At 35.8% G+C, this 72,089-nt stretch overlaps 4 protein-coding genes across 9 annotated transcripts in view; 2 read left to right on the forward strand and 2 right to left on the reverse strand.

Annotated features, from left to right (window-relative positions):
• Window positions 1-1,704: 1,704 nt before the first annotated feature.
• On the reverse strand, window positions 1,705-7,872 carry eef1akmt2 (EEF1A lysine methyltransferase 2). Its single transcript, XM_087802713.1, has 6 exons — window positions 7,741-7,872; window positions 6,996-7,061; window positions 6,312-6,426; window positions 5,985-6,092; window positions 3,951-4,167; window positions 1,705-2,218 (listed from the first exon to the last, which is right to left on the reverse strand). Exons 1-6 carry the CDS (start codon window positions 7,848-7,850, stop codon window positions 2,121-2,123), a joined length of 714 nt encoding a protein of 237 aa, XP_087658839.1. The 5' UTR covers window positions 7,851-7,872; the 3' UTR covers window positions 1,705-2,120.
• Window positions 7,873-8,116: 244 nt separating this feature from the next.
• Window positions 8,117-13,627, forward strand: abraxas2 (abraxas 2, BRISC complex subunit). Of its 2 annotated transcripts, none has more exons than XM_087802900.1 (9): window positions 8,117-8,230; window positions 9,064-9,154; window positions 9,779-9,815; window positions 10,063-10,129; window positions 10,533-10,723; window positions 10,916-11,038; window positions 11,435-11,519; window positions 11,585-11,702; window positions 12,028-13,627. In XM_087802900.1, exons 1-9 carry the CDS (start codon window positions 8,159-8,161, stop codon window positions 12,558-12,560), a joined length of 1,317 nt encoding a protein of 438 aa, XP_087659026.1. In that variant the 5' UTR covers window positions 8,117-8,158; the 3' UTR covers window positions 12,561-13,627. The 2 variants fall into 2 exon arrangements, with proteins under 2 accessions (XP_087659026.1, XP_087659025.1); XM_087802899.1 differs by lacking the exon at window positions 8,117-8,230 and adding an exon at window positions 8,661-8,678.
• A 1,245-nt stretch (window positions 13,628-14,872) lies between these two features.
• On the forward strand, window positions 14,873-32,697 carry zranb1b (zinc finger, RAN-binding domain containing 1b). The gene is made up of 10 exons (XM_087802206.1): window positions 14,873-15,011; window positions 18,398-19,461; window positions 24,681-24,868; window positions 26,468-26,621; window positions 27,095-27,166; window positions 28,067-28,265; window positions 29,529-29,649; window positions 29,765-29,894; window positions 30,238-30,467; window positions 30,597-32,697. Exons 2-10 carry the CDS (start codon window positions 18,492-18,494, stop codon window positions 30,813-30,815), a joined length of 2,283 nt encoding a protein of 760 aa, XP_087658332.1. The 5' UTR covers window positions 14,873-15,011; window positions 18,398-18,491; the 3' UTR covers window positions 30,816-32,697.
• A 17,435-nt stretch (window positions 32,698-50,132) lies between these two features.
• Window positions 50,133-72,089, reverse strand: part of ctbp2a (C-terminal binding protein 2a) — a 71,193-nt gene continuing 49,236 nt past the window's right edge. For 3 of the 5 annotated variants that reach the window (XM_087802203.1, XM_087802200.1, XM_087802204.1), the window contains 8 exons: window positions 62,404-62,558; window positions 57,457-57,601; window positions 56,398-56,604; window positions 56,018-56,232; window positions 55,216-55,346; window positions 55,021-55,148; window positions 53,665-53,785; window positions 50,133-51,358 (listed from right to left, as the gene is read on the reverse strand). In XM_087802203.1, the coding sequence (XP_087658329.1) occupies window positions 51,175-51,358; window positions 53,665-53,785; window positions 55,021-55,148; window positions 55,216-55,346; window positions 56,018-56,232; window positions 56,398-56,604; window positions 57,457-57,601; window positions 62,404-62,558 (1,286 nt within the window). In that variant the 3' untranslated portion in view covers window positions 50,133-51,174. Of the gene's footprint in view, window positions 51,359-53,487; window positions 53,568-53,657; window positions 53,786-55,020; window positions 55,149-55,215; window positions 55,347-56,017; window positions 56,233-56,397; window positions 56,605-57,456; window positions 57,602-62,403; window positions 62,559-72,089 lie in introns of those variants that run through there. The other 2 variants (XM_087802201.1, XM_087802202.1) reach the window with 2 other exon arrangements.

The raw sequence follows: 72,089 nt of genomic DNA on the forward strand, positions 1-72,089 counted from the left end.
TAGTGATGGGTTGATGAGGCTTCATGATACAGTTGTGTAGTGAAGACACTGTATCATGATACATATGTGTAGTGAAGACACTGTATCATGATACAGTTGTGTAGTGAAGACACTGTATCATGATACAGCTCTGTATTGAAGACCCTGTATAAAGTGTATTCATATTTACTCTCAGTTTGGAAATAATTAAAGGTTTCATTGAATTATTGGATTAGATCCTAACATTGTAAAGAAGAGCATGTGCCATCTAGTGGCCTTTAAAAATTAAGACACTGTATCATGAGGCCTCATCAACCCATCACTAGTAGCAACTATAAGTAATTCAAAAAACATGAAAATAACTCCACTAGTTACCTTCAATGCCAGCAACAGAATCTTGATCGCCACCGATGAGGAACAAACTCATTTTGTTGTGATTGAGATTGCTTATACTTATAAACAGAGATGATTTAATTTACTCAAGTAAATACAATCCCCTACAGTATGTTATTGTTTACAACGTGCACTTGGTTACTTCAGTTAGTTGTTTGACAAGAAAGTGATTCTGTGTCTGAATGCAGTTCAACACTGAAAATAAAATGCTTTTGTGTCCACCCCACTTCCTCGCTGGCAACACAGCCATGGAAAACTTCACTAAAACATGTTGAAGTCATTCAATAATTCCCATGAAAGGGGAAAAAAAATCCCACGAAGAGACCTTCAAACGTGTTTCCATGGAGATGAAGTAAAAACAACATAAATATTTGCAGAATTACACTTCAGATATTAAAATTAAAGTGTGGTATTCATTCAATCCGAGTCAGAAACTCTCCTGGTGAACATAGAGAGTGAAATAACAGTCTTCAAGTTCTGACTATAAAGAAGAATTTATGATGTTTTTTTTTATTTTTAAATGGTTCATACGATTGTCAGTTCCATAATCGGAACATGTTAAGTAAGTAAGTAAGTAATGGTTATTAAGAGCAAAGCTGGAGAAATGTCAACCATTGGCTTTATCCTGAATCTGCACTTTTTTAAATATAATAAAAATCCTTATAAATCAACTTCACACAGAAATAGTTTCACATTTGAGTTATTTGTAACTATAAAAAGTGAATTTCTATTAAAGTTCACAAAGTCAGTTCTTCCTGGAAATAGGTTTGTCTTTCAAGATGTATAACTTAATAAGAAGATACGGTGTCAAATCGGAAAAAAGATAAGACTATTATAACGTTCAATAGCATAGTAAGGATGTGTCACTTCATGGGAAAGTTCCTGTGAGCTGTGGAACAACCTATCAACATCCAGGCAGGATGTCCAGAGGCTTGTAAAAATCCCGGCAGTAATTCGAGTAAAGCTTGCATGTGTTTACACAACAGCATGCCTCGGCATCGCTGGCTCCCATTGGATGACTTTCCAGTCCACCAATTAGTATCTCGCTTGGCAGACGTTAATGACGCCATTGAGAGAGGAAAGTTCGCTCCCAGCAGAAGTCATGGACTCTTGTTTACTCATTTTGGCTGTAACAATCGAGCATCTGAGCGAGGAATTAGTGGACAGTAAATAAATAGTTAAGGGCTATGTGACTTTTTAAGCGGCGACTGTCCATCTCTGGGATCAGATCATACTTGGTATGGTATTAATATCATTTGTTTTGAACAACTTGTATAGTCAAGAAAACTATAAATTATGTTTGATTGACATGTGAAGACAAAGCCGTTACGGTTTTATTATATGAATCATCAAGTGAACTTTATTTTTCGGGCCATTTTCCAGTATCAAATAAGGTCTTTGTCCCAAAAGAACCCAAAGATGATGTAAGCTGGATTTCACACACTCGGCAAAACCTCGAGAGAACCGCTGCGAATCAGATAAGACCATTCATGTGAATTTCATGTGTTTGATCATCAGAGAATAAATCCTTTAATTTCAGTCAGATGATTTGTTGTAAACAAGTTTGCGTGATTCACTTTTCAACTTGTGATAAAAAAAAACACTTCTCATTTTTTTTACTAGAATATTCATCAAATCCTCAGAAAAACGTGAAGTTGTGTGAACATTATAACAAACAGGAAGTGAAACTGGGTTCAAAACTCAAAAACCATTAAAGTTCGAAATGAAGACTTTTTAAATAGAGATCATCATTGGACTCTCTTGAATACAAGTGCAGCTACACTGTTGCCTTTCTTGCCTCCAAACTGGAAACTGGGCGTCGGTAACTCCTGCACAAATTCAAATCCTGTGAAAACAAAAAATAGATTATGATATTGAAAAATATCAATATACTACATAAAAGTAGAAAACTTTTTTTATTAAGAAATATCTTGAAAGGCAGAAGAGTGAAAACACATTTACAAGAGACAACAAATAAAGTTTAGGATAACAAAGTTGCTGGATGCAAAAAAAACAACAAAAAACATTCTACTGACAGTCCACACAAAGCTCATTTATAGCAACTTGTAACAACAGATATGTGCTCATGTGTCAAATCAGATTACAGATAAAAATAGTTTATTTTTAACTTTCTTTTCTGCAAAACAAGGCTTTAATATGAGTAGTTTGCCATCTGTGGTGCAATCTGAAGGAGAAACATGTAACAGTTTGAAACAGATGAAACCCTTCGGCCCCCTGCAGGCTTTTGATGGTCACTACAGTGTCAGCAACGTCAAAAATGCCATGACTCTATTCAGATTTTGGCTTTTGTTAGCAGAGCTTGAAAAGGGGTTGACAAGTTCTTACAAGTAAATGTATACAATTCTAGAGGTCAAAGAACATAGACAGAATGTTTTTTTTAATGTTTTCTCTGACATTGTAATGAGCACTAAGAACACAAGTGTGCTATTAATGGAACTGTCAAAATGTAAGTAAGTCAGACCAGGGTCACAAACCGCTTTAACGTAAAAACAATACCGTGAAATGTCTTTCCAGAGCAGAATTCATCACCTCATTTTGTGGTGGATAAGACATTGTTCACTGAAACAATCAACTAAAAATCATACAAATAACTAGTCAAATATATCAGAAATTGCAGATCTAGGAATAACTATGAAATAAAAAGAAAAGAAAAAATAATGATAAAAAGTTAAGTATTTAAATTTAAATACATTTAATTTAAAGATTTCTCAAAATAATTGATAGCAAAACCATGGATGAAATAATAAAGATAAAGATAAAGAACATAAATCAAAGAAAAATAACAAAGACAAAGGATACAAAGACTAACATGAATGAATGAGTCCTTGAGTCTATTTGTTTTGATTGTATATCTTGTTCTTTCTCTTTACTTCTCTTTGATCTTGTTCTTATTTTCTTTTTTATGAAAAATAGACCTCCTGAGGAATCAATAAAGTTTTACCTTACCTTACCTTAGATATAAAGGTTAAAAAAATACATGTTTTTGATTTTAATTTATCTTTCTTTGGAGTACAAAAAACACAAATGGAAAAAAAGGAAAAGACAATTTAAAGTTGAACCAAAACTGAATTAAAAAGAAAAAAATAAATACAGAATTGTCAGTAAAACTATAAAGGAATATTTCCCATTAGCTAAGTTTTGGATTTTTTTTTTAAATGAGAGTCATGTGTGCAATAACAGGTACTGTCCACTGCAGTAAACTAATTCTCTGACTGGCAGGATGACTCAAAGTATTGGGTGAAAATCCACACCTTATGATTCTGTTGAATTTTCTTAAAATCAGCGAATAAATCCCCATAAGAATTTAGGTGAAGAATTGACACATGTTAGCCAGATTTTTCTCCAAGGGTCACGTGATTAGTGTCAACGTAGAGGGGTCGCTCACAGACCAGGTGGAGGCATTTTATTCCATAATTAGCCTGGGAGGGTCAAACTATTATCCTGTCTGGGAGCCAGGGAATCAAGCCGCATCACGGTGAAGAGGAAGTTGATGCGAATGCGTTCCAAAGAATGACATATTCTGGATCTATTCATGAAAAGAACTTTCATCTACTCACCTTCACTGAATCGTTCCAGCAGCTGATCTTTGGTCCAGTTACAGGACGTGATGGAGAAAAGTCCATTGTCCGCGAGAACATCTTTCAAAGCTTGCACATAGAGTTTTTTGTTGTCAACAGTGTTGTCTGGGTTCAGGCTGATGGCATCAAAAGTCCCCTTGTCGATGCAAACATCAAACTGCTTCAGTTCCCCTTGACAGTTGAGGAAATCCACCTCCTATGAAGAGAAGAAAACGGCCTTTGATCACTCGTGCAGCACGTTCATCTCAGAGCACCTTGTGTAGAGCGCCCCCTAGCTGTTCCTTTTTAACATAACTTATCAGGAGAGCAATCTGTGAGCAGTAGCCAACAATAAACAATATACATTGGAACCTGATAATGTATTTCAAAAATCCATTTATTTAAAACATGTAGTAAAATAGATGAAAATGTTTAAAAAGTGGCTCTGGGAAGGGTCATCAACTTTTTTTCCCGCAGGATGCTCTGCAGGTTTGCCAGAGACTGCTGTTCATTTCGAGTCGACTTCTTCTACTGCTGAAGGGAAATGAATGTGTTGATTTAGGTGTCTCTTAAATAGATCTTGGACCTCTATTGTACTCATTAGTATCTGTCCGTTTTTTACAAAATAGACTCTTTTAATTGAAATATTTATATAGGAAAATGTTCTTATGCCCCACCCACGCTTCCTTTTTCTGGAGATGAAATCTTGTTTACTATAACCACACCCACTTTGGTGTGATTGGTCAAACGTCAAGGTTTGTCACTGCGCCTCATAAATCCCGGAAGTCTCCACCTCCAAGGGACTCGATGTATAAACAAAGTGGGGCGGGATTACAGCTTTCAGTAGCTTTGTTGTGTTTTTTCTCACGATTAACGATGGACAGACAGACCTGACTTGTAGAAAAGTCACCCACAGATCAGCCCTTTTCAACCAAAGCCACCAAGTGTCCTGCAAATCCTCTGCAGGCCAACCTTAATGGGCTCAAAGAAGGTTCCCCCACCTTTGCTTCTGGACTCCTTAACTAGTTCCTGGTACGTCTGGAGTGAACTCAGTGAAATAGCATAGCATTTAGCTAAATAAATCATCAAGAGAAGCAGAGAAACAAAGTATGTCTTAAAGTCTTAAGAAGGCCAGAATGTCTTTAACTTAACTTATACATGTGGCAGATCGAAACACCTGTGGATTGTGATTTTTATTGCAAAACTTTTGGTCTTGGACAACGACACAAAGCACACCGTCACACACCTTCTATATGCCATGAGTCCAGTCACGTCAATATTGACTTCAAGGTCAGACGAGCTGTCCAAGCACACACCATCATTTGTGTGTGACAGACCTTCTGTGCCGAGAGGAAAACTCACTCATCGTCAGCTGAGCACGCTTTTAAAGCATGGGATGTTATATGTAAGAATTTGTGTTATATCTTGCCAGTTCATCTGGGGTTTAAGGCGGTTTAATCTGAAAGTTGGGCAAACACCCCGGGCCAGGTAAACACAGCAGAGTTTTCCTGCTCTGCTGCCAGATCAACTGTACACTGAATGATGTATTGCAAGGTCTGCATTATAAAGAGGACATTTATTTTAAAAGACGTTATAACAATGTTTCTTTATGGGAGAAATTAAACGCATTTGAATCTTTGAAAAAACAGCCATAAATGTGTCTATATACACCATCTATCTATTGATAACATTAACTCTGCAAATAATGTTTTATCTGTCAAATACAACTTCAAAATCACACAAAAACAGTATATGACATTGACAGTGAGAGACTGAAGCAATGAAATTTAACGTACAAATTAGTTTCATTCATTTATATTATATTATAAAATAAATAGAAACTAAATAAATACAAATAATATCCGGCAGTGACCCATTAGCATCGGATGTTGATTTTTCATATAAAATACAACTACATTTTTCATAATGTTTAGGATGGCGTGTTCAATAGGGTGAAATCAATCAATATAGGGCAAACACCATTCAGAAAAGGTTTACTAACACAATCATTTAAAAAAAACACATTTAAATCACCTTTAAAGAGACATCTAGCAGGTCCTCCGCTTGCAGAACAATCCGAGCCAGTTCCACAGAGGCAGCAGAATAATCTATTCCAGTCAGATTTGTGAATCCATGACTCGCCTGGAAAGAAAACCAGTGACTTACAAAAGCATCTAAACAATGAGTTTCTTCAAGCTTATTCAAACAAATGTGAGACTGATTGATGTAGTAACCCACATAAAGAAAGGGTGGATGCCGACGTGGAAATAAATAAAAATTGAATATTTAGAATTGTGATATGAATATAAAAATATATAATAAAAAATCTACTGAAAGATAAAAAAAAGATGAGCTTCCCACCAGTTCTACTAAAAAAGCCCCATTTCCGGTTCCAATGTCAAGAATTGAGGCAGTTTTCAGTATCTTTTCTTTTTCCATCCATCGTAGCACACGTCGCATACTCTCCTCGCCAAACCTACAAAGAACACAAACACATAAGGTTAATCATAAGTTGGTGAGATATAATTTCAAAAGTTTTTACAGCACTGAGTTTTGTTGTTGCTTTCAACCAAATATTTCTTATTACTGGAAAGCTGTTCTTGTTGAGTGTTTGATGTTAAGAAAGGAAATCTAAAATGTGTGGTTCCTTTAAAACACAGGCATCAGTCATCATATGCTGAAACTAGTTAGAGGTTGATGAGGCCTCATATACAGCTTTGTAGTGAAGACACTGTATAATGATACACTGCTTATATTTAAAAGGCCGCTAGATGGCACTCCATGTTTGAAAGTTTTGATGGGTTTCATTGAATTAGAGCCAAATATTAAAAAGAAGATAGTGACATCTAATGGACTGCATCATGATACATGTCTTCACTACACAGCTGTTTCATGAGGCCTTCACTAGATCTATCTAGAAAACAAAACTCATTTCCCACTTTCACATTCCTCTTTTAATTGACTTTTTTTTTAGATTAGTGATTTGCCTTGAACATCTTCTCCTCTCTCCCAACATTGCAAATACAAATAGGAAATAAATATTACCAAATTTCTCCGACGTCCCCAATGTCTTTAAATGTCTCAAGTTCTCTTTGGTACGCATCTTCCCAACTGTTGAAAGAAATAACAAAACATAAACAACAAGTTGATCTCACAACAAACGGCAAACGTCAGGTAAATTTTGAACAGCGGTAGAGTTAGTTCGATTTTGGATATTATCCTGCACCAGCTGAGTCTTTGTACCTACAATCCCTGAGAGAGTTGAGAACTGATCATTATATCAGATTATTTTATATTGGATTGTTCATGGTCAGTTTCAGCTCTAGTTATTTTTAAATTCATTGCGATGTGAAAAATAAAAAACGAAATGTGTATCTTATGTATATGGTTGAATACAAAGCTCTAAAACTTATTTTGAGTGAATTTTCTAAAAGGTCTGTAAGCTATTGATAAAGAAAAGCTAATATTTACATATCAAAAATCTATATAAAGATCAATTGAGATGTTAAAATGAAAACACGTGTATCTTTTGCGTCTGTAAAAAAGGTCCCAAACTTTGAGTCAATTGACCAAAACATCTGGATGCGATTGAAAAAAAAGGCAATTTTTAAAAATACAAATGATTTAAAAATGAAATGATTACATTTCGGGACGTTCTATTGCTCCATGGATTTGACAGGAGACCATCAAATGCTATTGTTTACACATAATGACAGCGCTAATGCTAACAGTAACTTCCCCGACATTACTGTGTACTACACGCATTAAATCAGTTTGAACAATTTCTTACTATCGTTTAGTTCCAAGCTTTGACGGTCCAAAATCAGAATCCGAAAGTTCGGTCCCTTCTGTATCTGAGGAATCTTCAGCACCATGTGATTTCCCTGCACAGTCTTCCATACTGGACGAAACGCAGCCTACAATTCCCACAATCCTTTGCGGTAGAAGGCCGGAAATAAAATACACAATGTTAATTTAGTATTTAAATAGATGATAAAAGGTAATTATGTTGGCTATTGTTATTATATAAAATATTAATGTATTTAAATTGAGTGAATGAACAAAAAAAGAAGAGTTTTTAATTAAATATTTAACTAAAATACGCCGTTTCTGTGTTCCGCCAATAGGTGGCACTGTGTAGGTCAAAGTTGTTTTTCAACCAAACGAATTGAGCGAAGAAGAGCAGGGATGCTAGTGATGTTTTCATCATGGCGGCATCTATTTCAGGTTATACTTTTAGTTCAGTGTGTTATTACAGCGCCAACAGCAACGCGGACCATGTAAGTATGCGTTTCCTAAGAAGTGCGGTCACCGGCTGCATGAGCTTGTGTCGCTGCGGCTGTTAGCTCGGCGCTGGTGTCGTCTATCTACCGGCGGGTTGTCTTCCCAGCCAGAACAGCGACTTGCTACCTGAAAACAAGCCCAGCGATCCGGTTGTCGTGTGAGGTGTTACGTTCAGCAGGGACCACCTGTTGAACAGCAAACCACCTGTCGATTGTTGAAAGCCGCATTTTAATGAAAACAAAGTTGTGTGTCAAGTCCAAAGCTGCAGGATATACTCGGCTACTTTCTAAGCTAGCAAGGCTTCACAGTCAAGTGACTTCCGCGTATTTGCGCTGTCATGTTGACAACATACCTTAGTCTATGAATGCAAGACCGTCTACTTCCCTATTGACTCTTCCTGCTTGTGTGGTTTTATTTCTTTTAAACTTGTCTTTTTCTGTAAAGGTGAAGTTTAGATTTTTTACCTGTAACTTCTGACTAATTTCTCTGCATTTTTGTTATGTTGGAGCTGGACAGCTGTTAAAATGTATTCTTAGTTCAAGGTTAGGCTTAATTTAAATTCAAATATATAGGTGAATCGGTTTATTCCATTTATTTCAATATTTAACTTTTTAATCTGTGTAAGACAGTAATTTACACCGTATTTCGATACTAGACATTGTAAATATTCTTGTTTTTTAAAAGCTGCAACCCAAATAAAAAACATCCTTAAGGGCCTTAAATGCCAACTGCTAGAATTCAGCAGACATCAATTAAAGTCTAGCTTTTAAGTAGGCAGTCACCTTAAATTATATCAAATTATTTTATGCTTTCTTTTTTTTTTTTACAGGAGGGCTTTCTTTTAGGAGAAGTAAGACAGGAAGAGACGGTCAGCATCAGTGACGCCCAGATCAGCACTTCAGAACTGGTACAAGTAGTAGGTAAGATCTCAATCAGTTTTATTTTAATAACTGCACAAACCAGAAAATATAAAGTTTTACCATACTATTTTAAATCAATATTTTCATTTTTTTCCCCCATGTTTTCAAATCAATGTACTGTATGTGCTATACTTGTTAAAAACGTTTGATATTTAAAGCCCAATTTCTTGCACAACAATACATTTCCCTTTATTTCTGTCTTTACCTACAAAATGGTTTATTTCTTCTGGGTGGCCCGCATTTACTTCATACCTCATTCCTTCTTGTGCTCATTCAACAAGTTGGAATTCTAATATGCAAGATATTTATGTGATTTAAGGTCCCCCTTGACGTATCCAGATCTTTGTATTTAATTTTAATTAAGTTAATAAACATTTATTTCATTTACCTGCATATTTACTAACTTGAAATATTGATTTTGCAAAACTAGGGACCATTCACTTTTATGTGGGTTTTGCGAAGGTAGTTTATTTCGATATTAAGTGTGCTTGAATGAATTTATAGAAGGAATTGAATAAATTATTTCGTTTTATGGTGTTTTTTTGTTTTTTTTTGTTTACTGGACTGCAACAGATGTATTTGCGTTATGCAGTATTTTTACTCTTGTCATTATTTTTCCTATAGATATCCATAATCATGATCCATGTTCACACTTGTTTAGGTAAGTTATAGTTGTGTTTTTCAAACTCCTCTTGTAATAGTTTTGTGTCATAAAGTGATGAAAAGGTTGTTTAGTTTGGTGTTGTACACAATAACTTCTAATACTTAACTTTGACCTTTTATCCTCATCTGTTCTAAGCTTCATACCTCTTAATAAAATGTGGGTTGTGTTATCTCTCGATTTGTCATGTAGAGCAAAGTGAAATATAATGAATTGTTCTAACCTATCATATGGTTTCTTCTCTCAGTTTTTATGACTACGCCGGCAAAGTCAATGAAGAAGTTCTTAAGAATATTCTCAAAGATAGACGGAAAGTAAGTGAACATTTTTTCTTCTCTCTGACTGTTTATGTTGTGTTTTAAGATTACATGCTGATCATGTTCATGTATTATCTGAATATGGTACAAATTGATCTTGATGTTTCTTATTCCGATCGTTGCAGTGGTCAATGTAATTTATTGTAAATTGACTAAGAAGAGACAACGAGAAGTTCATGGTGATGAGGCTCTTCACAGTATTGACATGGAGAATTGCATAAACTAATATGCTAACTGACGCTGAATTATTACTAATTCAAGATTCAAGGATTATTAAGTTTAGAGTACAGGCGGAATTGATGTTACTGTACAGTATTTTTTATTTAAGTATTGGGGATGATTTGAAATAGTGAAACTTGTAGTTGTCATCATTCTGATTTCCTTGTTTCTTTTAATGTAGAACGTCATCGGCTGGTACCGGTTTCGAAGAAATACACAGCAGCAAATGTCATTCAGGGAACAAATCATCCATAAACAGCTGACAGAAATGCTTGGCGTGCCCGACCTTGTCTTCCTTCTCTTCAGTTTCATCTCAACAGCAAATAGCTCCACACATGCACTGGAATACGTGCTCTTCAGACCCAATCAGAGGTAAAGATGATGCCTGCCAAGTTTCTTATATTTTAGATATGCAAGTGTGAATTTAAATGAGACAAATGAAGTCAATGATACTATTGAAAAGAGGAATGTTAACATTTAAGGATGACCTTGTACTGCATGTTCTTACTAGCAATAAGAAGATATTGTCTGGATAGTTATTGGTTTAAAATTCTTCCAACTCAGTCGGTTTAACCAGAGGATCCCTCTCACGATTCCTAACCTTGGGAACACCAGCCAGCAGGAATACAAAGTCTCCTCTGTGCCCAACACCTCCATCAACTACACCAAGGTCATCAAAGAACACGGGTACGATTTTGGTCACACTTTAAGCTGTTGGCAAGTTATTTCAAGCCACACGTAGGATGTGTTTTAAACCAGTTTCATTCAAACGGATGACGTTGTTAATTGAGCGAAGTGCTTTTACATTTTGCAATTATTGCTTGAATTTTAATGACTTATAACCCCCCCCTTTTATCTATCTAATATTACCTATTTGGTACTCTCTGACTCATTTATTTGTGCAGGCTTTTCCTTGATTTTCAGCGCTATATAAATACAAATTACTTACTTACTTTTTTCCCCTTTTATTTAATATATCAATCTTTTCTGTCATCCACCCACAATCAGTTTGACATCATTCGTTATTATTACGTGTAGTTATTTATAGTCCATTACATGTTCAACCTTCTAATGTTTCCGCAGAGCCGAGTTCTTTGACAAAGACGGCGTAATGAAGGACATTCGGACAATATTTCAAGTCTACAGTGCACTGCAGGATAAAGTGCAGGTGGGTGGTCGTTACTCTTTGAAGGAGATTATGGATTGCCCATAACTTTTTTTTTTCTCTTTCAGGCGGTGTGCGGGGAGGTAGAACAGAGTGAACGTGTGAAGGAGAAAATTCAAGAGGAGGTGCAAAAGCTTAAGCAACAAATTGCTCTCAGAAAAAGCAAGACTGCAGAAGAGGAGAGAAGTAAGTTATCTTTAGTCTTTGTATTTATGTATATGACATTATATATATCATATAATTATTCAGAGTATTATTGTGTCCTAGAAATGTGATATACACAGAATAATCTTTAATATTTTTTACCATTTTAAATTTGCTATTAATCATTTTTATCATAAACAGAAAGAAATGAGAGCAAAAATATCAAGGCTTCAAATGACAAACCAGAGGATGATGATCATTATAAAAGTTTAAATTGCTGGTAGAGCTACAAGTGGGTTATACTTGACTGATCATGTAAATGCTCTCATTTAATTAATATATCTTTGTTCATCTTTTTGCCACACAGGGCTCCAAGAAGCCCAGAATCCAGACACTCCAACCACTCCAGAGGACAACACAGAACACTCTGAGAATTCTCTACTATCAAGAATTGGTTTCGACACACCATCAGCTCCAGAGCGACCCAGTACCTCGCCCAATCCTCCCTCTTACACTGACCTCCTGTCCCATGATGACTCTCTGCTGTCATCCCCTGCTGCTCTGCTGCCTCGGCCACAGGCGGTAGGCTCTCCCGGACACCCCACTCCTGGCCCACTTGGCCTAGGCTTAGGCCTCCTCGGGGCCAGCCTTAATGCTGTGGCGGCTCCTAGCAGCCCATACTTGGGCAACGGCGACGGCTCCAGTTCGGACTCTTTGGACAGACAAGCGGCAGGTCAGGAGGACGACGAAGAGGACGATGAGGATGAGGATAGTAGCGAATATGAAAATCTAGTGAGCGAAGCTGCCAACTTGTCCCTGGTTTCCAACCATGTTTTAACTCAAGGCCGACCCGCTGCTCTCAGTCCTGAAGGGGACGCTCGTGGTTCACAGACTACATAGAGACTAAACTCCCTATGTTTGTTCAGGACACAATTAAATGATGCAGATGCTGCATCTCAAGCAATCAAAGATGGACAGACTAAAGAAGTGCCAGTCCTGTGAGTGAAAGGTATGCACAGGTGTGTTGGTCTTAGTCTGATCTCGGTCTTCAGGGGAAACCTGGTTGAGCTTTGCCGGTTCAGTAGGTCAGATCCACTAGAGGACACTTGTCTTTTTGTTTTGTTTATTATTGGGGATTTCTGGGTACTAAAACCTGGAATGCTTTGGTTTCAGGTAAAAGGGTTGGTGTTAAAATGCAATTCCTGCCTACAGATGTAAGACAAGCATGACCCTGCTCTTCATTATTCTACATCTGCATCACTGCCTCCGAGCAAGCGTAGTTGCACTATTTATGTTAGCTTACCCTGCAAGAAGAGCTTTGTTTGGATAATCTGCAGCTTCCTGATATTTCTAATGTGAAACTGTTGACATTTATTTTATAATTTCAAGAGATATAGATTTTATTACGTCTTCTTACCAAGCACATTAGCTTTTTCCATTTTTACATGTACATTGTTGTGTTGGCAATACAGTCTTAAACAAATCAAACTTGCCACCACTTGGGTGCTTTACACAAATTGTTTTTTTTGTTTTGCATTATCAGTTCAGTTTTCACGAATGTCAGTGTCTCCTTTGTCAACAATGACATTGTATGCATTTTACTGCACTTAACAAAATGTAATATTTCTTAATTATTGTGCTATACCAATGAGATCATGTTGTGCCACTTGAATCGTCTCCTTAAGCACCACGGGCTGACATCAGCTCGGCTTTTTGTTCATTGTACAGGGTTCACAGGTCAGACACAATGTACTGTAGCTTTACTAATCAGATGCTAAAGGTTCCCTTTTCTGCTGCAACCACATGAAGAGCTGCCATCACTAAAATAATAACAATAAAAAAAAAAGTATCTTTACATGGCTGCTACCTTCATGTCCCACTGCTTGTTGTCTCTAATACTGCTGACCGTGAACGTATAACCTCTTCTTACTCACTTCCCTATTAAAGTCACAAAAGGCTGAAACAAACTCAAGTGTGTGAGTTGAACCTGATCACTAGTAGGTGTGAAGTATATTTCAGGTTGCTTTGTCCCGTTTACTGTAAATTTCATAATGTGAAGATGACCTTTGCAAGTTTGCATCTTTTCTAAATGATAAAAACTGATAAATCATGTTTTCCAATCATCCTTACTTCAGTTTATTTTAATTCCATTTGAATAATATGCACCCATTGAATCAACGTTTAGTATTTGGTCATTCATGTTTCTAATATTTGCCTTCAATTTGATTGAGTTATACCCGCCTTGTCTTCATTGTATTTTAAAATGATATATTACGATTCACATAATTCGAGGATTTTTTTTTAATCCACTGCAAGAATGAATTGAAACTTCTTAATACAAAGTGATTGCTTTAGAGAACCAGTTTAGTTATTTATAATCCTGGTCCCTACTTGATCTCTTTTGCTGTGCGTTGCTTTTAATCCTGATCTGCTCACAAGAAGCCTACAAAGTACTTGTGCTGAGATCTACTAGTGAAACCTCCTCAAACCAATGCATACCTTCCATTTTATCTATTTGTTTGTTGACCCTTTGCATTCCTTTAGCTGTTGCAACCTCAATTTTTTTGCATAGACAAATCCAGATTATTGCCTTTTCTCTAGTTGTCTATTTGACTTGAAGCATCGCTTGATATGATGTCAAAAGACATTTTTAAAACGTGGCTGAGAAAAACACTTTACACAGATTGGAAACAGAACGTCCAGCAAGGTAGGAACAAGCTAATAAATAAACGAGTGTCTCAGTAATTAGATCTGTTAAAGTGTGTAAGGACGCTGAAGGATACGATGTCATACATTACTGCAGACTGCTTACTGCAGTATTTTTTTTCGATGACATCATCCCTTATCCCTTTTCTGAAGAAGCCCCACGTGGTCAAACGCAATTTTACACAAACAAAAACAAATTATTACGAACCAGATCTTGCGAGAAACCAGCTTTTTTTTATCATCTAAACATGTCGATGATTTAAAAAAAAAAATCACGATTATTTCGACTGTCTTTTTTTTTTTTTTGACATATCGCTCTGTTTTGCTTTCAACCCTAACAGTGGGGATGAAGAGACGTAGACGCTGATTGGATGACGCGAAGGGATACACAAGAACGGGCCAATCAGACGAGCCGGAAGATTCAGGTGACCCAGCCTCTCCACTGTAAACTCGGCCCCGGAGCTCACAGTGTATTTTTCTAGTCCTTGCGTCTGTTGCTGCTGCTGCTGCTGCTGCTCGTCCACTGTTGCCGCCATTAACGCCTCCCCAGCCCCCGCTGCATGGAGACCGAGGAGCGGATATAAAAATGCTCTGAAGCGGCCAGAGGAGGCGACGGGACGAGGGGGGAGAGATTCTCTCCCGGTGGTACGTATTATATTGTGAGAGAACGAACAAAAAAACAAGTGTCGAGTTCTCTCTCGTCGAAGTCGTTTGTTTTGGTTGTAAGCTGGAGTGTAAACACGGGATGTTTCGGGGGGCTTCACTCGAGGGGTGACCAGACAAAAAAACAACAAAAACCCCTTGAGCGTAAAGATGTAGTTTCCTGGCTCGTAACCAAACAACCGTCTCCTTGTTGTCATGTAAAGACGCCTGACGAAGAGTTAGCTCAACATGACACTTGAGCTAGCTTGTTGTTCGCTTCAACACAAACATACCAAAATATCTGGGGTTTTTTGGAGTTAAAGCTGTATGTTACACATCAGTAAAAAGAGGGGGTAACACGTCACGTCACTGTGCAGAATGTCTCGGGCTGTTGTGAACTTGGAGGCGACATGTAAACGCTGGTAGAGCTAATGTTAACTTTAAGTCGTGCCTCACGTCAATCCGTTTTTTCACCTTGACTTTGAAGCTTCCTGCTTTTTTTTTATTTTTTACTATTACTACAAAGTTATATTTTTAAAGAGCAACTAATGTGTTGATTTAAGTGTGTCTTAAATAGATGTTGGACTCTATTGTACTCATCAGTATGTGTCTGTTTGTACAACATTCTATTTTTAATAGAATAATTTAGAAATACACTTGCAGCCAACAAAATTAAAATTCTTTTTTTTGCACTGTGTCACTGCACATCATAAACCCTAAATGTCTCTACCTCCAAGGGACTTGTTGTATAAACAAATTGGGGTGTGATTACAGTTAGCTGGAGGAGGAGGGAAGCCATTATCACATCGTAATGGACTCCGCTTTGTAACCTTTCGTTCAATGAGATTTCAGACGGGGTAGAACTTTATATAAGTAAAAAGTTCAAAACATGGTGATGATGAGACTTACGGCATCTTGGAGAGGAAGATTCAATATTTGAAACGTAAGAGTAAGTCAGAAAAGTTGTGTTTTGACATTGGTTGCCCTTGAGTTAAAGAACAGGACGTAAAATACACATTTCAGAAATTTGAGTTGGCTTGGCAGTTTTTCTTTATGCAAATGTTTCTTGTGGTTCACTGCTTTGATTGTAATACAAGTCCACAAAGACATTTAGCCATGTCAACGTGGGTGGAACCTTCTTGTTTCCTGTGATGCACTGCCAAAATAATCTTTACATACTGTATGTTGTCAGGCGTCATCAGGTGTCTCAAACTAAACTAGGCGGGGGAGCCACCAGAGGTCCATTTTTGTGGACGCAAAGAACCCCCTTCTTTTAGCTGTTTTATTCTAACATTTTTGACTAATTTAATTATTTGGATGTTTATTGATTTTTGTGTACTCTCATTGTGAATTTAGGATTTTTTAATTGTCTTGGGTTAAAAAAAATTCCATCTTAACAATATAATAAAAGCTACATAAATGATAAAATTTGACGTAATGATCTTTGTTTTTTATCCATCTGTGTGAAAAACGATGCAGTCATAGGTTGAACATTGATTGAATGGAGTGTCGCCGAATATCATGTCTCTGGGCTGCCAATGTCCTACGTAATGCATGTTTGAGACCCCTGATCTAAATGGTGTGTCCTCCCCCATGTGTCGAAGACAAGACTGCATTTCTTCAAGTGGTACAAAGTACTATTTAACTATTGCAGTTTGTTAGCTATGTTGCGAAATAACTAACGGGTTATCTACTTGGTTGCTTTGGTCAAGAAAAGGCATAAACACAGCTTTTGAATTGTTTATTTCCATCTGGTTTGAGCCTTTTAACACATTATTTGAAATACAAATAGGATTTGTTCACATTAACCTCTGGATGCATACGTCTGTACAATGGCACAATAGTTTTGTCTGTGGCTCTTTTTTAAATTAATTTAATTTAATTTTTAAAGCTTTGTCTAAACCATACCATTTATTTGTTTTTCAGCAAGCCCTGTGTCTGAGTATAAGGTTTGTGTGGGTGGTGATGTATTTTTAGATACGATCATACTCTATGAATACATAATGGCTGTAATATCAATAGGCTTTTATAAAAGGAGAATAGGTTTATATGCTGCTTTAAACAATTGGCTTCGCCCACACAGCACATGAGATGCAAGATTTTGACCTTCCGTAACAAAAAAAAAAAAAAAATTGGAGCGCCATTACTCTCCGTTTGTCTCTTCCACTTGACCAAGAAATCAGACAATAATTCAAATGTATTATTTTCCACTATTTTATTTTGGTATCCGCAGCATTAGTCACTCTCTTCCTGTGGCTACTCTTATTTTAGATTCTCCCATCATGCAACCAGGATAATTTAGTTTTATATGTACTGTAGATAATGGGCTTTGGGGAGACTTCAATTGAGCCACATCACTAAGTGTCTTAACCAGTCACGCGCCTCTCTGCTGGGTGTCTGGTTTCATCTGTCCTTGTCTCTGGTTACCCTGCTGGGTTGCATGACGCTTTCACCCGCTGTATATAGCTTACTGTATGTGTTTATAGAAGGGGTCGGATTATAATAAGAGCAGGCCAATTCCAGTGTTATATTTCTGACATGGCTCTTTAGTTTTTGTTGATTAGCCTCGACTTGGTGCTGTGTGATGTGATCTACTATTTTTTCTATTTAACCGCCTGTTGCTTCACACGAGACCTATAAACAAAACAATATTTAGATTGACGGTAATGTTTCTCACACTGTTTTAGTGTTTCTAAATCAAAAACTATTTGCCTGTTGTTTACTTCTTCTTGAATGGCATTTAATGTGAAAACCGAACTTTCCTGACTCACCCACATGTTTTAAATGTTGACTCTTCCTCTCCAAGATGCAATAAGTCCCTCATCATCACAATGTTTTTAACTTATTACTTTATAAAGTTCTCCTCCATCTGAGATCTCGGCGCACAAGAGGTTACGAGAGCAGAGTCCATTATGATGTAACAATGGTTTCACACCTGGTCCAGCCAGCTGTAGTCATGCCCTGCTTTGTTTATACAAAGAGTCACCTGGAGGTTGAGACTTCCTGGTTTGATCACGTGCGGTGACGAACCTAAATGCTTGACCAATCACAGCCGAGTGGGTGTGGTTATGGTAAAAGATTGAATCTCAAGACAAACGTGTATTCAGTGGTTGGGGCTTAAGCACATTTTCTAATGTAAATATTTCAATGAAAAGAGAGTTTTGTACAAACAGAAACACACTGATACTGAACAGAGATCCAAGATTTACTTAGGACACACTTAATTCAACTTAAAGTAAACTTGTGGATCCACTTTTACGTTTCCATAAAATTACCTTTATTTTGAATTTAAGCCAGTATTTGAATCTACTGGTGGCTATGAACGTTTTGCCTTTTTCCCCATGTGGCGAACTGTTTTTATTCACCGTCTCCTCTCCTTTGATTTCCAGGGAACTGCTCGCCCTGTGATCTCCAGGAAAGTGGATCTGCCGAGCTGAGAGCCTCTCTTAGCGGCAGCGGACCTCCCTCAGTGGCGGTGCAGCGATGACCGAGCTGGTTGTCAAGTGGGGCTGTGAATACTGCACATACGAGAACTGGCCGTCGGCCATCAAGTGCACCATGTGTCGCGCCCAGAAGCCCAGTGTCGGTGCCATCATCACTGAGGAGCCCTTCAAGTGCGGCCCCGCTCTAGACGCCAGTCTGCACCAGTGGGACTCTCCCGGCCTCAGCAATAGTCCACCTCAAGGTGGTTCCAACTTGCTCATCTGTCCAAATTCGAGTGCCCGACCCCGAGTCCGCATCACGGATCTCCCCGAGACCAGCAGTAAGTGGTCTTGTCAAATGTGCACCTACCTGAACTGGCCTCGAGCCATCCGCTGTACCCAGTGCTTGTGCCAAAGGCAGCAGGCTCTTCAGCAGCAGCAGCACAATGTTACCCATCATGCCCTTCACACACAGCAGCCACGCAGCCCCACAGAGTCCCCTCAGACCTCAGGCTCAGGATGTCGCCCGGCCTCCTCCGCCACCACTACAGACCCCTGTGAGGAATACAATGACCGTAACAGACTAAACACTCGTGCACAGCACTGGACTTGCACTGTCTGCACTTATGAGAACTGGTCCAAGGCACCAAAGTGTGTCGTGTGTGACCACCCCAGGCCGAACGGCCTGTTAGCTGAACCCATTGAGCTGGCGTCGAAGCCAGAAAGCCAACAAGCCTCTTCCAAACGAAACGAACGGGACCGAGAAAACCGGAGGAGTGTTGTCGGGCAGTCGGGTGGACAAGGAGTCGGCGGAGTAGGAAGTGGAGTAGGTGGATGCAGCAGCAGCCACAGAAGGTCTCCCCCGACTGCCAAGCCGGAGTCGGAGTTGAACATGGAGTTTCAGAGGATCGAACTCGCCTCGGGGGCGAGCATCGGGAGTACAGAGGAGCTGGAGGTCGATTTTAAGAGGCTGAAGCAGATCAAGAACCGGATGAGAAGGACCGATTGGCTCTTCCTAAATGCCTGCGTTGGTGAGTTGATCCGTTTCTTATGTTTGACTTTCATCAGCATCTTTTCCTCATCATAATCCGTTTGATGTGCCGACGGAGATTTCCCGGAGAGTGTGTAGATTGATCTCGATTGCCGTGTGCGTCGGCAAAGGTTATTTTTTGTGAAATTCCTCCTCGTGGTAGCCCAGATGATTCACTGTCGATGTAATCTCAGAAATCCTCTGCAGCCAGCGCGAGTGAAACACAAGTGTCCAGTCGCCCACACTGTCAGATGGTGAGTGTAGAGTGGGAGGACGAACCTGAAGAGTAACTCTTCCGTTCACCCTCCACTACAGCAGCGCTGCCTTCACAACGTCTTTATAGACCTTCTCCCGCTTGCCCACTCAACCTCTCTTCCTATTGGAATTCAGGCATTACTGACTTTTATCGACATGGTATTTAACTACATCAAGCAATTCCTGTTTATTCGACGATGAGTTCAGTGTAAATATTTTATGGTCCTTCATCCTTACAAGACACACGTTCTTATTGTGTGACGCTACATGATCATGTTCCTCATCAGAAGGAAAAACATTTGTATTTGGTTATAGAAACTATTCCTGCAATGCAACCATTTTCTGTCAATAATTGATTTCATGCTTTTCAATGGTGACTGGTGAGATTTAACTTGACACTGACACAAGGGGGGCATCGTCTGCTGCACATAATCTGACACCGATCTGTTGCTAAGGAAGTTTTCTCTGCTGTTGACACTTGCCATGTTGGTAAACATTGACCCGAGAGTTCTCAAGGGTGACCAGCCGTTACAAAAAGACCTCTTGCTCTATAAATAACGTGTCAAGTGCAGAGCCGGTTAAAAATACAGAGAAGCACCGTGGATCTTACTGATGTGTACGGGTTAAGGATGTCGCTGCTTCATATTTGAAGTCGAATAGATTGGATAAAGAATTCAGCTTTACTATAGAATCAAATTCTTGCAGCTTTGAAAGCAAGTATCGAGAGAGTCAGGATGGAGGTTGGTGGGTAAAACCTACCCATGACTCCCTACCAATCACAACAAAGTGGACCTGGTTTGTAAAAAATAGATTGATAGCAAATGCAAATAAATATATTGCCGTTACTTAAAGGGCAATGAAACTTTCCTGACTCACTCACATGTTTCAAATGTCTTCCTCTCCAAGATGCAGTAAGTCCCTCATCATGACCATGTTTTTAACTTATTACTTTATAAAGTTCTACACCTTCTTTAATCCTGGCGAACGAGAGGTTACGAGAGAGGAGTACATTATAGTGTAATAATGGCTTCACTCCTCCTCCAGCCAGCTGTAATCACACCCCACTTTGTTTATACAATAAGTCCCTTGGAGGTTGTGGTAAACGAGATTTAAACACCAGGCGTTTTTAGGTATATTTTCTAATGTAATGAGAGTTTTGTACAAAAACATACTGATGAGTACAATGTCTAAGAGGCACTTCAATCAACACATGAGTTGCTCTTTCAATAAGCAATAATGCCCTTTAAAGAACAAGAATGACCGTCTTGGTTATCGAGGCAAAAAACAATAATCTGGATGTGAGAGGTTTTTTGTCTCTTCAATTTTTTACCTACATTTTTTTTAACGTGTGGTTTTGTATCTTTAACTCTCAAACTACACAAAAATGCATTAAACAGACATTTTTACACAACTAAATAAAATGCAAAATTAAAGCAATATTACAAAGCTCAGAAATGTACAAATGTTCTGTCGTACTATTGTCGAATTAAAAAAATAAATCTGTGTCTACCTGGATGTCGTAATTGAGGAAGCTTCAATAAAACCTTATGAAAGTTGCTTTTTAGCAAACTTTCACATTCAAGTTGGCATCATTCACAGAGTGTAATAAATAGATGTCATTACCCACACTGCTGGGCCGGTTCCAGTAGGAATATTATCTGTAGGGCCTGATCCGTTGTGTAAATAAAACCATGAAATTGTCGTCTTTCAGGCTTCGTGTCGGTATCAATACCTGTGAATTTTTCAAAGCATTCAAAGAACTAAGAATGGTTTCTTCATCATTCCTCTTGTAATCAACCTGAAAACGTCTCTAGCAGTTTCTCAATAATTGATAACAGCAACGATTGCTCTGAATAAAAACCCACTCTGTTGTTACAAGCCTGCATTTCTGAGTGAAGAATGCAGACGGAGGGGAGAGAGGTCAAACACACAGGGAATGTGCAAACTACCAAAAGAAACCTGTGACCTACTTTCAGTGACGGTGAAGAGGCTCATAAATACATAATAGGGATATACATGCAATGGATTTTCTGAGGTTCTGTCTCAACAAGGAGGAACTTCTGATAAAACCAGTGGTTAGAATTTGATGAAACATGCTGAATTGCATTCTAAAAATATAAAGGACAGTAAGCTGATGACTGGGTTAACTTCTCGAAGAAGCTAACTGATGTCAGCAGCACATTAGAGTTTGTGGCGTCCTCCTCTCTGCAGAGGGGAATTATAACTTGGTCAATTACATGAATTATTGAGACACCCATGGACATTCTTGTTGTCTCGAGTTGCAACCGCTTTGCTAAAAAGTGTGTCCTATCTGTTGTGTCTGGTTGAATTCAACGGTTTTAGCTCCATCTCCACTTTCATGAGAAACTTCAAGTAGATGTGTTAGTTGTAAATGCTGTTATCATCTAATATTTACATAACGTCATCCTCTCTAATATAAACATAAGAATAATTTAATATTTGTCCTTGAATTTAAATGGCTGTAATGACTTAAACCTTTTTCATCTAACCGATTGTTTTTTTTAATACTTAAGACGCTTCAATTATTCATGGGGAGTAAAACCTTTACCACACATGACTCTGTTGTGATGAATGGAACGCACATTATGGTAAAGGTTAATAAGTAAACCTTTAAAACCTTTTGTTGTTTGATGGCTGATATTCACATTCAAAGTAATTTAAGGATTTTTCTATGCGAGTAAATGTGTGCCGTCGGACTTTCAATACAATTTTCAAACTAAATTTTTACTGCATCAAAATCTGACTTTGAATTTGAAAAACATTTGCATTTCAAGCACTGTTGTTTTTTATGGTCTATTTTTTTCCCAATGCATTTTAACATTCCATTTAAAATTCAATGTGTAAAGTAGATTTTTAATGTTAAAAAAATGTAACGTAAAAAACAAAAAGATAAATCGGTGTAAGAAAATTCAACGTGCCATGTTTCAAGTAAAATTCAATGTTACGAATGGAAATAAACTACACAGATTGATCAGAGCAGCTTCACACGTGTTGGTTGTCTCACACCTTCTTCACACTTCTTCCACCTTCACACCTTTGCTAGATGTCACAGTGTTAAGTCGGGGCTCGATTAGTTCTCTTGTTGCCCGTATATTAACACTGAATTCTGTTTACACAGGATTTCTAACACTCAATTAATTTACCATGAATTGTTTATACTCAATATTTTCTTGCGTTTACGTTTTTTTTTTTACAGATAATATGCTACACCGAATGTATTTATACATTTAAAGTAAATACATGGCAAAAAAATAACTGCTTGAATTTTGATGGATTTTAAAATTCTAAATCCAATTTTGATGCTTCCAAATTCATATTCAAAGTCCGATGGCAAGATTTATTTTTATGCATTTCTTTTTCTTGAAACAGTCTTTTTGATAAAAAACAAAATTGTTGAGTCGGGGAAAATACCAATAACTCTTAAATATGAGCTGCTGTGACACGGCTCTGGCTACTGGCAGGCAGAATTCATCATGGTTTCACTTAAGTGCTAATCTTTCGTCTAATATAAAAACGACAGCCAAGAAAATTGCTCGCAGGAAAGTTGACCATCAGCAGCACTGCTTCCCTTCATGCATTTATATTATGCACTCTTTTGTGTTGAAGGTCTCCACAGTCCCGACTACTCAGGCTGCAGGCAGACCCACATCAGTGGAGGGTTGTTGTGTGGAAAAGAGCTTGTTATCCCTCGGTCACACACTGCCCCGCCATTGTGCTGCGTCTCCCTTCATCTCTCACCATGTTAGCCAGCTCCACATGGCACAGAGAGTCCTTCCACCCACTCCACGTCTCTCCCACTCTCCGTCTCACTAACATGGCTATTATGCAGCAAAGCTTTGTGCGTGTTCCTTCAGGGCCAGAACAAAAGCCACAGCAGTGTTTAAAGTTTTCTAATATTCAAGTGCAACATTTTTTATAAAAGGCTGCAGGGTGTACTTTTTTTTCTTCTTCTTGTGTAAAGAAAAAGCAGCTTATTAAAAAAGATAAGACACTTTTCTTTTAAGGTGTGAATGCACAGAATGAACCCGTGAACCGGAAATCCATAACAGACCATTTTTAGTGACAAGACTTTTTCCCAGGGTGCCTTTGCATTAATCCCCTCTTTAGGTCGTTAAGATCAGTGATCCTGTACGTCTATTTGCACCATGGATTGGTATTATGTAGGCGTTATAATCACGGACTGACCTTCAGAAAAAAAAAGGAGAAATTAATTGTATATAGTTTGTGATTTATTTATTTTTAAACTAGTTTAAAGGGTAATTTTTTAAAAAATAAACTTGACTTTAAGAAGTGTTAAGAGCAACACACATGAGAAAATACCATATTTTGTCAAAACAAGTTTTTTGACAGAGATCATCCATATACATATTGTTATTCTTTCTTTGCGTCCCAAGGTTGAGGTCCAGTGGTATAGATAACACTTGTTTAATTCAATTTTAATTCATATTAAAATGATACCTTTGGGTTGCATTAGTCACATGATAAATGAAAACATGAGTAGAATATGACTATAAATGGCATAAAATGTAAGCTAAAAAACGGCCTCAATAGAAAATAAAAAAGTTAAACCAAATGTTTTCAAAGTTAAAAAAAAATCATGACTAAAAGAGGTTCATTTTTTGATATGAGAGTTTCTTTTGAAATGTTTACTTGTCCTTCATGAACTATGTTTTTTTTGTTTGTTCCATAAGTACATATACTGTAAAAGCACATTTTTGACAAGCTTAAAGTTTTTTAATTTTGTAGGAGTGTGTCTGCAACCAGCTCCTGCACAGGTTTTCAAGGTTCTAACCATTCATGCTCTGATTTATATACCGTGCTCTTCATGAAGATACAATTTTAAGCTGCTTGATGCTCACATAACCAAGCAAACAAATACGCTCCTGCGACGGTTTCATCTTTCTTGTGTCTAACCGACCACATGTCCTCTCTCTCTCTCGACAGGTGTAGTGGAAGGAGACCTGGCAGCCGTGGAGACTTTTAAATCATCAGGTGGTGACATCGCAAGACAGTTGACATCAGATGAGGTGCGCCTCTTAAATCGTCCGTCCGCGTTTGATGTGGGCTTCACCTTGGTTCACCTCGCTATCCGCTTCCAAAGGCAGGACATGCTGGCCGTGCTGCTGACTGAGGTCACTATTACGTTACTATATATTTATAACTTTTTACTTAATCATTTTTTTCATTGTTTAGCTCTTCATGCATGTGCATAGCTGTGTGTTTCAATATACGAAACATACGTGATCATCTACTGAAATATGGGATAAATATTTAAAAATCTCTCTCCTTATAACCTAAATGTTCAAAGTGTTGCTCAGGAAATTTGAAGCTGGTATTGAATTCCCTGCGTGTGCTCAGTGAACTTGCGCCCGAGGTGGATTGCAACCCACTATTAATGCTCGATGATCCCAGATTATACACACACACACACACACACACACACATCACAACCGCAGCCGCTGCCCTAGATTCTATTCAGAATGGGCCAATTAATGACCAGCATGAGACCAATCATGTGTCTGACATGATAACACGTTTCATTCCCTGCTGGCATTACTTTTCTAAATTTGGCAGTAGAAGTAGATTTGTGTCTTTAATTGAACTATCACATGTCATAGAATGTGTTTTTGTTTTCTTTTAAGATAAAGATCACTTTCTTTTAAACATTAAAGGTTTGGTTCAAATTTCACTCGTTTTCTACTCGACTAAGGGTGGGAATTGTTTTTTTAGAGTTGTAGACAAAAATGTATGTTCATTTTAATGTAGCGACTGGAGTTCAGTTGTCTTCGTCTAAAAAGACACATAAAAACATCAAAATACCTCAAAACTCCTCGCCTGTAACGTCCATCTTGACATGAGAAAAAAGAACTTTATTTTAAGATGTTTTTTTGTAGTCTCTCAGCTGCTGCCTGACATCTTTCCTCATTGAAACACATTTCAAGGTTAAGGCTGACAGCCTAGCAGCATCTGCCAAAAAGAAACTTAATGTCTAGACTTATTTAAGTTTTTTCTAAACAATTCCTCTTGTCGAAGCTTCAATACAAGATGGACGTTACAGACGAGCAGTATGGAGGTATTTGGTTGTTTGAGTGTGTTTTTGGAAGATGAAGACACACTCCAGTCGCTACATTAAAATGAACATACATTTTTGTCTATAACTCTTAAAAGGAACAGATTACTCTGAAAACTAATCCTAACCCTTAGTCGGGAATAGAAAATGATTAAAGTGAACTATCTCTTCAGGGCAGTCTGACCTCACTATTTTTAATTGTCAACCATCCTCTGAACACTGTCATCAGTGAGCAGAGAAGCAGAAGGAGCACGAATGCTCCCCCCCAGATGCAACACTAATAGACTCAGGGACTCATTCATTCCTCGTGCTATTAGGCTGTTTAATTCTGAGTTCGGGGGCAGGAGTGGAGTGAAAATTTGATGTTGTTCTAGTCCATGTTAATCTTTGTATCCTTTTTCTCTGAGCCATTTCCTTTTCTAGCCATCTATGATCTTTATACTTGCACTTATTTATTTTTTTTGCACTTTGTTATTGTTCGGTTTTTATGAAACTTTCTGTGAACTGGGACCTAATTTCCCGAAGGAGATCTCCTTTAGAGGGTTTAATAAAGACTATCTAATCTGATCGAATCTAATTCTGACAGTTTTTTTTTTTCCCATTCGTTATTCCCTTTTATTCCCTTCCACAATCTTTTAATGCATCGTCAAATCCCCCGCAGGTGTCTCAGCAAGCAGCCAAGTGTATTCCGGCCATGGTGTGTCCAGAGCTGACGGAGCAGATCCGCCGGGAGGTCGCGGCATCTCTTCACCAGCGGAAGGGAGACTTCACCTGCTATTTCCTCACCGACTTGGTGACGTTCACACTGCCTGCAGGTCAGCACGTGTACTGCGTCGTCTTTGCTGACATAATCAAATTAAGAAGTGGATGGATGGTTGGATGGATGGATAGATAGATGGACTTTAATCCCTCTGGAGGTCTAGTTATGAAGTATATCAATAATTTAAATTAAAAACAAGTTTATCTCAGTTAATGCATGACAATGTCTTGTGTCTGATCGCTTCTGTTTCAATATAAATAATGTATTTTACTCTCATCCTGCTAGTAAATAAACTTTTGTGTGCCGCTGCAGACAGTTGCTCTGTTCTTCTCTTTGTTGTTGAGGGTTGTTAAGATGGAATAAGGGGCTCTCTTGTTTGGGGGTAAAAGAAAGTGGTGACTGTACTTGGAAGGCTTCGGCTGAATTAGACTCGCACACAGAATCACAGTAGCTTGTTCATGTCCAGACTCTGTTGTTGTGTTTGAGACCAAGAGGCCGTCACTGACTCTCTGCTCTTCGCTCCACCAGACATCGAGGACCTTCCTCCGGCAGTTCAGGAGAAACTCTTCGACGAGGTGCTGGATAGAGATGTACAAAAAGGTGACACTCATTTCTAAGCACATTTTGTTGCATTTATTTATGTTTTTGACTACTAAAAATGAGATTCGAGACAATGTCTGATACTGAATGAGAAACCTCGGGACTTGACATGTTTTGTTTTGTTTGATTTGTTGCAGAAGCAAATTTCATCCCATTCTTATTGAGTGAAATAAAGGATAAAAATCCTTGAGTCATTGAATAGACCATAGAAACCACGAGTGTGACAAGTTTCATTTGAATCAGACAAATGATTACCAACTTTACTTCACGTAATGATCAATGATTTGAGACAATTTATTCTCCCCAGGATGGAATTTCTGAGAAAATGTGGATGTATTTGCGGTAATTAGCACCATATTTACTGAAGATTCTGAAAACACCGGAACCAATGTCTGTCAGTCTAAAGTACAGTAGAGGATTAGGGGGGAAAAAAGATGGCAGAATTCTTTAATCTCACTAAAGAGATGGGAGGATTAACCATCTAATAAAATAGTCAAAGTTAACATAGTTTTAACTGTTGCTTAAAAAATCCATCAACCTGTTTTTTGTTTTTCTCATATTTAATCAATTCAAATGTGACCTTTTTACCAGGTTTATTTTCTCTTTTTTGGTAAATAAGTTCGTTTTTTTCCAACTAATACAGTTGTATCTTTAGTATTTCTACCACCCAGAATACTGTCATCCGAGCGAGCTTTGAGTGCTGAGATCTTGTGAATAAACAGATAATGTTTGAGAGCTTTTAAGTTGCAAGACCACAAAGACATTCCTTAAAGATCACCAGGTCTCCAAAATATTCGCCCGCAGTCACAGTAATCCTCCTGCTATTTTTTTTATCAAGGCATGAACAAGTTTTTTAGAACTATATGTTTTTTAACACTTATCTCTTCCCTCTTCTCGTAGAACTGGAGGAGGAGTCTCCCATCATCAACTGGTCGCTGGAGTTGGGCACTCGTCTGGACAGTCGACTCTACGCACTGTGGAACCGGACGGCGGGCGACTGTCTGCTGGACTCTGTGCTGCAGGCGACTTGGGGAATCTATGACAAAGACTCGGTGCTTCGCAAAACGTTACACGACAGCCTTCACGACTGCTCGCACTGGTGAGTGGATGAATCTGGACGTTGTGTTATCGTAAAATAGAAGAAAAAAAAAATCCAATTAGACACAGCAATACAGCAATTATTCATAAAAATAAAAACAAGAACAAAGAGAAATATAGATACAGAACAAGATGGTACAATCTAAGTCTAAAGATGAAGAACATAGATCAAAGAAAAATAACAAAGTTAAATTAACTGTACATACATATACTATATTATATTATATTATAGATTCGATATATTGTGATACTGTTGTAACAAGGATATATTTGTAGAATTATCAAAGTACTTGACTCTGGTGTCGCAGAATTAACAGACCACATGACTCTTGATAAAGTCGTAACTGCTTTCATTTGTTTTGAAATCAAAATATGTCCAAACATCAGCTTTAAAAACTGGAATCGACTGTTTCCTCTTGTCCTCAGTCATCACTAGGATCCTTTTAGGTTTCATTGTTCCTGAGGAGGATGTAATGACGGCTGCCATCTAGCTGTCAGAAGTTTAATTGCAACACAAAAATTGACACTTTATTGTAGTATAATAACAATAAAATAACAATAATTACAAAATTAATTGTTATCTGAAAGCCAAAAATATATACATTTCAAGTATCTAATAATCTAAACAGTTATTCAACATTACTTATATTGTGGGGAAACTGAACTTGGTAAGAGCTGGAAAGTGACATAATTTGTCAATCTTTCAGTTATTTTACATACAATGACAAAGGTTTGGCCAATTCATAAGTATAATATTAGCTGGTGTGGTAGAATATTAGTTTTTCCCAACTAAAACTGAGGCTAATATTACTTCATGCAATCATTATCAAAAGACTCTCACTGACTTGATTTCTAACAAAGCTTTCACTTCATCTGTCAGTAAACACATCACTGCAGCTCCTGTTTTTGTGCTTTTACAAAAGGATTTTTTACCATATATAACAATTATCATATGAAATATCATATCATCATAGTTAAGGAGACTTTGTATTTAAAATTCCGGCCCTACCGCAGAAGTACTCCTTAGTGACGGTTCTAGGAGCGCTTGCTTTCAGAGTGTCTTAAACCTTCAAGGAGTCCATTGAAAATATGCATGTAAAATCCTGTTTGACACATTTCTTTTACTGATGGTCCATGAACACAATTGTGTATCTGATGACAAGACAACTGGATTTTTTTTGCCGGTTATTAATCAATTTAAAAGTGGTAGTCATACCTTTTAATTTGGTCTCACTTTAACACAAGTTTGTATTTTAAATGCAAGGTTCTACACACGTTGGAAGGAGTGGGAGTCCTGGTATTCCCAAAGTTTCGGTCTGCACTTTTCTCTAAGGGAGGAGCAGTGGCAGGAGGACTGGGCCTTCATCCTCTCGCTGGCGAGCCAGGTACTGACCAGGAGCTCAGAAAGTATCTGCAATTGTCCTCGGATAATATTTACGATGTAATCTATTTAATGACTCCATGATGTTGAGCTGCACCGTCTCTCACATGTGTTCACAGCCGGGATCCAGTTTGGAACAAACCCACATCTTCGTCCTCGCACACATACTTCGTAGGCCCATCATCGTCTACGGAGTGAAGTATTACAAAAGTTTCCGTGGAGAAACGCTTGGGTTCACCCGTTTTCAAGGTCAGTACTCATTCATGCTGTGCATGAACACACTTGTGGCCACATTTCTCCACTCAAACATGTCTAAGAAGAACATTTCAGACTTGAAGATCCATGTCTGCATCATAACTGCGTCAGTTGTGTCTTCAATAGTTTAATAACCCAAATTTTACTGTTGCCGCCGGTTGTGCATCATCTAGTGGACACTCGGCGAATTGCAACTTGGTTAAATTGTTTACTTGTGTAATGCAGTGTTCTTTTAAATGTATAATGTCCTTGAGTGTGCAGTATTTTAAGATGTTCTTGAGGTCGTTTTCACGGTTTATATCCTTCATAAAAACACTAAAATCCTCGCGTCCCTCAGGTGTGTACTTGCCACTATTGTGGGAGCAGAGCTTCTGCTGGAAGAGTCCCATCGCGCTGGGCTACACCCGCGGCCACTTCTCCGCCCTGGTCGCCATGGAGAACGACGGCTTTGACAATCGAGGCGCCGGCGCCAACCTCAACACGGACGACGACGTGACGGTCACGTTCCTGCCGCTGGTCGACAGCGAGAGGAAGCTGCTGCACATCCACTTCCTGTCGGCGCAGGAAGTACGTTTTTTAAAAAAATGTTTTTATGGGGGAAGAAAGGATGGAAGTTCAGGTGACTTGTGTTGTGTTTTGATGAGAATTGAGTATGAGCGAGGGTTATTTAGCGCCCCCTGCTGTCTGTCCACTCAGATGGGTAACGAGGAGCAGCAGGAGAAGCTGCTGCGTGAATGGCTGGACTGCTGCGTGACGGACGGCGGCGTCCTGGTCGCCCTCCAGAAGAGCTGCCGGCGCCGCAACCACCCGCTCGTCACGCAGATGGTGGAGAAGTGGCTGGACGGCTACCGGCAGATCCGACCCTGCGCCTCGCTGTCCGACGGCGAGGAGGAGGACGACGACGACGACGAGTGACGCCAGTGACGGAGGGGGCGTCGGTCAGCGGGAGGCAGGACTCCTCCCCCTTCTCCCCCTTCCTCACCTCACAGTTTACCTTTTTTTTTTTTTCGTTTATTTTCCTTTTCTGACACGGATAAACTGTGAACGCCTCGAGGAGCTTCTACCTTTGTTCGACACACACACACACATGCACGTACGCACACACACACACACACAATCAAGGTTTACAGTCGTGGAAGAGCTCTGGCTAGTTTTGATTTGAGGGCGTGAAGGAATATTTATGGTGTAAATGTTAAATGCATGTGGTTATTTAAACAAAGCGTATACGGAAATATACCAGCGTCGACTCTAAAAACACTTGTTTCACTACATACTCGTCCGGAAGTGTGTCTCATTCACTGAGGGAAAAAAACTTTAAAACTTATCGAAAAACCTCATAATATTTCCCCCCCTGATCTATTTTTCTACACAGATGCCATGAAAATAATAGATTTTTCCTCTGAATTAGTGCCTCTTTTACTTTTAATTATTTTTAAATTAGTTTCTCTTACTAACAATTTGATTAATAATGGTTGAAATATTACTTTAAATAAAAAGGTATTTCATTCATATGAGATTTGAACGTAAAGACTTGTTTATGTGTTTTTTCGGGAAATAAAAAACGTTTTTACGCACAAATTAAGCTTATTTATTTCAGAATTCTGTTATCAATCAATTGAAAAAAAGCTCTATTTTTGATGAAATACAAACTACCCTTGTATTTGTCTTTGATTTTAAATAATGTAGAATATTGTACAAAATATTATCAAATATTATTTCAAAAACTTAATTCCAATGTATTTATGTATGAATATAGAAAGTATATACTAAATTCACTATAATAATTATTGTTTTGTCATTTCTGATTTTATTTTTCTATATGACGAATACTTTTTTTTTATTCATTTCATTTATTTTAAAAACAATATTTTAAGTCAGAGAAACTTGCCAATGTGTGGTTTATTCAGGAAAAGTCTTTCCCTTAAGTGAATGCAATGCATTTCTGTGGACAGAAGCACATTTAAATTCCATTTTTCTAGCCAGCTTTTCGAACATGGAACAGATATTTCTGAATTATAAATGACTCCTATCCTTTAATAAGCTGCACATGAAGAGTTTCCGGATAACGTCGTACATGTCGACACACAAGCCATCTTTGTTTTTTTCCTCATCTTTGAATGAAACTGAGAATTTTTATGAAACTACTCGATATATATATTTATTGCTTGGATTTTAAAGCTTTTCCTTCCGTGTTTCTCCTCTTTGTGATTTGATTTTAACCGTCTCGATGAAGACCTGTGTCGCACAGAAGTTTGCTGCAGCGAAAGAACCAACCGGAGCGTTTACGTGTGTCGTGTGTGGTAGTTATATTTTAAAAAGTACCTCATCTGGGAGCCTCGAAACCTGGTGCTCTCGTCTTTCTTCTCATGATTTTCTCCCTCCTGGTCAGCGCACCACCGCTCTCTCTCTGTCCGTCGTCATTCTGTGAAGACCATTTTTGGTTGAATCCAAACACACCAAAACAGAAAAAAAAACCAAAGCTGACAGTCTTGAGAACATTTTTGTCGTTTGCTGTGAATGTTTGTTTTTTTCTTGCCATTTTGTCGTGTACCACACGTGGAGCCTCACCTGTTTGTTGCTTTGTATTTATGCAATAGTTGCAGTTCTGACTATGATGGTTTGTGGATTCTAGGCCTGACATCACTATATAGAGTGGAATGCAAAGACGGCGGCAGGCGAAATAAGGAAAAAAAAATTAAGGAAAAATGTTTTTGTTTTTTTTGAATGTCAAACTAAAAACTGTTTCCTGTCTGATCTTCCTCAGACTAAATATTTATTAAATCTACTATGATTTTAATTCTGTCTCTTTGTGTTTTTGAATTATTTTTCATTCATGAATTCACTTATTTGCAACATAGGGTCATCAAACAAGTGCCATTACCTCTTTGCATTAAACACATTTCTAAAGTTTTTTTGAAAAGTCACATGTTTTTTTTTTATTATTATTTATTTAATATTATCTTTCTAATGCTGACCCTCTAACCTCATTTAAAATGGCCTAGACATGTTTCAGCTTCATCCCAATTAAATTGAATTGATGACATGAACACAAGACAGGCCGGTCTAATATCAAGATATTCGAATAAATAATTTCGATTAATTCTCAATTAAAATGGATGAACACAACAATTTTATATTAAAATTCTACTTTCTTGGTTTTTAACAAACTTTTTTTTTAAAAAAAAGGTTAAAATTGTAATTGATCTCGAATTTCCTAGGGGATTATTTAGTTAATGAAAGTCGCTTTACACGGTTTACTTACTTTAAATCTAATTTAATATTGTAGTACCCCATTACACCACCGGAGGACGTTTCCGGTGTACCATTTCGGTCCGGTCCGATGACGTCACAAATGCAAATGGTTGCAAATGCAAATTAAACATTTTAAATGTCAAAAATTACCAAGTTATTTATGTAACAATGTAATTATTTATTTCATTTTGTTGGTTACTTATTTTTATTTATTCCCTTGAAAGTCTTAATTAATGTCTGTTTAAGTCTTTAAGTCTGTTTAGTTTTTAATTGTAAGTAAGTAAGTAAGTAATTTGTATTTATAGCGCGCTTTTCGAGACCAGGGTCACAAAGCGCTTAAACAATCAAAACAATACTCAATAAAGTATATACTTTAAAGATCAATATAAAACTGATAACACAACAGGAGTTCCAGAAAATCAAGGAAAAGCCTGAACAAATAAAAATGTCTTAAGATGTTTCTTAAAGGAGTCAGTAGATCATCAAACACACAGAGAGAGGAATATCGTTCCAAAGTTTAGGAGCAACAGTCTGGAAGGATTTCTCTCCTCTGGTCCTGAACCGTGTGTGTGGAACCATAAGTAGATTCTGATCCACAGACCTAAGAGCCCGAGATGGGGTGTAAAGCTGGATCAGATCAGTGATGTAATGAGGAGCCTGACAGTGGGCTCAGAAAATAAGAACAATAATTTTAAAGTTGATCTAAATCTGTGGAACATTAAATTCCTCAGGGGCCACATTTTATACCGGGCTGCTCTGAGGGGCCATCAGGAGAAAATAAAAAGGAGGCAAAAGCATAAAGTCAAGATATAAAATCAAGCTAAATATGCAAACATTATTGTGCTTAATATGCTAACATTATTGTGCTAAATATGCTAACATTATTGTGCTTAATATGCTGACATTATTGTGCTAAATATGCTAACATTATTGTGCTTAATATGCTGACATTATTGTGCTAAATCTGCTAACAATATTGCGCTAAATATGCTGGCATTATTGTGCTAAATATGCTAACATTACTGTGCTAAATATGTTAACATTATTGTGCTAAATATGCTAACATTATTGTGCTTAATATGCTGACATTATTATGCTAAAGATGGTGGCATTATTGTGCTAAATATGCAAACATTACTGTGCTAAATATGCTTACATTACTTTGCTGAATATGCTAACATTATTGTGCTAAATATGCTAACATTATTGTGCTTAATATGCTACCATTATTGTGCTAAATATGCTACCATTATTGTGCTGAATATGCTATCATTATTGTGCTAAATATGCTAACATTATTGTGCTAAATATGCTTACATTACTGTGCTGAATATGCTGACATTATTGTGCTAAATATGCTAACATTATTGTGCTAAATATGCTTACATTACTGTGCTGAATATGCTAACATTATTGTGCTAAATATGCTGACATCATTGTGATGAATATGCTAACATTACTATGCTAAATATGCTAACAATATTGTGCTAAATATGATAACATTATTGTGCTAAATATAATACCTTTATTGTGCTAAACATGCTAACATTATTGTGCTAAATATGCTTACATTACTGTGCTGAATATGCTAACATTATTGTGCTAAATATGCTGACATCATTGTGATGAATATGCTGACATTACTGTACTAAATATGCTACCAATACTGTGCTCAATATGCTAACATTATTGTGCTGAATATAATGATATTATTGTGCTAAATATGCTGACAATATTGTGATGAATATGCTGACATTACTGTGCTAAATATGCTGACAATATTGTGCTCATTATGCTAACATTATTGTGCTAAATATAATACCTTTATTGTGCTAAACATGCTAACATTATTGTGCTAAATATGCTTACATTACTGTGCTGAATATGCTAACATTATTGTGCTAAATATGCTGACATCATTGTGATGAATATGCTAACATTACTATAATAAATATGCTAACAATATTGTGCTAAATATGATAACATTATTGTGCTAAATATAATACCTTTATTGTGCTAAACATGCTAACATTATTGTGCTAAATATGCTTACATTACTGTGCTGAATATAATGACATTATTGTGCTAAATATGTTGACAATATTGTGATGAATTGCTGACATTACTGTGCTAAATATGCTACCAATATTGTGCTCAATATGCTAACATTATTGTGCTGAATATAATGACATTATTGTGCTAAATATGCTGACAATATTGTGATGAATATGCTGACATTACTGTGCTAAATATGCTGACAATATTGTGCTCATTATGCTAACATTATTGTGCTAAATATAATACCTTTATTGTGCTAAACATGCTAACATTATTGTGCTGAATATAATGACATTATTGTGCTAAATATGCTGACAATATTGTGAGGAATTGGTGACATTACTGTGCTAAATATGCTAACAATATTGTGCTCAATATGATAACATTATTGTGCTGAATATAACGACATTATTGTGCTAAATATGCTAACAATATTGTGCTAAATATGCTAACATTATTGTGCTAAATATGCTGACATTATTGTGCTAAATATGATAACATTATTGTGCTAAATATGATGACTTTATTGTGCTAAATATGCTAACAGTATTGTGCTAAATATAATACCTTTATTGTGCTAAACATGCTAACATTATTGTGGTAAATATGCTTACATTACTGTGCTGAATATAATGACATTATTGTGCTAAATATGCTGACAATATTGTGAGGAATTGGTGACATTACTGTGCTAAATATGCTAACAATATTGTGCTCAATATGATAACATTATTGTGCTGAATATAATGACATTATTGTGCTAAATATGCTAACAATATTGTGCTAAATATGCTAACATTATTGTGCTAAATATAATACCATTATTGTGCTAAATATTCTAACATTATTGTGCTAAATATGCTTACATTACTGTGCTGAATATAATGACATTATTGTGCTAAATATGCTGACAATATTGTGATGAATATGATAACATTACTGTGCTAAATATGCTAACAATATTGTGCTCATTATGCTAACATTATTGTGCTAAATATGCTAACATTATTTTACTAAATATGCAACCATTATTGTGCTAAATATGCAAACATTATTGTGCTAAATATGCTTACATTATTGTGCTAAATATGCTGACATTATTGTGATGAATATGCTAACATTACTATACTAAATATGCAAACAATATTGTGCTCAATATGCTTACATTATTGCGCTAAATATGCTACCATTATTGTGCTTAATATACTGACATCATTGTGCTACATATGCTGACATTATTGTGCTAAATATACTGACATTATTGTGCTACATATGCTGACATTATTGTGCTAAATATGCTAACATTATTGTGCTAAATATGCTAACATTATTGTCCTAAATATGCTAACATTACTGTGCTGAATATGCTAACATTACTATGCTAAATATGTTAACAATATTGTGCTCAATATGCTAACATTATTTTACTAAATATGCTGACATTATTGTGCTAAAAATGCTTACATTACTGTGCTAAATATTCTAACATTATTGTGCTAAATATGCTGACATTATTGTGATAAATATGCTGACATTATTGTGCTAAATATGCTACCATTATTGTGCTAAAAATGCTTACATAACTGTGCTACATATGCTTACATTATTGTGCTAAATATGCTGACATTATTGTGATGAATATGCTAACATTACTGTTCTAAAGATGCTAACAATATTGTGCTAAATATGATAATATTATTGTGCTAAATATGCAACCATTATTGTGCTAAATATGCAAACATTATTGTGCTAAATATGCTTACATTACTGTGCTGAATATGCTGACATTATTGTGCTAAATATGCTGACATTATTGTGATGAATATGCTAACATTACTGTGCTAAATATGCTCCCATTATTGTGCTTAATATACTGACATCATTGTGCTACATATGCTGACATTATTGTGCTAAATATGCTAACATTATTGTGCTAAATATGCTGACATTATTGTGCTAAATATGATAACATTATTGTGCTAAATATGATGACTTTATTGTGCTAAATATGCTAACAGTATTGTGCTAAATATAATACCTTTATTGTGCTAAACATGCTAACATTATTGTGGTAAATATGCTTACATTACTGTGCTGAATATAATGACATTATTGTGCTAAATATGCTGACAATATTGTGAGGAATTGGTGACATTACTGTGCTAAATATGCTAACAATATTGTGCTCAATATGATAACATTATTGTGCTGAATATAATGACATTATTGTGCTAAATATGCTAACAATATTGTGCTAAATATGCTAACATTATTGTGCTAAATATAATACCATTATTGTGCTAAATATTCTAACATTATTGTGCTAAATATGCTTACATTACTGTGCTGAATATAATGACATTATTGTGCTAAATATGCTGACAATATTGTGATGAATATGATAACATTACTGTGCTAAATATGCTAACAATATTGTGCTCATTATGCTAACATTATTGTGCTAAATATGCTAACATTATTTTACTAAATATGCAACCATTATTGTGCTAAATATGCAAACATTATTGTGCTAAATATGCTTACATTATTGTGCTAAATATGCTGACATTATTGTGATGAATATGCTAACATTACTATACTAAATATGCAAACAATATTGTGCTCAATATGCTTACATTATTGCGCTAAATATGCTACCATTATTGTGCTTAATATACTGACATCATTGTGCTACATATGCTGACATTATTGTGCTAAATATACTGACATTATTGTGCTACATATGCTGACATTATTGTGCTAAATATGCTAACATTATTGTGCTAAATATGCTAACATTATTGTCCTAAATATGCTAACATTACTGTGCTGAATATGCTAACATTACTATGCTAAATATGTTAACAATATTGTGCTCAATATGCTAACATTATTTTACTAAATATGCTGACATTATTGTGCTAAAAATGCTTACATTACTGTGCTAAATATTCTAACATTATTGTGCTAAATATGCTGACATTATTGTGATAAATATGCTGACATTATTGTGCTAAATATGCTACCATTATTGTGCTAAAAATGCTTACATAACTGTGCTACATATGCTTACATTATTGTGCTAAATATGCTGACATTATTGTGATGAATATGCTAACATTACTGTTCTAAAGATGCTAACAATATTGTGCTAAATATGATAATATTATTGTGCTAAATATGCAACCATTATTGTGCTAAATATGCAAACATTATTGTGCTAAATATGCTTACATTACTGTGCTGAATATGCTGACATTATTGTGCTAAATATGCTGACATTATTGTGATGAATATGCTAACATTACTGTGCTAAATATGCTCCCATTATTGTGCTTAATATACTGACATCATTGTGCTACATATGCTGACATTATTGTGCTAAATATGCTAACATTATTGTGCTAAATATGCTAACATTATTGTCCTAAATATGAAAACATTACTGTGCTGAATATGCTAACATTACTATGCTAAATATGTTAACAATATTGTGCTAAATATGCTAACATTATTGTTCTAAATATGCTACCATTATTGTGCCAAATATGCTAATATTATTGTGCTAAGAATGCTTACATTACTGTGCTAAATATGATAACATTATTGTGCTAAATATGCTTACATTACTGTGCTGAATATAATGACATTATTGTGCTAAATATGCTGACATCATTGTGATGAATATGCTAACATTACTATGCTAAATATGCTAACAATATTGTGCTAAATATGATAACATTATTGTGCTAAATATAATACCTTTATTGTGCTAAACATGCTAACATTATTGTGCTAATGATGCTTACATTACTGTGCTGAATATAATGACATTATTGTGCTAAATATGCTGACAATATTGTGATGAATTGCTGACATTACTGTGCTAAATATGCTAACAATATTGTGCTCAATATGCTAACATTATTGTGCTGAATATAATGACATTATTGTGCTAAATATGCTGACAATATTGTGCTGAATATGCTGACATTACTGTGCTAAACATGCTAACAATATTGTGCTCAATATGCTAACATTATTGTGCTGAATATAATGACATTATTGTGCTAAATATGCTAACAATATTGTGCTAAATATGCTAACATTATTGTGCTAAATATGCTAACATTATTGTGCTAAATATGCTTACATTACTTTGCTGAATATGCTAACATTATTGTGCTAAATATGCTAACATTATTGTGCTTAATATGCTACCATTATTGTGCTAAATATGCTACCATTATTGTGCTGAATATGCTATCATTATTGTGCGAAATATGCTAACATTATTGTGCTAAATATGCTTACATTACTGTGCTGAATATGCTGACATTATTGTGCTAAATATGCTAACATTATTGTGCTAAATATGCTTACATTACTGTGCTGAATATGCTAACATTATTGTGCTAAATATGCTGACATCATTGTGATGAATATGCTAACATTACTAGCTAAATATGCTAACAATATTGTGCTAAATATGATAACATTATTGTGCTAAAAATAATACCTTTATTGTGCTAAACATGCTAACATTATTGTGCTAAATATGCTTACATTACTGTGCTGAATATGCTAACAATATTGAGCTAAATATGCTGACATCATTGTGATGAATATGCTGACATTACTGTACTAAATATGCTACCAATATTGTGCTCAATATGCTAACATTATTGTGCTGAATATAATGACATTATTGTGCTAAATATGCTGACAATATTGTGATGAATATGCTGACATTACTGTGCTAAATATGCTGACAATATTGTGCTCATTATGCTAACATTATTGTGCTAAATATAATACCTTTATTGTGCTAAACATGCTAACATTATTGTGCTAAATATGCTTACATTACTGTGCTGAATATGCTAACATTATTGTGCTAAATATGCTGACATCATTGTGATGAATATGCTAACATTACTATAATAAATATGCTAACAATATTGTGCTAAATATGATAACATTATTGTGCTAAATATAATACCTTTATTGTGCTAAACATGCTAACATTATTGTGCTAAATATGCTTACATTACTGTGCTGAATATAATGACATTATTGTGCTAAATATGCTGACAATATTGTGATGAATTGCTGACATTACTGTGCTAAATATGCTACCAATATTGTGCTCAATATGCTAACATTATTGTGCTGAATATAATGACATTATTGTGCTAAATATGCTGACAATATTGTGATGAATATGCTGACATTACTGTGCTAAATATGCTGACAATATTGTGCACATTATGCTAACATTATTGTGCTAAATATAATACCTTTATTGTGCTAAACATGCTAACATTATTGTGCTGAATATAATGACATTATTGTGCTAAATATGCTGACAATATTGTGAGGAATTGGTGACATTACTGTGCTAAATATGCTAACACTATTGTGCTCAATATGATCACATTATTGTGCTGAATATAACGACATTATTGTGCTAAATATGCTGACAATATTGTGCTGAATATGCTGACATTACTGTGCTAAACATGCTAACAATATTGTGCTCAATATGCTAACATTATTGTGCTGAATATAATGACATTATTGTGCTAAATATGCTAACAATATTGTGCTAAATATGCTAACATTATTGTGCTAAATATGCTAACATTATTGTGCTAAATACGCTTACATTACTTTGCTGAATATGCTAACATTATTGTGCTAAATATGCTAACATTATTGTGCTTAATATGCTACCATTATTGTGCTAAATATGCTACCATTATTGTGCTGAATATGCTATCATTATTGTGCTAAATATGCTAACATTATTGTGCTAAATATGCTTACATTACTGTGCTGAATATGCTGACATTATTGTGCTAAATATGCTAACATTATTGTGCTAAATATGCTTACATTACTGTGCTGAATATGCTAACATTATTGTGCTAAATATGCTGACATCATTGTGATGAATATGCTAACATTACTATGCTAAATATGCTAACAATATTGTGCTAAATATGCTGACATTATTGTGCTAAATATAATACCTTTATTGTGCTAAACATGCTAACATTATTGTGCTAAATATGCTTACATTACTGTGCTGAATATGCTAACATTATTATGCTAAATATGCTGACATCATTGTGATGAATATGCTGACATTACTGTACTATATATGCTACCAATATTTTGCTCAATATGCTAACATTATAGTGCTGAATATAATGACATTATTGTGCTAAATATGCTGACAATATTGTGATGAATATGCTGACATTACTGTGCTAAATATGCTGACAATATTGTGCTCATTATGCTAACATTATTGTGCTAAATATAATACCTTTATTGTGCTAAACATGCTAACATTATTGTGCTAAATATGCTTACATTACTGTGCTGAATATGCTAACATTATTGTGCTAAATATGCTGACATCATTGTGATGAATATGCTAACATTACTATAATAAATATGCTAACAATATTGTGCTAAATATGATAACATTATTGTGCTAAATATAATACCTTTATTGTGCTAAACATGCTAACATTATTGTGCTAAATATGCTTACATTACTGTGCTGAATATAATGACATTATTGTGCTAAATATGCTGACAATATTGTGTTGAATTTGCTAACATTACTATAATAAATATGCTAACAATATTGTGCTAAATATGATAACATTATTGTGCTAAATATAATACCTTTATTGTGCTAAACATGCTAACATTATTGTGCTGAATATAATGACATTATTGTGCTAAATATGCTGACAATATTGTGAGGAATTGGTGACATTACTGTGCAAAATATGCTAACACTATTGTGCTCAATATGATAACATTATTGTGCTGAATATAACGACATTATTGTGCTAAATATGCTGACAATATTGTGCTGAATATGCTGACATTACTGTGCTAAACATGCTAACAATATTGTGCTCAATATGCTAACATTATTGTGCTGAATATAATGACATTAGTGTGCTAAATATGCTAACAATATTGTGCTAAATATGCTAACATTATTGTGCTAAATATGCTAACATTATTGTGCTAAATATGCTTACATTACTTTGCTGAATATGCTAACATTATTGTGCTAAATATGCTAACATTATTGTGCTTAATATGGTACCATTATTGTGCTAAATATACTAACATTATTGTGCTAAATATGCTTACATTACTGTGCTGAATATGCTGACATTATTGTGCTAAATATGCTAACATTATTGTGCTAAATATGCTTACATTACTGTGCTGAATATGCTAACATTATTGTGCTAAATATGCTGACATCATTGTGATGAATATGCTAACATTACTATGCTAAATATGCTAACAATATTGTGCTAAATATGATAACATTATTGTGCTAAATATAATACCTTTATTGTGCTAAACATGCTAACATTATTGTGCTAAATATGCTTACATTACTGTGCTGAATAAGCTAACATTATTATGCTAAATATGCTGACATCATTGTGATGAATATGCTGACATTACTGTACTATATATGCTACCAATATTTTGCTCAATATGCTAACATTATTGTGCTGAATATAATGACATTATTGTGCTAAATATGCTGACAATATTGTGATGAATATGCTGACATTACTGTGCTAAATATGCTGACAATATTGTGCTCATTATGCTAACATTATTGTGCTAAATATAATACCTTTATTGTGCTAAACATGCTAACATTATTGTGCTAAATATGCTTACATTACTGTGCTGAATATGCTAACATTATTGTGCTAAATATGCTGACATCATTGTGATGAATATGCTAACATTACTATAATAAATATGCTAACAATATTGTGCTAAATATGATAACATTATTGTGCTAAATATCATACCTTTATTGTGCTAAACATGCTAACATTATTGTGCTAAATATGCTTACATTACTGTGCTGAATATAATGACATTATTGTGCTAAATATGCTGACAATATTGTGTTGAATTGCTGACATTACTGTGCTAAATATGCTACCAATATTGTGCTCAATATGCTAACATTATTGTGCTGAATATAATGACATTATTGTGCTAAATATGCTGACAATATTGTGATGAATATGCTGACATTACTGTGCTAAATATGCTGACAATATTGTGCTCATTATGCTAACATTATTGTGCTAAATATAATACCTTTATTGTGCTAAACATGCTAACATTATTGTGCTGAATATAATGACATTATTGTGCTAAATATGCTGACAATATTGTGAGGAATTGGTGACATTACTGTGCTAAATATGCTAACAATATTGTGCTCAATATGATAACATTATTGTGCCGAATATAACGACATTATTGTGCTTAATATGCTAACAATATTGTGCTAAATATGCTAACATTATTGTGCTAAATATGCTAACATTATTGTCCTAAATATGCTAACATTATTGTGCTGAATATGATAACATTATTGTGCTAAATATGCTAACAGTATTGTGCTAAATATAATACCTTTATTGTGCTAAACATGCTAACATTATTGTGGTAAATATGCTTACATTACTGTGCTGAATATAATGACATTATTGTGCTAAATATGCTGACAATATTGTGAGGAATTGGTGACAGTACTGTGCTAAATATGCTAACAATATTGTGCTCAATATGATAACATTATTGTGCTGAATATAATGACATTATTGTGCTAAATATGCTAACAATATTGTGCTAAATATGCTAACATTATTGTGCTAAATATAATACCATTATTGTGCTAAATATTCTAACATTATTGTGCTAAATATGCTTACATTACTGTGCTGAATATAATGACATTATTGTGCTAAATATGCTGACAATATTGTGATGAATATGCTAACATTACTGTGCTAAATATGCTAACAATATTGTGCTCATTATGCTAACATTATTGTGCTAAATATGCTAACATTATTGTGCCAAATATGCTAACATTATTGTGTAAAAATATGCTGAGATTATTGTGCTAAATATGCTAACATTATTGTGCCAAATATGCTAACATTATTGTGTAAAAATATGCTGAGATTATTGTGCTAAATATGCTAACATTACTATGCTAAATATGCTAACAATATTGTGCTAAATATGCTAACAATATTGTGCTAAATATGCTACCATATTGTGCCAAATATGCTAACATTATCGTGCTAAAAATGCTTACATTACTGTCCTAAACATGCTAACATTATTGTGCTAAATATGCTGACATTACTGTGCTAAATATGCTAACAATATTGTGCTCATTATGCTAACATTATTGTGCTAAATATGCTAACATTATTTTGCTAAATATGCTAACATTATTGTCCTAAATATGCTAACATTGCTGTGCTGAATATGCTTACTTTATTGTCCTAAATATGATAACATTATTGTGCTAAATATGCTGACATTATTGTGCTAAATATGCTAACATTATTGTGCTCCATATGCTAACATTATTGTGCTAAATATGCTACCATTGTTGTGCTAAATATGCTAACATTATTGTTCTAAATATGCTAACATTATTGTCCTAAATATGTTAACATTATTGTGGTAAATATGATGACTCTATTGTGCTAAATATGCTGACATTATTGTGCTAAAATGCTTACATTACTGTGCTGAATATGCTAACATTATTGTGCTAAATATGCCGACATTATTGTGATGAATATGCTAACAACACTGTGCTAAATATGCTAACAATAATGTGCTAAATATGATAACATTATTGTGCTAAATATCATACCATTATTGTGCTAAATATGCTAACATTATTGTGCTAAATATGCTTACATTACTGTGCTAAATATGCTAGCATTATTGTGCTAAATATGCTAAATTTATTGTGCTAAATATTCTTACATTACTGTGCTGAATATGCTGACATTATTGTGCTAAATATGGTGACATTATTGTGATGAATATGTTAAGGTAAGGTAAGGTAAGGTAAAACTTTATTGATCCCTCAGGAGGTCTCCTTTGGGAAATTGTTTTTTACCAATAGCCAGCAATTTTTCATAAACAATAAAAAGGTAATACATAAAAAATAAAATAAGAAGAACATAAAGAGGAAGAACAAGATGACACAATCTAAGTCTAAAGACAAAGACAAAGGACATAGGTCAAGGAAAGAAAAACAACAAAGACAAAGATACAAAGACTAACATGGAACAGAACATCCAGATACTTTCACTCCACTCCTGCCCCCGAACTCAGAATTGTACAATTTAATAGCCCGAGGGATGAATGAGTCCCTGAGTCTATTTGTTTTGCACCTGGGTAGGAGCATTCGTGCTCTCATTCTGCTTCTCTGCTCACTGATGACAGTGTTCAGAGGATGACTGTCATCATCCATGATGGACAGTAGTTTGTTCAATGATATCCTCTCAGCAACTGTCACCAGTGAGTCCAGCTTCATTCCAACCACAGAACCAGCCCTCCTGATCAACCTGTCCAACCTGTTGACACTCCTCTTGGACACATTTCCATAAGTATAAGTATTCCATAAGTAACATAAGTATGTTAACATTACTATGCTAAATATGATGACTTTATTGTGCTAAATATGCTGAAATTATTGTGCTCCATATGCTAACATTATTGTGCTAAATAGGCTACCATTATTGTGCTAAATATGCTAACATTATTGTGCTAAATATGCTAACATTATTGTCCTAAATATGCTAACATTATTGTGCTAAATATGATGACTCTATTGTGCTAAATATGCTGACATTATTGTGCTAAATATGCTAACATTATTGTGCTAAAAATGCTTACATTACTGTGCTGAATATGCTACCATGATTGTGCTAAATATGTTAACTTAACTGTGCTAAATATGATGACATCAATGTGCTAAATATGCAAAAATGATCGTGCTCAATATGCTAACATTATTGTGCCAAATATGGTCACTTTATTGTGCTAAATATGCTAACAGTACTGCCCTAAATATGCTAACATTACTGTGCTAAATATGCTAACATTATTGTGCTAATAATGCTAACATTATTGTGCTCAATATGCTTACATTACTGTCCTGAATATGCTGGCAATATTGTGCTCAATTTACTGACATTATTGTGATGAATATGCTAACATTACTATGCTAAATATGCTAACAATATTGTGCTTAATATGCTAACAATATTGTGCTAAATATGCTTACATTATTGTGCCAAATATGCTAATATTATTGTGCTAAAAATGCTACCATTACTGTGCTAAATATGCTAAGATTATTGTGCTAAATATGCTGACATTACTGTGCTAAATATGCTAACAATAGTGTGCTAAATATGATAACATCATTGTGCTAAATATGCTACCATTATTGTGCTAAATATGCTAACATTATTGTGCTAAATATGCTTACATTACTGTGCTGAATATGCTGACATTATTGTGCTAAATATGTTGACATCATTGTGATGAATATGCTAACATTACTATGCTAAATATGCTAACAATATTGTGCTCAATATGCTAACATTATTGTGCTAAATATGCTAACATTACTGTGCTAATTTGCTAACAATATTTTGCTAAATATCCTGACATTATTGTGCTAAATATGCTAACATCATTGTGCCTAACATGCTAACATTATTGTGCTAAATATGCTTAAATTATTGTGCTAAATATGCTAAAATTATTGTTCTTATTATGCTGACATTATTGTGCTAAATATACTGACATTATTGTGCTAAATATGCTGACATTATTGTGCTACATATGCTAACATTGCTGTGCTAAATATGCTAACAATATTGTGCTAAATATGGTGACATTATTGTGCTAAATATGTTACCATTATTGTGCTAAATATGCTAACATTATTGTGCTGAATATGCTTACATTACTGTGCTGAATATGCTGACATTATTGTGCTAAATATGCTGACATTATTGTGCTAAATATGCTGACATTACTGTGCTAAATATGCTAACAATATTGTTCTAAATATGATAACATTATTGTGCTAAATATGCTAACATTACTATGCTAAATATGCTAACAATATTGTGCTAAATATGCTAACAATATTGTGCTAAATATGCTACCATATTGTGCCAAATATGCTAACATTATCGTGCTAAAAATGCTTACATTACTGTCCTAAACATGCTAACATTATTGTGCTAAATATGCTGACATTACTGTGCTAAATATGCTAACAATATTGTGCTAAATATGATAACATTATTGTGCTAAATATGCTACCATTATTGTGCTAAATATGCTAACATTATTGTACTAAATATGCTTACATTACTGTGCTGAATATGCTAACATTATTGTTCTAAATATGCTGACATTATTGTGCTAAATATGCTAACATTACTGTGCTAAATATGCAATAAATATTGTGCTTAATATGCTGACATTATTGTGCTAAATATGGTAACATTATTGTGCTAAATATGGTAACATTATTGTGTTAAATATGCTAACATTACTGCGCTAAATATGCAAAAAATATTGTGCTAAATATGATAACATTATTGTGCTAAATATGCTGACATTATTGTGCTAGATATGGTACCATTATTGTGCTAAATATGCTTACATTATTGTGCTTAATATGCTGAAATTATTGTGCTGAAAATGCTTACATTACTGCGCTAAACATGCTAACATTATTGTGCTAAATATGCTGACATTACTGTGCTAAATATGCTAACAATATTGTGCTAAATATGATAACATTATTGTGCTAAATATGCTACCATTATTGTGCTAAATATGCTAACATTATTGTACTAAATATGCTGACATTATTGTGCTGAATATGCTGACATTATTGTGATGAATATGCTAACAATACTATGCTAAATATGCTAACAATATTGTGCTAAACATGCTAACATTATTGTGCTAAATATGCTACCATTATTGTGCTAAATATGCTTACATTACTGTACTGAATATGCTAACATTATTGTGCTAAATATGCTGACATTACTGTGCTAAATATGCTAACATTACTGTGCTAAATATGCAAAAAATATTGTGCTTAATATGCTAACATTATTGTGCCAAATATGGTAACATTATTGTGCTATATATGCTAACATAACTGCGCTAAATATGCTAACAATATTGTGCTAAATATGCTAAAATTATTTTGCCAAATATGCTAACATTATTGTGCTAAATATGCTGGCATTATTGTGCTAAATATGCAAACATAATTTAGCTAAATATGCTAATAATATTGTGCTAAATATGCTAACATTATTGTGCTAAATATGGTAATATTATTGTGCTAAATATGCTTACATCATTTAGCTAAATATGCTAATAATATTGTTCTAAATATGTTACCATTATTGTGCCAAATATGCTTACATTATTGTGCTAAATATGCTAACATTATTGTGCTAAATATGCTTACATTACTGTACTGAATATGCTAACATTATTGTGCTAAATATGCTGACATTACTGTGCTAAATATGCAAACATTACTGTGCTAAATATGCAAAAAATATTGTGCTTAATATGGTAACATTATTGTGCCAAATATGGTAACATTTTATGCTATATATGCTAACATAACTGCGCTAAATATGCTAACAATATTGTGCTAAATATGCTAGAATTATTGTGCCAAATATGCTAACATTATTGTGCTAAATATGCTGACATTATTGTGCTAAATATGCTAACATAATTTAGCTAAATATGCTAATAATATTGTGCTAAATATGCTAACATTATTGTGCAAAATATGGTATTATTATTGTGCTAAATATGCTTACATCATTTAGCTAAATATGCTAATAATATTGTTCTAAATATGTTACCATTATTGTGCCAAATATGCTTACATTATTGTGCTGAATATGCTGACAATTTGGGATAAATATACTAACATTATTGTGCTAAATATGATAACATTACTGTGCTAAATATGCCGACAATATTGTGCTAAATATGCTAACAATATTGTGATAAATATGCTACCATTATTGTGCCAAATATGCTAACATTATCGTGCTAAAAATGCTTACATTACTGTGCTAAACATGCTAACATTATTGTGCTAAATATGCTGACATTACTGTGCTAAATATGCTAACAATATTGTGCTAAATATGATAACATTATTGTGCTAAATATGCTACCATTATTGTGCTAAATATGCTAACATTATTGTACTAAATATGCTTACATTACTGTGCTGAATATGCTAACATTATTGTTCTAAATATGCTGACATTATTGTGCTAAATATGCTGACAATTTGGGATAAATATACTAACATTATTGTGCTAAATATGCTAACATTACTGTGCTACATATGCTAAAATTGTTTTGCTTAATATGCTAAGATTACTGTGCTAAATATGCTAAGATTACTGTGCTAAATATGCTAACAATATTGTGCGAAATATGCTAACATTACTGTGCTAAATATGCTAACATTACTGTGCTTAATATGCTAACATTATTCTGCTACCAGTTAGCTTCTGCTATTATTGTACTGCATTTTGTGTAGCTTAAAAAAATACAATATATAATAATTTTCTTAATTCTTTGAAGGGCAATAAATACTCATATAATGACATAATTCCTAAAACTAAACCCCTTTAGTCATATTTAGATTCTAGAAATACAACAGAAATATCTACAAACAACATTTCTTAGTTTCTACATGATCTTTGACCTCATGATGCCACATACATATAGTGAAGGTCTGGTTTCTTACCTCAGATACATGATCACCTAGTCAAATAAAGGAAATAATGAGATTAGTAGTAGTTAGCAAGGTCAGTCACTGTCGTTTATTTGTAAATAAATCCTCTTTTTCTTTAGATTTCTGTGGGAGCAAGACGTCGTTTGCCCTCTTTTATAGAACTCAACATTCTCTCCACCAAAAGAAAAAAACGACACAGTCTCACCAATCGATCAGAACCGGTTGTTTTATTTATTGTTTCCAGCTGCGATGTAATGCTAAACGTTCACCTTGTACAAGAAAACAAACACAAACACTCACACTAAAAACCATTTGCTAGCAGCTTCCTCTCGTGTACGTGTCAGGGCGCGACAGGGTGACGGCGAGTCCAGCCGGTGGAGTCGGGGTTCGAGCAGAGAACGAAATAAAGAGAAGTCGGGGGTCAGCGGAGGGAGGAAAAAACAGGACGCTCACTCGAGACTATGATCACCTGAACACTCGACAGGTCAAATACAAATCTAACAGACGGAAACACATTGAACATCAACAAAACATACATTTGATATAGATCAATTAAAATATGCAAAATAAATGATAAAAGGAAGTTATTTATTTAGGAAGTGGCTTTTTTTTCATATTTTTAATTGAATTTGTGGTGATTATTAAATTGGCCGCAGTGTCAATCTAAAATTTAATGTGAAAATGATTAAGTGTGATTTTTTGATCACATTTAAATACGCAAACAGCTAAGAAATAAATATTTGGGACAAAATTAAAACCAAGAAACACTTTTGACTTCTATCTACGTGTTTTTGTGTTTTTGTTTTAAAGGGTCATCTTGGGGAGAGAAAAAAAGAAGAAGAAAAAAAAAAAGCCCAAATCCAATCCCAGGAGCAGTTAAAAGCATTCTACATTCAACATCTTCAGCAACAGGTGATTATGATGAATTTACTTTCGTTCACTTGCAAAAACAATCTAAAAACACACAGTCGGAGAAACAGAAAAAACATCTTGAGGTGAAGCTGACGAGGAAAAAGAGAGAAGTTTTGCGATCGTTCGAAGAGTCAAGGTTTTCCTTCCTCCACATGGAAAATGTCCGTGGCAGGAAACACCAATCGACGATCCTCAGGAGGTAAAAATGAACACAACAAAAACAGACATGGAAGGACGAGCGGTCGTCGACAGTCCTGTTGCTGTGTGTGGCGTCCGCCCCTCGGCTTACGATTCCCACCGGAGAGGAATCCCGGAAGTTCCGTTTTCCCCGGGGTCTCATGGTTCTGTCATGTGCTCTCTCATGTGGTCGCCGTGTTTGGACGGTTGGTTGGGGGAGATGGCCTGTGACGGGTGGGATCCAGGGGGGAGGGTGTGGGCGATGGGGATTCCTCCAGGAAGCAGCCCCTCCATTGGCCCGGGGATCCCACCCGGGGCGACGCCCACGACCCCGGGAGGAAACCTGTGGACAGAACAGCAGATATAACCAAACATAAATGATACATGAAACATACTATTGTGGAGTAACAAGTATTATTTAAGTACTATAAAAATCTCCTCCTAAAATCCCTTTCAATTAAATATTTATCATCTTTAATTCTACCCATTAATACAGTTCAGTATCAGACATTATTCTTTTTATTCATAGTTTATAATTTAGTATAGTTTATTAACTAAGAGATAGGTAAATAAAAATACTAAAAATTACTAAAAATAGTAAATGGTTAAAGCATTTAATCATTTAAATAATTGAATTAAATTATTCCTATATTTAATTTTAGCTTGAACAGAATTTAAAAAATTAGATAATGAAAGGTTTAATTTGTTTTATTGAATAATTGTATGTAAATGTATATATATTTTAACCCGTAGCGTGCCAGTATAATATAATTATATGTAATATAAAATATAAAAACAGTCGCATGGTCGCCTACGTTTCGCCGTATCATCTAAAAGTTCAATCAAGTGGCTCAGTACTCTTTTACTATTCAAATATTAAATTTAATTAAATTCTTTCTCTTTCTTCTCTCTCCATGAAAGAAAATCATAGTTTCAATATTTGAAGTGTTACATTCAACCATTTACTATTCTGACGGCATTAATATACTTCCATATTTACATTTTGACATCTACAACTAATAAAATTGAAGTTCACTTCAATACATTTTCTCCATTTATTTAAACCAACATTAATATTACTAGCGCCACCTACTGACTACAGCGACAAAATATTGTTGTATTATTTGACGTTGTTTAAGAGCAGCAGCGCTAACCAACTGTCTAGTTAAGACCATGCAAGTCTCTATAATGTTATCTATTGTGTCATTTTTTTACTTTTATGAGTCGATATAATTATATTATTTACTGTATTTTATTAAGGCGTGTGAAATAAGGCGCAATAATGTTCTAAATACAGCATTTCTTGGAGCTAAAAACTGAAACATCTGCTACAACACATGCTGTCATGTGACCTACTATTTTAGTTACAGGTAATTAAATATAAAAATAAAAAAACAAAATCATAACAGAATCAAATCATCAGAACAGCGCCGACTGCAGACGGGTTACAGACGAGGAACGATACACATGATGATCTTGTTATTAGTGATGGGTTGATGAGGCTTCATGATACAGATGTGTGGTGAAAACACTGCATCGTGATACAGTGTCTTTATTTGGAAAGCCCACTAGATGGCGCTCTCTTTTTATAATGTTAGGAAATAATCCAATGATTCAATGTAACCCTGGCATCATTTTCAAACTGAGAGTGCCATCTAGTGGCCTTAAACGTGAAGTATCATGATACAGTGTCTTCACTACACAGCTGTATCATGAGGTCTCACCAACCCACCACTACTTGTTAGATGTTTCGTCTGAGTGCAGTTTTAAAGGGAGATGAATTCACCAAAAATACATCAGCAAAAGGCAATAGTTGGTTTTGGGTGAACCTGTAAACTCTGGAATAAGGAGGAGCTGGAAAGGAGGAGAGGGAGAGTATTATAAAGTTTTGCAGTGTCAGCGTTATACTCCCAGAATAAAAAAAATAAAAAAATAGTTTCGAGTTTGTGTTTGACTCATTTTCATAAGTCAACAGGTTTATTTTCTGAGTAAACTTGACCGAAATGAGCGTCAATGGCTAATGTTACTTCAGAGAAAATACCTTTTAAAAAACAAATTTCAGACAATAATAATAAAAAATACAGAAATTATATGAATTACTGTGTCTTCTGTAACACAAGGTCAAGGACCACTGCTCTATTTCACCACAACATCTTCAACGCAAAATAAATTATTTCGCTCAGCTTCATGGTTTGTAAACCCTCTGCTGCCCCCAGTGGCGGGACGATAGAATGCTACAACGGTATTATAGGAACAGGCAGATACGTAGACACCCAACTAGCTGGACTATGGTTAGTCTCACACTCACACCTGGGTTTCTACCAGGGTTGCTAATGTCCTAGTAAAACACAAACACACACACATTTGTTAAGACACGGTCCTTTCATCAGGACGGGATCAGGGAGGATGTGGGTGTTCAGGGGAGTATTAATGATGTCGTATGATATGGCCTCTGGACCAGCAGGGACATTTACCTGTTTGAGATTTAGGTATATAATTTGTCCTGCATTCCCCCCGTGGCTATGGCCTGTACCATGGTTTGGTTGACTCGGCTGTGTGAGAGAAGCAGTTGATCAAGTTGTCTCCACACATGGTCCGAACCCAGCCTTAAGATCAGGAGTGAAGCGTAGCAGCAGGTCCAGGACTCACCTGTACGCCGCCCCGTTGATCTCCGGGTGCATCTGCTGCTGCTGCTCCATGACCCCCCACGGTGCCGAGTTGATGAAGAACTCTTTGTTGACGCAGTTCCGGAGGCTGTCAGGAATACGACCTGAGGGAAACAAAATATTCAATAAGACACCAGTTAGCTCCTGCTAAGAGACTTTGAAGCTCAGACAGACCTCGCTACACTTAAATCTTGATTTCCATTTTGCCTTTTCAATGATCAGAATGTCAGAACTTAGAGGCAGATAATATTAACTTAATCTCTATTTAAAACATTTAAGAACGTGATCATGAATATTATTTCACTGAACCTGATCTGTCTATTCTGTTCGGAGTCAAGAGAAGACTTGGTAGTATTACCCCGTAAGGCTTAGTATTACTACCCCACAGGGCTTGGTAGAAATACCACGCAAGGCTTTGTAGTATTACTCTGCAAAATCCTGTATTATTACTCTGCAAGGCTTGGTAGTAGTACTCTGCAATGGTCAGTAGTATTACTCTGCCCGGCCTGGTATTATTACTCCGCAAAGCTTAGTATTATTAATCGGCAAGGCTCGTTATATTACTCCGTAAGACCCTGTATTATTACTCCGCAAGGCTTGGTATTATTACCCCGAAAGGCTTGGTAGTATTACCCCGCAAAACCCTGTATTATTACTCTGCAAGGCTTGGTAGTATTACTCCGCAAGGCTTGGTAGTATTACTGTGCTAGGTTTGGTAGTATTACTTTGGAAGTCTTGGTAGTATTACTCTGCAAAACTCTGTATTATTACACTGCAAGGCTTGGTGGTAGTATGCCGCAAGCCTTGGTATTATTACTCTGCAAGGCTTGGTAGTATTACTGTGCTAGGTTTGGTAGTATTACTTTGGAAGTCTTGGTAGTATTACTGTGCTAGGTTTGGTAGTATTACTTTGAAAGTCTTGGTAGTATTACTCTGCAAGGCTTAGTAATATTATTCCGCAAGGCATGGTAGTATAACTTCGCAAGACCCTTTATTATTACTCCACAAAGCTTAGTAGTAAAACTCTGCAAGCCATGGTAGTATTACTCTGCAAAGCTTGGTATTATTACTCCGCAAGGCTTGGAAGTATTACTCCTGCCTGGCATGGGCCTCACATATACCGAGGGTGCCTGAGGGTAACCCAGGTTAATGTTTTTAGATGAGGCTGTTGTTGTTGACTCTCTGCTCATCAAAACCCCTGTGATCCTCATATATATGTTATATATATATCTATATGCTCTTTAATAGCAGAACATGGAATGTTGGCTGACAAAAATTATTCCTGTGTCAACACAGCTATATGACTATAGTCCTGACTCCTGTAGATCGGGTCTCATACCAGTGATGGCTCTTCGTATTTCTGTGGCAGCAGCTTCTCTCATCTCTAGGGACGCCTGCTCGCTGTACCAGGCGGTGTGAGGGGTGCAGATCAAGTTGGGGGCGTCTTTCAGTGGCCCTTGTGAGAAGCTAGAATGCAAGGAACAGACGTTTAGGATGAACGTTGAGATTTTTTGTCACAACCATCGGTAACAACCTGAAAGGCTCGGTCTCGTGGACGTCCAGCGCCGCCCCTCGTATCCTGCCTTCTTTCAGGGCCTGAGCCAGAGCCTTCTCGTCCACCAGACCCCCGCGGGCGGCGTTGACCAGGAACGCTCCTTGACGCATCTGTTCACAGTTTGTACTGTTACTTTAAACTTGTAGAGTTTTAATTTATTTTTCTTAAATAAGTTTTATTTTAATTGAAAATCTTCAAAATAAAAAATAAAATATTCTGGAATTCAATATATATAATTTAAATAAAACATAAAAATGTTTGAATAAAAGTGCATAGATTTTGATATTGGATTTAAAAGGCTAAAATTAAAACATTAATTTAATAATAGTTTATATTTAATTTAAAGAATTATTTGAATTAGAATATCAATCTGTGTTAAAGAAATATATATATATATATATATATATATTTATATATATATATATGAATAATTCAATTTTAAAAGGAAATCTAAATCAACCTCTAAATATATCTAGTTTTACATTTCAAGTATTAAAAAAAAAAGCACCTACTTTCCTATAAAAAAAATTGTATTTTATGTTCAAATATTTGAATTTAAAAGCCCATAAGAATTCAACATTTCAAATAAATATAAAAAACAACCTGTAAATATAGAAATGATTGAATTAAATCAAAATTATAAAGTTATAATTATAAAAAAAAATAATCCTTTGCAAAAAAAACACACCAAAAATCCAATTTTCTACATCAGAAGTGTTAAAATCAACCATTCGATATTATTACTATTAGCCTCCTAAAGACGTGGGACTGGATCGTTGACCTGTTTGATCGTGAAGTCGTTGATGAGATGGTGGTTGTGTTCGTTCAGGTTGCAGTGCAGAGACACGCAGTCGCTCTGGTACAGAAGGTCCTGCAGTGTGTAGACGCGCTGGACGCCGAGCGAGCGCTCCAGCCCGTCCTGCAGGTACGGGTCGTAGAAGATGACGCTGAAGCCGAAAGCCTTCGCCCGCATCGACACGGCCTGACCCGCGCGACCTGGGGGAGCACAGAGGGAACGTGAGTCGACCCAGAATGCACCACAGATATTAAATATGTATCTTCCAGAATAGATTTCTTAAAGTTGGTTCAGGAGATGTTTATTTAAAACATGTTTCATTTAAGAAAGTTTGGATTTCTGCTTGAAAACATCATGATTCTCACCAAACCCGATGAGGCCGAGCGTCTCTCCTCGGATCCTGGCGGCGCCCGACGCCACCTCCCGTATCTGCTCCACGCTCTGGACCCGCGTGCCCTCCCGGAGAGCCTGGTACAGCCAGGTGTTTCTTCGGTACAAGTTGAGAATGTGACAGAGAGTCGAGTCGGCCGTCTCTTCCACGGCCGCTGATGGTATATTACAAACGGCGATGCCTGTTAAGGGAATAATAAAGATGACTTGAGGTTCTTTAACTTTGTGTAACAAATTAAGTTACAGCAAAACTACAAATTCTTTATATTATTTACATTGTGTTTAATGTTAGACATATCACTTTATTTATTAAGAAGAAATGGAAATTAAAATAATATCTAAAACTGCAGTTTTTGGATCAATCTATGTATAATTTCATAAAAAAAGTTATATAAAAGTATCAAAAACACATTAACACATTAAAATTGAAGTAGAAAAAAATTATTATTTCAATTATTTTATGACTTAAATTAAGCCCCGGATAAAGTATGATACGTTTGTTTTTAAACAGTATCATTTCTTACATCAAAATTTGAATTTATGTCCGTCCCATAGTTTTATATACTATTTTTATTATTAAAATGTAGTATATTGAACTGTACTTTACCCCCTTGTGAAGATTATAATCTAAATTCTGTAAATCGAAGTAAGTATACCAATTAAATAAGAAACTTTAAATTTCTGTTTTTTTTTGCTCAAAACTATATTAGAAAATAATAAACATATCAAATAAATCAGACTATTAACAGCAAATATACTACAGTATTTATTTTTGGTTAATTTCTCTGTCAATGGAACCAGAACATTTATTTAATGTGTTTGTATATTTTCTTGAAATATTTATTTTAAATTCTATCATTTAACCTAATTTTTAAAAAAAACAATGTTTTGGATAATAAATGTGTCATGTCAAGGGAAAATAAAAGAACAGATAATATAGATGACTATAAAGGTTTAATAGTTGTTTGCTGAAGGTTAATTTTTGGCCTATTTGTTTGATAAATGACAGACGGGGAAATGGACGCTCTAATCACCGAGCTCGCCGGCCGCCTTGATGTCGATGTTGTCGTAGCCGCTGCCGATGCGGATGATGATGCGAAGCGCTTTGAACTTCTCCAGGTCTTCTCTGGTCAGGGTGATGGTGTGATACATCATGGCGCCGACCGCCTCGTTCAGCACCTGAGAAGAAGCCAAACCTCATCCGTCACACTTTCTCCGCCACGTCGAATTTGCATGTGTGGAATGATGACCATTGTTGTTCTTAATCAATATCAGCCACATTCATATTCAGATGCGGCGAATATTATTATGTATGAGGGACATGTGTTGGTCGGCATTAATACTGCTGCGCTCGGCTGGATGCACTTTAATGTGCTCTATCCTTCATCTAAATGCAAATGGTTTGTTTACGTGCACTCTAAAATACAAGAGTGTTCATAATGAGTTCTTTACCGAGCTGGTGTTTGTCACAATCAATTCATCCAGGCGGTGTGCAAACAGGGGAAGAGTGAGAGCAGGAAGATCCATAGAGTCCAGTTAGAAACCAGCAGAGCAGACAATAAACACTATAAATCAACAACAGGTCTTATGTTTTAATCCTGGGTGAACTGACTCACCGCCATTGATTATAATGCATTTGACCGATTCACTCCGCATGCCGCCGTAGTATTACGACAAAGTATTACTATGGTAGGCTTTGTCGTATTACTACGCAAGGCATCGTAGTATGACACCATGGTTAGAGGAATTTGACCGCAAAGCTTCCGTATTATTACTCAGCAAGGCTCCATAGTATTAGTCCACGAAGCTCTGTATTATTACTCTGCGAGGCACAGTAGTATTAATCCGCAAGCCTCTTTAGTATTACTCCTAAAGGCTCTGTATTGTTACTTTGCGAAGCACCGTAGTATTACTTCTCAATGCTCTGTATTGTTACTCTGCGAGGCACCGTGGTGTTACTCCGTGAAGCTCTATTGTATATCTCTGCAAAGTTCTGTAGTATTACTGCGCGAAGCTGTAAGTATTACTCCATGAGGCTCGGTAGTATTACTATGTGAAGTACTATTACTCTAAGGAGGCACTGTAGTATTACTCTGCAAAGGTACTGTAGTAATATAGTTATATTCTGCGAAGGCACCATAGTATTACTCTGCGGAGGTACACTAGTATTACACTGGAAGGCAATGTAGTATTACTCTGTGAACGTAATGTAGTAATACTCTGAGAAGGCACCATATTATTACTCTGCAACAGCACTGTAGTTATACTCTGTAAAGGCACTGTAGTTTTACTCTAAGGAGGCACGGTAGAATTACTCTGTGAAGGCGCTGTAGTAATACTCTGCAAAGGCACTGTAGTATTACTCTAAGGAGGCACGGTAGAATTACTCTGCAAAGGCACCGTAGCATTACTCTGGGAAGGCACTGTAGTAATACTCTGCAAAGGCACTGTAGTATTACTCTAAGGAGGCACGGTAGAATTACTCTGCGAAGGCACCGTAGCATTACTCTGGGAAGGCACTGTAGTATTACTCTGTGGAGGTATAGTAGTATTACACTACGAAGGTACCGTAGTATTACTCTTAGGAGGCACTGTAGTATTACTCTGCTAAGGCACAGTAGTTTTACTCTGCGGAGGTACATAAGTATTACTCTAAGGAGGCACTGTACTATTAGTCTGTGAAGTCACTGTAGTATTTCTTCTTAAGGCGCTGTAGTATTAGATAGTTTTACGTAGTGTTACTGTAAACTATAAAGATGCACTAGACTCAATGCACCTTCAAACCCGGTGCTTATAGTGTGAAAAACACAGCAGCTGCAAGTGTAAGTAAAGCTTTTAAAATCTATCGACGGAGAGTTTTAATTACGAGTATATGAGTGAAGCTAAAAACTCAACATGAATTGTATTTACTTGAGCCAGCTTTTGGATGGAAACGAGGCTGGAAAAACGACACAGAGCCAGAGAGGAAGCACCAGGGAAACGAGCCGAGCCGGATGAAGTGGAAATAGTGAGCAAATGGGGTTTGAATTATGCTCATTAGTTAAAGTACTGCAGTCTTGAGCGTGCTCGCCACACAGAGCGCTCACGTCGCATCCTTCTTGTTGGAGGCCTATTATCTACAGCGGCGGGTCGTGAATATCGCAACAAAGACGACAAGCTAATTTTTTACTCGGGGTAATGGAACATTTGTTAAGACGACTGCTCTCTCTTTTTTAGCCGAAGGGATTCATTATGTTATTGCTGATGCGTCATTTCGTTGGGATGAAGGATCCCCACAGGTTGCCTGGCAACTTCAAGTGGACAGCAGTTAGTAAGGAAGGTGGTATTTACAAGTGTTTGACAAGATGTTTAACAAATACTACTTCAAGAATGGTCACGTAATTGTTGTGAACTTCATCCTACAATGGTTTTTTACCACTTGAATCTATTTTTATCTCTGTGTAAGAGGAGGATATTTTATTTAAATATATTTATATAGTAGAATACTGTCTTTTATGTATACTAATATAAATGTTTTATTGAATATATTCAAGATATGAACGACTTTGTTTTTAATAACCATATTAAAAGGTCATTTTTACCATTTTTTTAATGAAATATTTTCAGAATTATCGATTTTTTTTCATAATTTAATTTCCATGTTGTAATTCCAATAATACACATCTTCCAAATGCAGTATTTTCTTTTAATTTGTAGCCTTTTCATTTCAATATAGAAATATTGGTATAGTAGTCAAACTGTATTTGACAGTATTTAACCAACATTTTTTTTTATTGAATTTGAAAGGCTACAAATAATATTGAATTTAAGAAACATTTTTTTTAATGATTGGAATTAGAATATCAAACTCTATGCTTCAAAATGTTAATTTAAATATATATATTTTTTTCATTCAGTTAAAAAAATATATCTTATTCAACCTCTCAGTATCTAAATTGTTAATAAGGAAAAAAAAGGGAAAAAAAGCCTATAAATGTTTTTATTTTTTGCCGTGAGACATTAAATTCTTAGTACAGGTTTTCACAACCTTCCTTTTCAAAGTGATCGTTTTAATGTCGTGTGCGTCTGTTCCAGAATAAAATCTTGACCTTAAAATAACAAAACAAATGAGAGAGCTTTTTGAAAACTCAACATGAAGTCGTTGCACCGTGAAAGAAATACTTTCAACGCGTCTTCATTGAAGCTTGTGTGAGTCAATAGTTTAAGTGCAACATGTAAGAAAAATGATCACAACAACACTTGTAGATATAGAGGAATACTTATTCAGCGTAAAATATATTAATATTATGCATTAGCTTCAATAGAAATCTTGAAAGATGCTGATAAAATCACTCTTTAGGCGTTGAAAAATGAACTTAATCCCACACTGAAGTGTTTTCCACTCATCTTCGTTACTGACTCTTGGTGCATGTTGACCATTATCTGCTCTTCCACTTAACTGCTTATATTATTGTCTTTTAAAAGTTCAAACAACGTTGTTTTTTCAACATTTTCTGAACAATACAAAAGTGAATAAAATCAAGATAATATAGAACAGTTTATTGTATTTTTCTATCTTATAAAATGTTTTTCATTTGGTCGGAAAAAATGTTTGTCTTTCCCCTTCATATCAAATTTTTAATGACAGTTTTGTTGTTAATTTTACATTGGATTATTTTATCTTAACTCTGTGCAAAGGGAACTTAACAACTGCTTCTCAGACATGTGTTCGGCATCAATGAATACAAACTAAATCAATGAACCATTAATATCAAATCTTTGTACAACATCTTGTTGGAGAGGTGAGATCTTGACGCCACACGGTAAAAGGAGATGTTACTAAACTTCTTGCTCTGGCTCTGAAAACAATTCTACCATCAGCCTCCTCTCTTCCCCCACCTCCCCCCCGCTTCACAAAAGCTGCTGGCCCAGACACAAAACCAGTCTAATTGAACTGGGAAAGTGGATCACGCCTGTGGGCTGGAATATTATTAAAAGAGCGAAGAGTGAAGTTGGAGGATAATGAGGATCCATCTGCTCTGAAGTGACAGCAAAACTACATAAGACTCTGAATCAATGCATCACATTTAGGAACTGAACATTAGAGTTATAGACAGAGATGTCTTCATCTTCGTCCAAAAAAAGACACTTAAAAACATCCAAATACCTCCATACTGCTTGTCTGTAACGTCCATTATTTATTTGAATCATCGACATAACAAATTGTTGCCAAAATAAATTAACAAATCTATTTTTCAAGCTTGTTTTTAGCAGAAGATTTCAGGTCTTTCAGCTACTTCTTGAAATATAACATCATTCAAACGATTTGCGATGATGACCTGGTATCCTCCGTTAAAAACAAGTTTAAAATATGAACAATTTTTTTCTGAATAATTTCCCTTGTCTGGGCTTCAAAACAAGATGGATGTTACAGACGAGCAGTATTTGTATTTGGATGTTTTTAAGTGTCTTTACAGATGAAGACGAAGACAACTGAGCTCCAGTCGCTACTTTAAAATGAACAAATATTTGTCTATAACTCTAAAAAGTAACAGATCACTCTGTAAATAATCCCAACCCTTAGTCGACATGAGGGCGAGTAGAAAATGAGTGAAATTTGAATTTGAAGTTGAACTATATCCCTTTAAGAAAATCTGAAACATCTTGTTTGTCAAAAATATCTATCATGAGTCGACGTGATCGTCTTGTTTATTTCATACAACATATGATTATGTATTTATTCATCTCCATCCAGTAATCAGTGCGACGATTATAATAAATCAGTAAAACTGTTCAACCACACAGACATTCAAAACAGCTGCCGAGAGCTGGACTGGAACCTCCAGTTATTTCCTTTTCTATGGAGGGAGGGATGTGACTGTGGTATAAGAGGAAAAAATGTTGAATTCCAAAATACTTTCCAAAGCGTTAAACCCAAGCATTTTTTACTGAAATCCCCTCGTATGCTAGATCTTCATATGAAATATTGCAGGGATTTTTACCTTCTCGTGGATCTCCTGGGTGGACTGGGCGTCACAGAAGGCCACGGTCGCCAGGTCTTTGAGGATGGGCATCTCCACGGTGCAGTCGCGCCCATCCAGCAGCGCCACCAGGGGGCGCGGGTGCATAGGCCCATTCATAATCTGGGGCCGAATACCTGCAGAGAAAAGCACATATTCAATATTTATATGAAGGGAAACACACACAAAAGCAGCAAGTGAGGAACTGTAACACACTCTCACACCTGACACTGGATCAATGCGCGCGCAAAAAACACACAACGGATCCACCTACACACACACACACTTGGAACACTTGGATATCACATTTGCAGAGTTTATGATATGGCCAACCCCTTCATTGCTGTTACTCATGCAGTTACTAGGCAACAGGTCTTTTCACCCCGTGAGGTCACCACCTCAATTATCTTGTCGACACACACAAGTGTGTGTTCGTGTGTCGCGGCAGCCTTAGTTCACTTAACACTTAAAAAGATCTTCCTCCATTACAACAACATTACAAGTGTCCCTCTTTACGCCCAGAGTTTAGTTTAGCATCTTCTCACTCGTCTGAATCCATTTTTGTCAAACATTAAAATCAGATTTAAATAAAGTTTTTTTTTTAATTAATACTTCTAGTTTCCCTCACTAACTTAGTGACTTGGCAACCTCTGATGCCGCAGAGGATTTTGAGAGGAGAGAGTGAGGAAATAACGTCCTTAAATTCTTCTGAATAAGGAGATATAAAAGATCAAAAAGAGAAAGAAGTGGAGAGAGGGAGGGAGGGAGGAAGGGGAGGGAGGGTCCACACACCAGCACTCTCTGACTCCCTGCTGCCTGTTGTCATGGTGATTAGAGGATTTGGGCAAGGATTATGAAATATTTTATTTAGTGGCATCTGTGCTGCAGGAGAGAGGATGTCCAAGTCGGTTCTCTCTCTGTTGGTTTCACATTTCGGCAGCTGGGATCCCAATATGTATGGCAACGGCGTGCGACGCTGTGTCTTAGATTAAAGATAAAAAAAAACACATCTTGGTATATTAAATATATTCAAAAATACAAATCGCTTGTCAAAAAGTCATACGTCGTACTTTAGGACGCAACAATGACAAATTCAGTCTGAAATCGTATGTCATGTCAACTATCACGCCTCCTCTGTCTAAAGAACACATGTCAAACTTATCTGGTCTGAAGAGAAGGAGATTCAACACTAATAGACTCAGGGACACATTCATTTCTCGTGCTACTAGGCTGTATAATTCTGAATTTTATTCAGAATATATTCTGTTATTCTCCTTTTGATCTGTTATTTATACTTGCACTTGTCGTCTCTTGCCATTTGTTCTTTTGTTTGCACTTTGTTCTTATTTTAAACGAAACTTGGTGTACCCAACTGGAAACCCAATTTCCAGAGGAGATCCATCCATCCATCCAAGCATCCATCCATAAGTCATTTTATGTGGCCTGCCAGATGATTGGCAGATTACAGTTCATGTGGTTGACCTACACGAATCGTGTTTAAAATAATACAAAGAAAAAGGGTAATTGAGTTGGACACCCTAAGTTTCAATGCCTCATTGTTAGCCATAGAAGTAGCTAGGACATGGCAAGAAATGGACCCGAAAATGGATGGATAGAGGAATCAAACGGCAATCTTTCTGTTCAAGTTTTGTCTCAGTAGAACTCTAGCTCTTATTTTAACGATGTACAACTTTGATTTACCAAGAGAGTATTCGACGTTGCCAGGAGGATAAACAAATGAGAAACTGGTAAACACTTTCACATGTGGTACGTGGCAATGGCGCGATTGAGGAGCCACATTATTGACAGTAACACTAGGGGAAGCCAGAAACAATATTTTCAATCCCAAGTGTTTCTTCAATATAGGAGTAAACAAATAACAATTTGTCGTGTTGAAACTCACCAAGAAAAACTTAAAAACAACTAACAAAATAATATCTAAAGAACATGGCAAGGATTTCTAGAAGTGAAGTATAACATTTTTTGTTTTTCTAGTTTTATTTGAGACTCTTTTAATTTAATCTTTTAATATATTTAATATGTAATTTTATATTGATTATATATTTAATATATAATTTTAACATGACATTATTTTACTATTTCATTGTAGTTACTGTTGGCTAACCGTGGCTAGTCAGTAAATATACATTTAAAACTTGATAATGGATAGTGAGAAAGCTAAAGGTGCATACATTGCTGTACAGATATATAAATATAATATGACCGCACAGGCACACATTATAAATAATGCAGTTCTCACACACACATCTCAACATACACACTGGTGGCTTATTCTTAAAGGAACAAATGTCCAAATGACTGCACGTTGAAAAACTGCCGCCGAGATAAAAGACGAGTGGGGACGACATGCTGAAGAGCAGTCGAGGCATCTCGGCATCAGCCTTTTATCGCTATTATCTCCCATATTTCATTTTTTCCCGCGAGCAGCTTGAAGGACGTATTGTAAGATGTAAGTGATCACCTTTTAAAAAGCGGTTAAAGGGACCATCTATCTGTTTAACACACGACTCGCTGACGGATGGAACAAAGTGATGCGTCCCGTTGCTCCTTGTGTTGTTTGTTTTTTTTCTTATGATGGATGACAAACTGCACACAGAGGAAATAAATTATTTAGATGGCAACTGTAAACATTCTGATTTCTTCCAGAAATAATTTATGGCAGAGACAAATGTATTTTTTATGTTATAACTGAGCTTTGCTGTTCAGCCACTTGTTATTTATGTTGTTATTATTATTTACGTTATTATGATACAGCGTCTTCAGATTTAAAAATAACTATAAATATCTGACTCATTCATATCTATTGCCAGGAAATCACATGCAGCAAGCCAAGCCTTATTTATTTATCACCAAACTATTTCATTGCCATTGCCTAAAGAATCAACCATTTTTGGAATATCAGTAGAAATATCAGTCCTCCGTTAGGAATTTGTTAAAAATGTATTAAAATGTCAAACCTAATCAATGTCAATAATGATTTATATGAGTAAACAAAACTTAGAAAAGTTACTGAAGAACAGAATTTTAAGACTTAAAGTAGGATATTATCAAAATCTGATTATGCAATACAAAAAAACAAAAGAAAAAACCCAACCAAACTTTACCAAGAAATTAAAGAATGATCTAGATCACATAAAAAATCTCAAAGTAGAATATTGATTCTACTTTGAGTTGAGATTTTGTGATCCATGAATATGCGAGTGTTTAAGATAAGATTAAGAAACAATATGATTATTGATGCTAACAATTATACGACTGCCAATAAAAGTAACGTGAGGAGACTAAGGTAAAAGGAGAAGAAAGACAATATAATATTTAGACTCATACTTTAGATCAGGGGTGGGCAATTACAATTCTTCAAGGGCCACATTCAATTCTGTGAATGTTGTTAGGGTCCGTCAAGCCAAAAAAAAGTTAAAAAAAAGTACATTTGTCATTAGGCCGTGAAATTTATTAAGCTAAATAAACTACAATTTTATTCTTGTATATGTGAGTTGTTTTCAAAACATTTCTTCAACTAACTTAAAAAAAATGTTTTTTAAGTTAGTTGAAGAGTTATTTAAGTTATATACTCGAAAAACTACACACAAGAAAGGATGGAAAAAGTGAATAAGTGTAAAAATATAATTGAATAATAAATACAAAATTCATTTGTTGATGCATTAGAACCATTTATAGATGATCCTACTATGACATCACGAGGGCCGCATAAATACAGTAAAAGGGACGCATTTGGGCCCCGGGCCGCACTTTGCCCAGGTATGCTTTAGATAGTTTAAATATGATTTTCAGCCAACAACTTGGAGGGCGTTGGGGTTCAGATTGAGTTTTGACACCTGATCTAAAAGATGACGAAGGTAAAAAATGCCTTGTCATATCGGTTCCTACAGGCACCTTTAGTGACTTCACCTCTTTGTCTGCTCCCACCATCACACCCCTGCTGAGTCCTCTCAGACACCCACGCCCACAACGTCTCCGGCACATTGCGGCGCCCACACACCGAGCAGCTGGTGACAGAAACAGCCGTGTCACTTGTAGGAAGAAGTAGGTCAGACCCTGTTGATTAATTATTTCCTGATGGCTAATTGCTTCTTCTGCGGCCTAATAAGGCAGAACGTGGCGGCGCACTAAACACATGATGAACGGCTGGATAATTAACTAGTAACGAGCTTTTTAATGTGGGATTTAACGACTTGGATACCTGACGAATTATTGTTAAAAGTTACAAGGAGGATTTGCACAGAGACGTTGATATGAAGTCATTTTTAACATGAGTCTAGTTGCAGTCAATACTTCAGTACCGGGAAAGAAACCAGCCTCTTGCGACGTGTCGTTTTTATTGTGGTTTGTAATTCATCGTGTCATACTTTTTATCATCCAAATAATGTCAAAATATTTTCTTTAATGCCTTATTATTTCTTCATATTTCCTGTCATGATGGTTTAATGGTTCTTAAGAGTCATTAAGACTTAGTAGAACTCTAGCTATTATTTGAACCATGCTCTTAACTACGTCACTTTGTTTGGATGACCCGCCTCCAATGAGTTTTCTTATGAAGTAGTATATCTTGTTTTGTATCAAGCTGTATGTGGCAACATAGCCATAGAGGTTCCACGACATTGTAGTTACACGTTTTGACAAGGTTTTTAACCTGTATTTCTGATTTAATGATATACAAACTCATGTATATTTTTCCCTGTACAGATTGGAATCCAGTAGGATCTGGAATCCTAATAGTAAAATCCACTGTACTAGTACAGATTGGAATCCTGCTACTGAGCTGGGATCTTAATATTGATATAGGTTAGGGTTAGGGTTTAATTTTTTTGATGTAATCCGAATTTCTCCTATTAGATTTGGAGATTGTCCTGTTAGAATTCTCATTTGTCCTAAAACAGATTGGAATTCCAATATTCAGATCCCAATATCGTAGTAGGATTCCAATCTCTCCTAGTAGAGATTGGAATTCACTAGTAGAATCTGGAATCCTACTAGTACGGATTATAATTCCAATTTGTACTAGTAGGATTCCAGATCCTACTGGATTCCAATCTGTACTTTGACATAAACATTTACTTAAAACTCTTGGTCACAGTTTTGATACTGTCTATATATCTTTTTTTTAATATTTATATATATATTTATGCTGTGTTTGACAATGTTTTAACCCGTAGTGCTGCTTTAATTATATATATATATATATACACACATATTTACAACTCTTGGTAACACTATATATAGGAAGTAGGTCAAACACTGTTGCATTGTATGCAATTAAAGTGTTTTGTTTTTCGGTCAGTAAGACACATTCCATATTAATTAATACATTTTTTTTTAACACATTTCACACATCCATACATCCTACAGGAAACAGTCACACCTATAGCTTAACAAAATGCTTCTGCTTACTCTTTTAAACACAAGTTAAAAAACACTAAAGCTGGCCACTGTTTCTTGATGGATGTTGAAACGCTCAAGTATTACCAACGACTACATCAGCTTCTCTGCAGATTTAAAAACATGTCTCATCTGGAACTTCATTAACTCAGTATTCATTAAAACATTTACTTATTTATGCTGGTTAGAAATGGACGCTCATGAAAAAAAGCTCAGTATAAGTGAGAGACAGCTCAGTTATTACAGTTTATGATCGTCATTTTTAATTAGAAACAGTTGACTTCCATATAATATACAACTATATGACTCACTAGAAGGTGCTCTGAGCAACAACGACTGATAACTGCGATTGTTCCGGTAAAAGAAATTGAACCAGCATCTCTTTAAACTGACTCACAGCCGTCGTCTGTGGATTTTTTTTCTTTTCTTTTTTTCCCCATATGTATCGCCACTTTTTAGCAGCACAACTTTAAATGAGGGAGATATTTCTGGCCGGCCTATCATTTGGACGGAGAACGTAAACCGCATGTGCCAACCTCTCGTTATTGTGCTTATCGCTACACAATAGCCAGCATTGTGTCGGAGCCAGCAGAGTAATGGAGGAACAAGGCCGACGGCTTGAGGAACAATAACGTGTGACGGCGGATCGCTTGGTCCCGCTGGTGATGGTGTGTGTTCTGACATCCCTCCCGGGGGTTGGGGGGGGGGGACCTCGGTCCGACTTAACGCTGATATCATCCTTTAGACGCTGCTAATCAACAGTTCAGTCATCCTCCAGGAAGTATGAAAACTCTCGCAGAGTTGGCCAGCACATTCCCAAGAAAAAACAACAACCCACAAATGGACTACAGATGTGCAGACAAATAAAAGCCAGTTTTGGATTCCTACAACGAATATTTGTCTTTTCAGTGAACATGATTTTCAACTCAGTCTTTCATAAAAAAAAAAAGTACTGACATGTTGGAAGAGAAACCAGAATGAAAGCCAAGCGCCTCGAGTCAGAGGTTTTTATCAAGGGAGGTATTTCCTCAATTAAACACAAATAATGAGTGGAAAATAACCTCACTTCGAGTTATGATCAATCTGTGTTCATACTTTCAGAAATGTCTGCAAAACAAAGGATTTCATCAATGAAGAGGTTTCTGGCCGTAATAGCTACGAATCACATTGTTACACCAACAACTGGCAACACATAACTGATAGTTGGAATGAACTCATCAACTCACCTTTTACTAGTGATGGGTTAATTAGGCCTCATGATACAGCTCTAAAGTGAAAACACTGTATCATGATACAGCTGTGTAGTGAAAACACTGTATCATGATACAGCTGTGTAGTGAAAACACTGTATCATGATACAGCTGTGTAGTGAAAACACTGTATCATGATACAGCTGTGTAGTGAAAACACTGTATCATGATACAGCTGTGTTGTGAAAACACTGTATCATGATACAGCTGTGTGGTGAGTACACTGTATCATGATACTGTGTCTTCATATGGAAAGGCCACTAGATGGCTCTCCAAGTTTGAAAAATGATGCCAGGTTTCATTGAATTGTGAGATCAGAGCCATATATTAGAAGAGAGTTCCCACTAGTGGCCTTTGAAAATGAAGAACCTGTATCATGATACAGGACACAGCTGTTTCATGACGCCTCATTAACCCATCACTACCTTTAACATTATTTGTAAAATGTTATCAACACTATAAGCAGGACGAAAGAGGTTATTAAAAAGACTCTTATTTGTGTAACTGAATGTCTTTCGTAGGAGAAAATGTAAAGGATAGCGTTGTGTGAAGCTTCATGAAACAGTGTCATTATTTTCAGAGTCCATTAGATGGCGGTCTCTGCACTATTTTTCTTTGGTTTGAACAAATGTTCTAATGAAACTTCACATCTTTTTTAAACTAATGGCGCCACCTACTGACCTCTAAACAACATGACACTGTTTCATGAAGCATCATGAAGCTTCATCGGACCTTCACTAGTAAAGGGATTATTTGTCCATCAATCTAGGCAGTTGGGGAGAAGAATAAAGATGATGGTCAAAAAAGCTTTCTTGGTTGGATGAGGCCTCATGAAACAGCTGTGTATCATGATACAGTTTCGTCATATTAAAAAGGCCACAATAAAAAACATAAGCTGTTCTAATGCAGAAATAAATACATTGTATTCATTTATTCGTTGGATTTTGTCAGGCTGAATCTCTTGTTAGTGAGATGGTCTCCTCAGTATCTACCCTGGGATTGTATTACGTGTGCTATTATGAGTTCCCAAATAATTGTGCGGACCACCATCTCGAATCACAGTTAATAACCCTCAGGCAGAGTCTAGCATCAGCACTTACTCTAGAATGACAAATTCAAACCACTTTTTCCTCCCTTTTTTTTTCCCTCTGCTATTTCTTCCCCGCTCTATCTTCCCATCTCATTTTTTTTCGTTTCTGCTGGAAAGGTGATGAAAAGCTCCTGAATTTGAAAAGCCACACTATGGAACAATACAAGTGCAAAAAAAAAACAAAAGGAAATGAGGACGATTTTTCCACCTGTGACGTCACAGCCGCTGCCAGGTTGCAGAGTTCACAGCGAGGATTCAGACAAAAAAAGAAATTGTCATTTGACGCGTTGCCAAAATGGGCTCAATGGGCTTTGACCTAACAGCTGGTTGTGGTTACCTAGCAACCCTCAATTTGGGGGGCAGTGATGAGCAGGCGGACAATAAAAAAGTCGGGGTCCAAGTCTTTTGATCAATCTCAGACACAAAAGAAGAGAAAAAAGGTATATTTCGGGAACATTATTTAACTTAGGGAGAATAGTTTGCAAATAGTTGTGACAAAAATATAGCCCACTTTTACGGTAAATAATTTTTTTAAGTAGATAAATAAAAGACATTATGTTTTTGTTGTTATATTCTACACCTGTTTTGACTCTAAGAAGATGATTTGAAAGATGTCAAAATTTTTGGGCCTAAAATTAGATTTCCAGACTTTTTTAGGTGAAAAAAAACGAAAATAGTTATTTGGTTATGTGTGGCTTTCTGGAAAACTATGCATTTTTATGCTGTGATCGTCACTTTTTCTGTTACAAACGGACCCTGGCCCCCCATTAGAAAGGGAAGAGTTATGAGGCCCTCACTGAAAAATGTTTGGGGACCCCTGATCTTAAGTGTTAACTACAATCTTGCCCGGACTATCCTATAACTCAGACCTTGGCAAAGTGCGGCTGTGTTTTGTATTTTGTATTGATTTACATTTCAACATAACACTTATTAACTTTTTGTGTGTAATTTTTTGAGTATATATTAATCCCTCAAAACCTTTTTTATTAGTTAGTTGAAGAAATGTTTTGAACAAAAACTTGTGTATACAAGAATAAAAGTGCAGCTAATTTAGCTTAACAAAAGTCACAGCCTAATGACGAATGTCCTTTTTTTAAGGGATTTTTTCATCTTTCCTTTTGCTTGACGGCCCCTAACAACATTCACATAATTTAATGTGGCCCTTGAAGAATTATAATTGCCCACCCCTGCTATAACTGTTTTGTTTGTATCCAAGAATTTGGAGAAATGATGGAGACAAAATCCTGCCGCTTGTCTAGAGACGATCATTAGTAGAAAATGGCTAGTCGAGTCAAACAGCTCGCACCGCGACCTCCATCACGAGCACTCATAGTAAACGTCAGTCAAGATAGAAATGGTAGAAAAATGACCGAATAAAGATTCTCAGCCTTTCATTGTTTACGACTAACCGCCCATTATTGTTGCAGGTTGCCCTTTTCTTGCCAAACCTTCAGCGATTATGGAGTGTGTCCAGTGTTTCCAGGGAGTTTGGCGAATTGAACAGATGAGCTCCTGCAGTGTCAACTGCCGGAGCGTTAATGCTGCAGTTTGTCAGGATGCCCACACCGTCCTCTGATGCAAGGCTGGAAACTGACATGAAATTTTCTCTCTAGCAGAGATGCAATAGCTAAACTGATGCAAAGATGACTATGATTATTATCACTAATGTGACTAACGTGCACGTCATTTGACAGCATAGTAAGAAAGATCTAGATTGACAGATTGTTTCTACCCTTTTCTGATCGTCTCCACAATAATTTGATGTATCCTTGGGTACATGCCCTTTGTTTTGAACAACTTTTCTAATGAATCATCACATCATTTTTAAACTGATGGCGCCACCCACTGACCTCTAAACAACATGACACCGTTTCATGATGATTTCATCACACCATCACTATTCGTAACTC

The sequence above is a fragment of the Callionymus lyra genome, chromosome 11 (genome assembly GCF_982586985.1).
Source record: "Callionymus lyra chromosome 11, fCalLyr1.hap1.1, whole genome shotgun sequence".
Lineage (NCBI taxonomy): Eukaryota > Metazoa > Chordata > Actinopteri > Syngnathiformes > Callionymidae > Callionymus > Callionymus lyra.

Coding starts and splice junctions, on each gene's coding strand:
- eef1akmt2 (XM_087802713.1), bottom strand. CDS start 7,850: ATGGAAGACTGTGCAGGGAAATCACATGGTGCTGAAGATTCCTCAGAT. Junction 6,427..6,995: donor GGGGACGTCGGAGAAATTTG/GTAATATTTATT, acceptor TGTTCTTTGTAG/GTTTGGCGAGGAGAGTATGC. Junction 4,168..5,984: donor TGCTAGATGTCTCTTTAAAG/GTGATTTAAATG, acceptor TTCTCTTCATAG/GAGGTGGATTTCCTCAACTG.
- abraxas2 (XM_087802900.1), top strand. CDS start 8,159: ATGGCGGCATCTATTTCAGGTTATACTTTTAGTTCAGTGTGTTATTAC. Junction 9,816..10,062: donor CCATGTTCACACTTGTTTAG/GTAAGTTATAGT, acceptor TTCTTCTCTCAG/TTTTTATGACTACGCCGGCA. Junction 10,130..10,532: donor TTCTCAAAGATAGACGGAAA/GTAAGTGAACAT, acceptor CTTTTAATGTAG/AACGTCATCGGCTGGTACCG.
- zranb1b (XM_087802206.1), top strand. CDS start 18,492: ATGACCGAGCTGGTTGTCAAGTGGGGCTGTGAATACTGCACATACGAG. Junction 24,869..26,467: donor TGGCCGTGCTGCTGACTGAG/GTCACTATTACG, acceptor AATCCCCCGCAG/GTGTCTCAGCAAGCAGCCAA. Junction 30,468..30,596: donor ACTTCCTGTCGGCGCAGGAA/GTACGTTTTTTA, acceptor CTGTCCACTCAG/ATGGGTAACGAGGAGCAGCA.